We start from the raw sequence: 72,089 nt of genomic DNA, 5'->3' as shown, positions 1-72,089 counted from the left end.
AAATAAAATCCCTTTCCCTAGACTTTGTTTCAAATAACTCAATATTCTCATAACTGCATTCATGTGTTGTTCTCCTAGATCATGCATGTATTGACTAACGAAGCTCAAGTCATGAGCAAGGTCTAGTCTAGTATGTGCCAAATACATTAATCTTCCCACTAACCATTGATACCTCCCTTTATTGACCGGTACTTGGTTTAGATCAATGCTCAGCTTCATTCCTTCTACCAACAAAGTAGTCATGGGTTTGCATGTTGACATGCTAGTTTCTTTTAACAGGTCAAGAATATAGTTTCTCTATGACAGGAAGATTCCTGACTTGCTCTTTGATACCTCAATCCTAAGAACATATTCTATAGATAAATATTTTTGCAAGGCTGCACGCTCATCTGGATCATTACCGGTAACTACCATATCATCTACATATACAATCAGTGTTGTAAGCTTTCCATTCCGATGTTTCAAGAACAACGTGTGATCACAGTTACTTTGCTTATATCCAAATGCTCTCATAGACTTGGTAAATCTCCCAAACCACGCTCTTGGGGATTGCTTCAACCCATACAATGATTTTCGAAGCCTGCACACCTTTTGTCTATGTATATCTGGAACATTACTCCCTTGTGGGAGTTCCAAGTAAATCTCTTTTGTCAAATCTCTATGCAAGAAAGTATTCTTCAGATTGAACTGCTATAAGGGCCAATTAAGATTTGCAGCCAAGGACAACAAAACGCAGCTTGTATTGATCTTGGCCATAGGGGCAAATGTATCAGTATAGTGAATTCCATATTTTTGAGTGTATCCTTTTGCTACTAGTCTTGCCTTGAAGCGATTGATAGGAGCATATTTAGGCGACTTAGCTAGCTTATTCTTGTGCATTTGTGCTATTATTTTTAGTTAATGGCGTATTACAACTCACTTTCGTGTGTTTATAGGTCCAAAGGGTTAAAGTACCAAGAAAGTGCATTTTGGAGCAGTTTTGGGAACTATGTGGATAGCTTGTATATGGGCTAACATGGATGGACGAATTTGGAGTTCAAGAGGCTAGAAATATGATGATAAGAGGAAGGAACTAAGCTCAAGACAAAGTGGATAAGGAAGTAGCTCAAAAGAGGAAACCTTATCCAAAACCTTATCCAAAAACCTTATCCAACATTATCCAAAACCTTATCTTATCTTCTCCTATCCTAACCTAATCTTGTTCCACCTTAATCCTAGCTGCAAGCGGACCTAAAAACAAGATTTCTAGAAGCCTTATCTGACCCTAAAAGGGTGCAACACCCTTCCCCCTTTTATTTCTTCTAGAAAACCCAAAATCAGCCACAAAACACCTAGTTTCTAGAGGGCCCAATTTTGGACGAATTTCCTAAACCGTTTTCCTTTTGGATTTTGATTTATTAGGCCTCATTCCTTGTGGATTTGGGTTATATAAATCCTTTTATGAAACGAATTGGGCCAAACCCTCTCCTAAGTGGATTTAACTCACTTGCGCTAAACCCTAGGGCCCTAATCCAATAAATATGCTAAGTGTAACCCTAATCTAATTAACCCTAGGACTATATAAACATATTTTCAGCCACAAATTCGTACCACCCTCTATGCAATTCAGAACCCTTGTGCCGCAACCCCTATCATCCATTCTTCAACCTCCATACACCACCATATATCTCCATACACATCTGCCGCAACCCTACCACCATAATCAACCATCCTCCATCCCTCTAAACAAGAGCACACCATCCAAAACCCCCAAATCCACCACACATACCTTGTGCCGCAACAAGGAGGAGGAAGAAGAGCCAAGCCGTGCATCAAATCCATCTTGGAATTGCTGAAACGTTTAGGTGTAATCTTTCTTATGATTTCAATGTTTAAATTCAATAATTTTTGTTGTGCAAGCATGAGGAACTAATCCCCTTTTGGCTAGGGGGGAATTTCAAAACCATGGTTATATTTGCATGATGATTTGATTACTTTCAATTGGTTGATTACTTTCAATTGGGATTTCATGAATGATGAATTCAATTTACTTATCTGTTTTAATTAAAACTTGTTTATGTATATGAATTGAGAGTGCACACTTAATTTGCATGCATAAATATGATGCTAGGGTATAAGGAAACTTCACCTAATCGTTGGGAACTTATATTCATGAGTAGTTAAGATTGTTGGTCACAATTATGTTAAGTAAATTCTTGGCATAAGTATCATGCGCTTTCATAGTTACGAATGCCTCGTCAACACCTATGATCTCCATAGAACCTAATGATCTTTGATTGTCTTTCTATTATGCGCTTTCATATAGAAAACTTTTAAGGAATAATTTGAGTGCAATGCGCTGATTCCATTCAATTCAATGACCTAAGGGAAATCTGAGAGTTAATTTAAGCGTACCTAATTAACTTGGGGTGTTGAGGTTCATAATTCATTGAATAAGCAACTGAAGATTGTGTTGTATGCAAGTATGCCATGTGTGGAGAAAAACCTCCTAGCCATCTCACCATCCACTTAATTCTATCAATTTCGTCCAAATCTGCCTAGTTTACATTATTGTTTTGTTTGTTTGATTTTCGTCCAAAACCAAATCCCCAATTGTCTTAGAGTGTCTAATTGGTTCAAATATGTTTTAGATTGTGTTTTTAAGAGTTTTGAGTCAAGTTAGAACCAATTTTCGTCCAAGTTTGTGTTTAGGCTCAAAACTGCCCAGTTTGTGTTTTTAGGCAGTTTTGAGTGTTTTTAGGTTATTTTGAGTCTTGTGAACTTGTTTTGAGTTTTTTTTAAGTGAGTTAAGTGTTTTAAAGGTCAGTTTTATTTATTTGAGTCAGTTTAGAGTGTTTAGCAATCCCTCCTAATCCCTGGTGTAAGAATGATCCCTACTTATTTATATGCTACAATTGTCAAAATAGGGTTAATTTGTGTGTTAAGTTAATTTTCGCACCAAATTTTGGCGCCGTTGCCGGGGATTAGCAACTTTGCTAATCCCTTGTTATGTCTTTTTAGTAATTTTGGTGTGTTATTGGTTTTAGTTTCTGACTTGTTTGTTTTTTTGTTTTAGGCACTAGTTTATGACTCGGAGTTCTCAACCGGTTCATGTGCATATCTTAGACTTTGACGACGATTTTGAGCGAGCCTTGAGAAGAAAGAAGAATCAACAAGAGCCTCAACCACCTCAACCTGCACCTGAGCTTGAAGAGGACGAAACACAAGTGGTAAAGGAGGCCACTGCAAGGGTTTTTGATGAAGAACAAGTTATGGCAGCCGACAACCGAACAATTAAGGGGCTTTCCGCTTCGGGATTGGATAATGCCATGCCTCTATGCATTTAATATCCAAGGGCAGCCCCAGACAAGACTGACGAGTTCGAACTCAAGTCCAGTTTATTGCACCATATTCCTAAGTTCCATGGGTTGTCTATGGAAGATCTTAACAAACACTTGAAGGAGTTCGAGGTTGTTTGCTCAAGTATGACCCCAGTGAATGTTGATGGGAGCATTTTGAAGATGAAGGCTTTTCCCTTTTCTCTCTTGGAAAAGGCTAAAGATTGGTTGTATGAACTAGCCCCCGAAACTGTCACATCATGGGAGAGTATGAAAAGGGCGTTTTTGGAGAAGTTTTTCCCAACTTCTCGAGTCATTCTTTTACGTAAAAGGATTAGTGGCATTCAGCAAAATCATGGTGAATCATTCCTAACTTATTATGAACGTTTTAAAACCTTGTTGCTTCATGTCCACAACACCAAATGAAGGAGGAGCTTCTTCTTCAATATTTCTACGAAGGGCTTCTACCAATTGAACGTCAAATGCTAGACGCCTCAGCGGGGGGAGCTCTAGTGGACAAAACACCTATGGCCGCCAAAACTCTCATTGCCAACCAAGCTTTGAATGCTCAACAATACGAAGGCGTTGGCCAAAGAGACATGCCACGACATCAACAAGTTAATGAGGTAAGTGCTATTTCCGAACTTCAAAATCAAATGGCTAATCTTACTTCTCTTCTTTCGCAGGTGGTTGAAATACCAAAGGTACAAAATGTGGCTATTTGTGGCGTGTGCTCTATGAATAGACATCTCACGGACAAGTGCCCTCAATTGATTGAGAACGGAGGGTGGGAATCTGCCAGTGCCGTGGGTTATGGGAGCCAAAACCAACCAAGGAATGATCCTTTCTCTAACACATACAATCCCGGTTGGAGAGATCATCCAAATTTCAAATGGAGGGAGCCACAACAACCCCAACAACAAAGCACATTTAGGCAGCAACCTCTGGGATTCTACCAAAGGCCGTATGCACCCACACCACCCCAAGCACAACCTACACAACCCAAATCAGGTTCGTCCATAGATAATGATCAAAATTTTCAATTACTAACTTCTATGGCGCAAGGAATGCAAAATAGGGACAAAAAGGTTGATGAATTAGAAAAGCAAGTAGGGCAGATTGCGGAGTTCATGGGCCAATTCAGAGAGCAAGGCAAGTTGCCTAGCTCGACCATCGTCAATCCAAAAGGAGGTTTTGAAACCGCTAAGGCTATCACTTTGAGAAGTGGCAAACAAGTTGGAACGGCCTCACAACCCTCTAATTCAGCCCCAACGGAGGACGAAAAGTTGCAATTGGAGGAGGAGGAGCAAGAGCAAGCCACGACAAGGGTAGCACTACCCATGCCGCAGCCACCCAAACAACCCCATTCGGCTTCCAAGGGTAAGGAGGTTCCAAATTCGATTATTTCTAATGTTATTCCTCCAAATGCACCCTTTCCTCGTAGATTCATGCAATCGAAGAAGGAGGAAGCTGAAAAGGACATTTTGGAGACATTTAGAAAAGTCCAAGTCAATATACCACTTTTGGATGCAATTAAGCAAGTTCCAAGGTATGCCAAGTTTTTAAAAGAACTTTGCACTATTAGGAAGAGAATTTCAAACAAAGAGGTTATAAAGGTAAGTGAAAATGTCTCAGCCATCTTACAACGTAAAATGCCCCCTAAATGCAAAGATCCGGTAGTTTTACAATTCCTTGTGTTATTGGCAATAATCGTTTTGAACATGCCATGCTAGACTTAGGTGCATCTATTAATGTCATGCCGTACTCAATTTATGCATCTATGAACCTAGGTGAGTTAAAAAATGATGGTTTATTCAATTGGCCGATAGATCTAATGCTTATCCAAAGGGTGTTTTGGAAGATGTTTTAGTGCAGGTCAATCATTTAATCTTTCCGGCTGATTTTTATGTGCTTAAAATGGAAGACTCAGTTCATTCTCCACCCTTGCCACTCCTACTTGGAAGACCATTCACGAAAACAGCTCAAACAAAGATTGATGTGGCCAAGGGAGTATTAACAATGGAATTTGGTGGTGATATAATTAAATTCAATGTTTATGACTCTATTAAGAAGCCTAATGATGTTCGTTCTTGTTTTGCCATTGATGTGCATAAGCATATAGGGCAGGAACAATCCACACCTATCAAGATGGATGCATCAAGAACCACCATTGAAGAGGGAATTGGAGTGGTTGCCCTAAAACCACCCAATCTGGCCGAGAGTAGCCATAGTGACATTGTTGATAGGGCTGCCACTTTTGAGCTTCCATCACAATATGTTTGTAAGTCTCCAATCCCAATTCCAATTCCCATTTCAACTAAAAGGTTGTTACCTTCTTTGGTGCAAGTACCCAATCGATTTCAAGGTGGTGGGAGCATTTACATGGACTTTAGGAACCAAAACACCACAATCAGGGAGGATCACTATCCCCTTCCATTCATAGAGCCATACTATGAGAATTTCAAGGAGCATGTTGTGGATGATGTACCCCTCCATGCCATGGGTACTAGTGAAGCTTAGCATGGCATATTCGTCTGGCTGGAAGATGTTAAAGCAAGCGCTTCTTGGGAGGCAACCCATATATTCGACAAGGAGAAGATGGAACTTCCACTCCAAACCCAGATTTGCGTTTCTAAACCCTTCTCCTTGCTGTTTAGTTTATCATGCTTAGTTGTTTATTATTTGTTTGCTTTTATGCGAGTCTTTATGTGAAACATTGAGGACAATGTTTGATTTAAGTGTGGGGGGGGGGGGGGGGTAAACATGTGTTCTTATGCAAAATTCGTGGGATTCTATCACCTATCACTTCTAATGTTGTTTCTCACTGTTTTTAAGTGTTTTTAGTGCATTTTGAGCTGTTTTGGTGTGTTTTGAAGTAAAAATCCGAAAATTTGAAAAAAAAAATCGAAAAAAGTGTTTTGAAAAAGCAAAAAAGAGTCGTTTTTGTTTTTGTGTTTGTTTGTGTCTTAGGGTACCTTCCAACACAATGATGAGGATTTGGTTTTTAATGCATGACTGTTAAAGAGAGTTACAAACAATGATGGAAGTTTGATTTGCTCCTTGGTTTATGCTTGGTTGTAGTTATAGTTTACTAATTCACATGTAATCACAAAGGATAAAATCAGTTTTTGTAACATGCTTGAAGGAAGGAACTCAAACAAACGCTACATCCCTGAGAGACTTGAGCGTAAACGTTTATTTGGAGAGTTATTAATTTGTGCATTCTTGTTTTCTAAAGTCGTTGCATGATCTCATTATTCTTTGCTTGGTTGCTACTTAGAATGCGTTTCATCACTATAGTTCCAAATACTAGAACTCATACCCATTTTATTCAAAGCATGAAATTGATTAGCATAACAAATAACAAGATGAAGTTGTGTAGTAGTCACCACCATAGCCAAATAGCCGAATCCACCCTTGTCATTTGTCTTGTAGGTTTAAACCCCTTTGAGCCTTATTTAGCCTATTTTCTTGTTAACCACATCATCCTTACCTAGCCTAGAATAGGACTTTCCATACCCTTGTTCTTGAAGCATAGTGGAGCGTAACTTAGAAGGAATTCCTTTTGAGTGACATTTGTGCAGAAAACAAGTGTGGGGGAAGGGATTTTTGTGTGTATGTGTGTGCCAAGGTCTTAAAGGAGGCATGGGAAAAAAAAAAAAAAAACAGAAAGAAAAAAAAAAGTGAAAAAGAAGAAAAAGAAGAAGAAAAGAAAGAAAATGAGTGAAAATAAGTGAGAATGAACTCACAAGTGTGATTGTTGAAGAAAGGGTCCAAAAAGTTTGAATATGGCCCTAAGTTTTGTGTGACTTCCCCTTGGGTGTTCAAGGTTGACTTCTGCGTTCTAAAGGGAATTCTAAGTGCCTAAGTCAAGACTTTGCTTACTATTGCTTTAAGAATGTTTGTTTATCCTTCACCTTTCGTTGTTAGCCAATACCCTAGCCCCGTTGCAACCCTTTGACTTCTATCTTGATTGTTATGTGTTTCAATATGTGGAGTTTAAAATGGGTTTGAGCATATGGTCTCCCTGGTTCTCGCGTCTAAGTAGTGGCATTCCATTCATGAGATCATATATATACATGTTAATAATTCCAGAAAATGCTTTCCTTGTTATAACATATGTGAGTGTTCGTCTACATGTTTACATCAATCTTCTCACATATACCTAGTGTAGGGAGTGTAGTCAGAAAATCTGAGTGAAAATGGAGAGTATATCTGGTGAGGAATTGAGGGAATTCTCTAAGGCATGTTACTACATTCAAAATGTTGCTTTAATTGATGAAATGTGAGCTAGTAAATGGTGACTATGATTAAGTATGCTCGAGGGTAAGGATTGCTTAAATCTATGTGAGTGGTGATCTTTGACATGTTATGTTTCATTGGAAATCCCTGAGGCGAACGTTGGAAGGTTTAGATTGTTTGTTTTGTTTCTTTTGTTTGTTCGTTTTACTTGAGGACTAGCAAAAGATAAGTGTGGGGGAATTTGATAGGAGCATATTTAGGCGACTTAGCTAGCTTATTCTTGTGCATTTGTGCTATTATTTCTTAGTTAATGGCGTATTACAACTCATTTTCGTGTGTTTGTAGGTCCAAAGGGTTAAAGTACCAAGAAAGTGCATTTTGGTGCATTTTGGGAACTATGTGGATAGCTTGTATATGGGCTAACATGGATGGACGAATTTGGAGTTCAAGAGGCTAGAAATATGATGATAAGAGGAAGGAACTAAGCTCAAGACAAAGTGGATAAGGAAGTAGCTCAAAAGAGGAAACCTTATCCAAAACCTTATCCAAAAACCTTATCCAACATTATCCAAAACCTTATCTTATCTTATCCTATCCTAACCTAATCTTGTTCCACCTTAATCCTAGCTGCAAGTGGACCTAAAAACAAGATTTCTAGAAGCCTTATCTGACCCTAAAAGGGTGCAACACCCTTCCCCCTTTTATTTCTTCTAGAAAACCCAAAATCAGCCACAAAACACCTAGTTTCTAGAGGGCCCAATTTTGGACGAATTTCCTAAACCATTTTCCCTTTGGATTCTGATTTATTAGGCCTCATTCCTTGTGGATTTGGGTTATATAAATCCTTTTATAAAACGAATTGGGCCAAACCCTCTCCTAAGTGGATTTAACTCACTTGCGCTAAACCCTAGGGCCCTAATCCAATAAATCTGCTAAGTGTAACCCTAATCTAATTAACCCTAGGACTATATAAACATATTTTCAGCCACAAATTCGTACCACCCTCTATGCAATTCAGAACCCTTGTGCCGCAACCCCTATCATCCATTCTTCAACCTCCATACACCACCATACATCTCCATACACATCTGCCACAACCCTACCACCATAATCAACCATCCTCCATCCCTCTAAACAAGAGCACACCATCCAAAACCCCCAAATCCACCACACATACCTTGTGCCGCAACAAGGAGGAGGAAGAAGAGCCAAGCCGTGCATCAAATCCATCTTGGAATTGCTGAAACGTTTAGGTGTAATCTTTCTTATGATTTCAATGTTTAAATTCAATAATTTTTGTTGTGCAAGCATGAGGAACTAATCCCCTTTTGGCTAGGGGGGAATTTCGAAACCATGGTTATATTTGCATGATGATTTGATTACTTTCAATTGGGATTTCATGAATGATGAATTCAATTTACTTATCTGTTTTAATTAAAACTTGTTTATGTATATGAATTGAGAGTGCACACTTAATTTGCTGTTGCGAGAATTATACGCGCATAAATTAAACCCTCTTTTCGTCAAATTGTAGTATATATGTAAGTAGGGATCGTTCTGGACCGGGGATTAGGAGGGATTGTTAATCACTTGGATTTGACTCAAAAACGTAAAAACAAAGTTAAAAAGACTCAAAACTGCCTAAAAACACTAACTAGGCAGTTTCTGACCTTAAATCCAATGTTGGACGAATTTAAGATTATGGCTTGATTCAAATGTAAAAACACAATATAAAACACTAAACTAGACTCAAAGAATGTAAAACTAAACACTTAAAACACTAAAACAAACCAAAAGACTCAAAACAGCACCAAAACACTCAAAACTGCCTTAAAAACACAATCTGGGCAGTTTTGAGCATTTTGACTACTTTGGACGAATTTGGGAAATAAAATGAATCAAAACACTTACAAACATAAACTAAGACACTTTCTAACTAAATTGGACAATAAAGTAAAGGGAGATTTATGTTTTGATTAAACTAAATGACAGATTGTAAATTAAAGCATAAGGAAATGAAGTAAACACAAAATGAATGAATCAACAACTAATGAAAAGAGATAGCACAAATGGAGATGAAGCTAGAGATTCGATTTCACCATTGCTAAGCCAAGTCCATGCATGTTAAGTCAGATTATACTCATCCCTCTACTTATTTCTTGGGTTTGTTTCACTTAGATATGATCAGCCATATGATGTGTGGATTTGATCAAATGTCCCTAATCATGAACCTAATTGTGATGTGCAACTTTGGTTCCTAATCAAGAATATGTAGTGCATAAGAAACTTTCACAAAACCAAAGGGAACACTCGGCAGGATGTTTGCAAAACATTCCCTTCATTCATTCACATATCCACCAAGATTATGCATGATGTGTGCTTTAATCTTGGCTAAACAACCTGTGGTTAATTCAAATGATGATCAAGCACTAAAATCAACACACCAAGTCACAATTAAATCGGAGAATGAAACAAGAAATAGATAGATTAAATGAGAATTCTGAATTAACTACATTGCACTCTTGCAAGGCTACATCGAAAGAGAAAGTTCCTCATGGTACAAAACAAAGAGAATCAAAGAAATTAAACGTTGAAATCAAAGAAACACCTAAACATTCCAACAACTCAAACTTGAATTGTATGAACGTTTAGGCACTCTTCTCTTCCTCTTCGTTGTAGCACAAGGTCTAGGGATAGTTTGATGGTGTGAATGGTTTGGGGAGTGGTGGAAATGGAAGGATGGTGTTTGGATTGTAAGGGAGGGCACGGCACAAAGATGGTTTGATGGTCTACATTTCTGCAATGGATGAGTTTATGAATGGAATGGATGGACTTTGTGAAGGGCACGGCCCCAAGGGACCAATTTCTGTTGTGAATGAATTGTGTATGAATGAGAATGAATGAATGAGTATTTATAGGTGAAATGGGGGGAACATGACAGCTAGGTTGCATGTGCTAATGCTTGTGTGTGCATGTGAAATCTGCCAAGATGCATGTGAAAGTGTATGAATGTGCACGGCATGGGTTGTTGATTTTCTGGAATTGAATTAAAGGATGCATGTGGCTGCAAGTTTGGTGAGTGATGATGAATGCATGTGAATTAAAAGAGAAGGGAATGCATGTGCAAATGAAGTGGATTTTCTGATGGAATATGGAGGGAGAGCCACGGCAATGATGATTTCTGGTGGTGTATGTTTGAGTGGTGCATGTGAAGTGGCTTTGTGGCTGAAATGATGAAGTGAGATGCATGTGAATGCAAAGAGAGGCCACGGCAATGAGTGATGTTTGTTTGAATGTTTGCAATGATGAAATGGATGGTAGTGGTTTGATGAAGGAGTGGATGGAATGATGAAAGAATAAAGGGAATGATGAAAGGGGAACAAGTGCATGTGGGTAGCATGGTGATAGCATGTGCACGGTTTTAGGGAGAAAGGTGTGAATGTGTATGTGAATTAAAGCTAAAGTGATGATGATAAGTGATAAGTGATAAGTGATATGATATGTGGTTATGATAAGTGATAAGTGCATGTGGGTTAATTAATGAAGGAAATGCATGTGCAATGACAATGTGTTAGAATGGATGTGTGTTATGCATGGCATGATTGGGATTAGGAAAGGTTTAAATGTCCTAAAACTAAAGGAAACAAGGTTCCAACACTTTGGTCTTCAATTAAATCTTCAATTTCGTCCAACACTTTGGCGCCAAGCATAAGCTATCCATCCTTAGCCCAAAAGTGCTCCAAAAGTCTCCAAAATGCATCTTTTTGCTCCTTTAGCCCTTTGGACCTACAAACACACGAAAATAGCTTAAAGTACTAAAATAACTAAAGAAACATAACGTAAATGCACGAGAACAAGCCATTTAAGTCGCATGAATATGCTCCTATCATTTGCATGCATAAATATGATGCTAGGGTATAAGGAAACTTCACCTAATCGTTGGGAACTTATATTCATGAGTAGTTAAGATTGTTGGTCACAATTATGTTAAGTAAATTCTTGGCATAAGTATCATGCGCTTTCATAGTTACGAATGCCTCGTCAACACCTATGATCTCCATAGAACCTAATGATCTTTGATTGTCTTTCTATTATGCGCTTTCATATAGAAAACTTTTAAGGAATAATTTGAGTGCAATGCGCTAATTCCATTCAATTCAATGACCTAAGGGAAATCTGAGAGTTAATTTAAGCGTACCTAATTAACTTGGGGTGTTGAGGTTCATAATTCATTGAATAAGCAACTGAAGATTGTGTTGTATGCAAGTATGCCATGTGTGGAGAAAAACCTCCTAGCCATCTCACCATCCACTTAATTCTATCAATTTCGTCCAAATCTGCCTAGTTTACATTATTGTTTTGTTTGTTTGATTTTCGTCCAAAACCAAATCCCCAATTGTCTTAGAGTGTCTAATTGGTTCAAATATGTTTTAGATTGTGTTTTTAAGAGTTTTGAGTCAAGTTAGAACCAATTGTCGTCCAAGTTTGTGTTTAGGCTCAAAACTGCCCAGTTTGTGATTTTAGGCCGTTTTGAGTGTTTTTAGGTTATTTTGAGTCTTGTGAACTTGTTTTGAGTTTTTTTTAAAGTGAGTTAAGTGTTTTAAAGGTCAGTTTTATTTATTTGAGTCAGTTTAGAGTGTTTAGCAATCCCTCCTAATCCCCGGTGTAAGAACGATCCCTACTTATTTATATGCTACAATTGTCAAAAGAGGGTTAATTTGTGTGTTAAGTTAATTTTCGCACCAGCGGTCCACCATCCCATCAAATTTGTACTTCACTGTATATCAACTCAAGCCTCTTGCACACGTTAGGAATATATACAGTAGATAATTGATGAACAAATGACTTATTTAATTTTGACAGGTGATTGGTAGACGCATAATTACTTAACAGATATAACACATTAGACTCAGGGTTGGGCTTATTCACCAGATACCTAGTTTTGCATTTAGGGTCGGCTTCATAAGTAAGTTTACGAATACCTCGATTAACACAGTCAGGGAGACGATGTGGTGGTGGTGCATCTGGGATCGAAGATGATTGATTATGGTTATTGTGACTCAAGGGTGGTGAGATTGACTATGAGGTAGCTGGTGACACAAGATTGTCCGGTGGTGAGGAAACTGGCAGTGAGCTATTAGGTAGTGAGTTATTTGGCGATGTCAACTCGTCTATTTCAAGGTTTTCAACATTGTTTCCATGTGAATGATCACCATTTGTCTCCAAGACATTACCACTTAGTTCCAATTCATTCACATCATTGTTTTCGTGTGAATGATCACCACTTATTTCCAAGACATCACCACTTAAATCCAAATCATTCACACTATTTGTATTTGGAATAGTATAATCCAAAGTCTGAACTTTTGTCTAATTCTCCCCCTTAAGTGAAGATTCGAGATTGGCAAAGTACATATCATTATCATGAAATGCAATGTTACAAACCATACCTTAAAATATTGTATTTTATTCTGAGACATGTGAAATGACTATTTTGCCCCTAAATGGGTGTCTTAATTAATTTATCAAGCCTCGATTCAAGAGTTATATCCTTGTACTTTCTTAAGTTTTATAATCTCTATTTTCGTACTTAAGTTTTACATCGAAATCAAATTACGAATTGAGACCTCGAGGGTCTATTTATAATTAAAAATAATTGGAAGGACAAAACCGTAACTTCACTTAAAATAATTTTTAAGTGGGGATATACCCACTCTCGGTCTCTCTCTTCTCCCTCATTTCTGCAACTTATTTCTCTAGGTTCTCGACTATCTCTCTTTCTAAGCTTTGAGAAGGAAACAACCCCCATTCCTCTCGATTCCGACCAAACCAACTCCCAAAAATCTGAACTTCGAACCTTTGGGACCTAGAGAACTCACCTGTAGTGTTGTATGTGGCATCGAGGCACCTCCGTGTGCTCTGCGATTAATGCTGAGAGCTTGGGCTCTCTCGATCTCCATCTCAGGTATGATTAACCTACTCCTCTTTGTTTGTGTGAGTTCTAATCTATCTGTGATAAACCTTATGCTGAAAATCTCTGGGGGTTATTCTCTACTTTGAATCTGTCCATGCATGTCACCCCGGTGATGAACTCCAGCATATGTTGTCGAGTTCGAAGCTTGGTGGTGACTGTTTCTCTTGGGATTTAGCTTGATTGTGAATGTTAATGTTTTGTTGGGCTAACCTAAGCTTTTATTTTGTGGGTTTAATCCTCTGCATGCACCCACATTCTCTGTCTTTTTGACGATGAACCCCGAGCTGTTTCCGGCGAGTTTAAGGGTTTTGGCACTCGAACTCCTTCGAACCCCATTCTAGGTAATAAATTACCTAAGTGCATGTAAGTTTTGGGTTATGATCGACAAGTTTTGACATGCATGCACTTTGTCAATCTTTTTCCAAATTCCGGCGAGTTGCACCGAGCTTCCACTGTTGAATCCCAAACGTCTTATAAAGACCCTAGGTGAATTCCTGGTGATTTTTAGGACTTAATTACTTAAATTTTAGCATTGAAATCATGAAGTTCGAACTCGGGAGGCCCTAAATCGTGTTCTGGGCTATTTGTGCAGTTTTCGACGAAGCTCCAACGACGGTCACCATTAGATTTAACGACAGAGGCTGAGATTCTGTTAACTTTGACGAAATCCTATAACGGAGAAGGTATATTCCATTAACTATTTTAAATCCTTACTGATAGAAGCATATTTATGCGACTTTGTTAGCCTATTTCCTTGCATTTACTCAGTTAGTTTATATTTATTAGAGTGTTTTAAGCTATTTTTGTGTGTTTGTAGGTCCAATTGGCAAAGGTGACAAGAAGTGGCATTTTGGAGCAATTTGGAGCAGTTTTGGGCTGGAATGAATAGCTTGCATATGGAGCATAATGGATGGACGTTTTTGGTGACAAATGATGCAAAAAATATGCTACAAATCTGGAAGAATTAATTCAAGACATTGAAGATAAGGAATCAGCTAAAAGGAAGGAACATTATCAAAACCTTATCCAAACCTAACCTTATCTTATCTTACCTATCCTAATCTTATCCTACCTTAATTCCAGCTGCAAGGGGGAATCAATTTCACATTAAATCACCTAAATATTTGGTTCTAGAAGCCTTGTCCTCTGCCCTAAGATTGTGCCGAACCACTCTATCCTTTTTCCCCTAGAAATCTGCTGTGCCCTATCCTTGTCCTCCAAGGATTGATGCCGTGAACCCTAGCCCTATAAATACATGATATATCTGCCGCACAAAATCAGAGAGCTTTAGGGAGAATTTTAGAGAAAAATATAAAGAGTGCTGCAGCTTTGCAAGGAAGGGTGTTGGAGCATTTCTGGGTTCTTTCCATCCTTAGTTTTAGTTCAATGTTTAAATTAGATTGGTTTTGTTTAATTGCAAACATGTGGAACTAATTTCGTTTTAGCTAGAGGTGCATTCAAAGCCATGAACATATATGTGATATGAATTGATTACATCCAATTATTGTTTCATAAAACATGAATGCAATTTACTTATCTGTTTGATTGAGAACTTGTTCTTGTATGTTGATTAAGGATGCATACTTAGTTTGCATGCATGAATTTGATGCTAAAATATAAGGGAATTTCACCTAATAGTTATGAACTTATATTTATAAGTAGTGGAAATCACTCGTCATGATTGTGTTAAGTAAACCCATGGCAGGAGTATCATGCAGTTCATAGTTACGAATGCCTTGTCAATGCTTATGATTTTCATAGAACTTAATGATCTTTGATATGTATCTCTATTATGCAGTTTATATAGGGAACTTGATAAGAATAATTTGGTTGCGTCGCTGAGTCCAATTCAATGAATCTAGGAAAATCTGAGAGTTAATTAGTGCTGTTGACGGTTAACTTGGGGCATTGTCATTCATGGTTTATAGGAATAATAACTGGAAATCAATTGTATGCATATGGTTCATGTGTGGAGAAGAATCCTCTAGCTAGCCTTTCACCCCTTTAGTCACCTTAATTTTGTGCAATCTTTACTTAGTTCTGCAACCTATTAGTTTTAAGTCAATTTTCGTCCAAACAAACCCCCCCTTTCATGTTTTGAGTCAAGTTAGTCAATTTTCGTTCAAATCATCCTCTAGTTCCTGTTTTGAGTCAATTTAACTTAGTTTTGTGTTATTTGAGTCAGTTTAGCTTGTTTTGAGTTGTTTGAGTCTAGTTTTCTGTTTTTGAGTCTAATTAGTGTAGATTAGCATCCCTCCTAATCCCCGGCCTAGAACGATCCTTACTTACACATACTACAATTGTCTAAAAATGGGTTTAATTTGTGTGTTAGTTTTTATCACATCAAATTTGGGCGCCGTTGCCAGGGATTAGCAAAATTGCTAATCTCCCCTTTGTTTTTGTTTTGTTTTTCTTATGTTTCTGATTTTGTTTTGTTTTCTTTATTTTAGGTACTAGTTTATGACTCAACGTTCTCAACCTGTTTGTGCACATATATTGGAGTTTGACGACGATTTTGAATGAAGTTTGAGAAGGAAGAGGAAGCAACCAGAACCCAATCCACCTAGTTCTAGCTTTAAATCCTAATTGGAAGACGAAGAGGAGGAAGAACAGGACATGGCTATGGACAATCGAACAATCAAGGAACTTTCAGCCTCAGGATTGGACAATGCCATGCCTATTTGCATTCAATACCCTAGGGCAGCTCAAGGCAAGACCGATGAGTTTGAATTGAAGTCTAGTTTGCTGCATCATATTCCCAAATACCATGGGCTGTCCATGGAAGATCCGAACAAGCATTTGAAGGAATTCGAAATGGTATGTTCGAGCATGACACCAATCAACGTGGATGGCAATATTTTGAAGATGAAAGCCTTTCCATTCTCTCTTCTGGAAAAGGCTAAGGATTGGCTCTTTGAATTAGCACCTGGAACCGTTACTTCTTGGGAAAGTATGAAGCAAGCATTCTTAGAGAAATTCTTCCTAACTTCAAGAGTCATTCTTTTGAGGAAGAGAATTAGTGGAATGAAACAAGGCCAAGGAGAATCCTTTCCAGCATATGATGACCATTTCAAGACTTTAGTTGCATCTTGTCCACAACATCAAATGAAGGAAGAGCTTCTAATTCAATATTTCTACGAAAGACTTCTTCCAACTGAAAGACAAATGCTAGATGCTTTGGCAGGTGGTGCTTTGGTTAACAAAACCCTAGTTGCTGCCACGATCCTAATAGCCAATCGAGCCTTGAATGCACAATAATACGAGGGAGTTGGACAAAGGGAACCCCCACGAGTGAATGAGGTAAGTGCAATTTCTGAACTTCAATCTCAAATGGATAATCTTTCTGTTCTTCTATCACAGATTGTTGATGGATCCAAAGTACAAGGAGTAAGTGCTTGTGGCGTGTGCACTATGCAAGGACATTCCACTAATCAATGTCCTCAATTGATAGAGAATGGAGGATGGGAAAATGCTAATGCCATAGGATATCAAGGCCAAAATCAACCAAGGCATGACCTATTCTCTAACACCTACAATCCGCGCTAGAGAGATCATCCAAATATGAAGTGGAGGGAACCTCAACAAACTAATCAACAAGGCGGATATAGACAGCCACCTCCGGGACTCTATCAAAGGTCATTCGCACCACACTCCCATCACAATTTGCCTAACCAAATTCAGGTTCGTCATTGGATAATGATAAAATTCTTCAAGTACTAACTTCTTTGATGCAGGGCTTACAAAACCAAGCCAAGGAGATGGGTGAATTGAAGAATCAAATGGGGCAGATGGCGGAATTCATGGGACAATGTAGGGAACAAGGCAAACTGCCTAGTTCAACCATTGTAAATCCAAAGGAAGGTTTTGAAACCGGTCATGCTATCACGTTGAGAAGTGGCAAGGAGGTTGGAACCAGCTGACAAACGTCCAAATCAAGTCAAAAGGAGGATGAAAAGTTGCTACTCAAGGAAGAAGAGGATGCCAAAGCCACGGCAAGTGTAGAACACCCCTTGCCACAGCCCCCTAAGGACCCTAAGCCATCCAACTCAAGTAAGGTAGGTTAAAATTCAATTCTTTCTAACCCTATTCCACCAAATGTGCCTTTTCCTAGTAGGTTCAAGCAATCTAAGAAAGAAGAGTTGAAAAAGACATTCTAGAAACCTTCAGGAAAATACAAGTCAATATCCCACTCCTTGATGCAATCAAGCAAGTTCCAAAGTATGCTAAATTTTTGAAAGAGCTTTGCACAACAAGGAAAAGGATTTCGAACAAGGAAGTGGTACGGGTAAGTGAGAATGTTTCAGCTGTTTTATAAAGGAAACTGCCTCCTAAATGCAAAGATCCTGGTAGTTTCACTATCCCTTGTGTTATTGGCAATACTAAGTTTGAACATGCTATGCTAGATTTAGGTGCTTCCATTAATGTCATGCCTTACTTTATCTATGCATCTATGAACCTAGGAGAGCTTCAAAATGATGGTGTTATTATTCAATTAGCTGATTGTTCTAATGCATATTTGAAAGGAGTTTTGGAAGATGTTTTGGTGCAGGCTAACCACTTGATATTTCCAGCAGATTTTTATGTGCTTGACATGGAAGATTCGACCCATTCTACACCACTGCCGATCCTACTTGGGAGACCTTTCATGAAAACAGCCCGCACCAAGATATATGTGTTCAAGGGGACGTTAACAATGGAATTTGATGGCGAGATTATTGATTTTAACATTTATGAAGCTATAAGGTATCCTAAAGATGATCATTCTTGTTTTTCTATTGATGTATTCGATTCGTTGGCGTAGGAATATCTTGAAGACTTAAATGGGGATGCCCTTGAAACAACCATTGCTAAAGGAATGAGACTCAAACCCAATGCGGCTGTGCCTAATTGTATACAAAACATCCATTGGATGGACCTTGGTCGATATTAAAGGGATAAGTCCTACAACATGCATGGATCACATACTTCTAGAGGAGGGGGCTAAACCAACTTGAGAGGTTCAACGTCGACTCAACCCTCTATTGATGGAAGTCGTGAAAAAAGAGATTATCAAGCTTCTTGATTGTGGAGTGATTTATCCAATTTCGGATAGTCGTTGGGTTTCACCGGTTCAAGTTGTTCCAAAGAAATCTGGAGTCACTATGGTGAAGAATGCAAAGAGTGAACTTGTACCCACTCTTATCCAAACAGGTTGAAGAGTTTGCATTGACTAGAGGAAGCTCAACACCACCATAAGGAAAGATCACTTCCCTTTGTTGTTCATTGATCAAATGCTTGAAAGGTTAGATGGTCATTCTTTTTATGCTTTCTTGATGGTTATTCGGGATATAATCAGATTGTTATAGCTCCAGATGATCAAGAAAATACTACTTTTACTTGTCCGTTTGGTACTTTTGCTTATCGTCGAATGTCATTTGGTTTATGTAATGCACCAGCCACCTTTCAAAGATGCATGGCAAGTATCTTTTCAGAATTTGTTGAGAAGATTATTAAAGTCTTCATGGACGATTTTAGTGTTTTTGGTGATTTGTTTGATGATTGTTTAGCTAATCTCACATTAATCTTGAAACGATGCATCAAAACTAACCTTGTTTTAAATTGGGAAAAATGTCACTTCATGGTAAAACAAGGCATAGTTTTAGGCCACATAGTTTCAGAAAGGGGAATTGAAGTTGATAAATCAAAAATAGATCTTGTACACTACTTACCCTTTCTCACTTCGGTGAGAGAGGTTTGCTCCTTCCTGGGACATGCAGGATTCTATAGACATTTTATCAAAGATTTCTCGAAGATCTCTACACCCCTATGCCGACTCCTATAGAAGGATGTGCCGTTTAAGTTCGACGATGAATGTGAGAAGGCCTTAAATCACCTCAAGGAGATGCTCACTTCGGCACCCATCATAGTTCCACCAGATTGGAATCTTCCTTTTGAGCTTATGTGAGATGCCTTAGATTATGCGTTAGGGGTTGTTTTGGGACAAAGGAAGGACAAGCAGCCGCATGTCATCTACTACGCTTCTCGGACCTTGAATAACGCTTAATTGAACTACTCCACCATTGAAAAAGAACTCCTTGCTGTTGTGTTTGCTTTAGATAAGTTTCGTTCTTATTTACTTGGAACTAAAGTCATCATTTATTCTAATCATACAACTTTGAAATATTTACTCACAAAGGAAGAGCCAAACCACGGCTTATTCGTTGGATGCTTCTTCTCCAAGAGTTCGATATCGAAATCTGGGACAAGAAAGAAAGTGAGAACGTGGTGGTTGACCACTTGAGCCGTTTGTACACGATGAGGAGCCATTACCCATCCTAGAAGCATTCCCAGATGAGCAGCTGCTGTCCATTGAGGTAAGTGAGCCATGGTATGCCGATTTAGTGAATTATTTGGTGTCTAAATAAGTTCCAAGCACCCTAAACAAGCACCAATGTGACAAACTTAAAAAGGATGCACGGTTTTATGTGTAGGATGACTTGTACTTGTGGAAATATTGCCCTGATCAGATTCTTCGTAGGTGTGTGCATGAATCTGAGTTTAATTCAATTTTAACTTTCTGCCACACTTATGCATGTGGGGGTCATTTTGGCACTCAAAGAACAGCACTTAAAGTTCTAGCATGTGGATTTTATTGGCGTACTATATTTAAGGATGCTAAAACTTTTTGCATAACCTGTGATCGTTGTCAAAGAACAGGGAATATAGGTCTAAGAGACCAAATAACGCAGGCCCCAATCTATTTTGTCGAAAAATTTTATGTTTGGGGTATCGATTTCATGGGTCATTTTCCTTCATCTCATGGTTTCAATTATATTTTACTTGTGGTTGATTATGTATTGAAATGGGTGGAAGCAAAAGCCACTCGTACTAATGATTCCAAAGTGGTTACAGATTTTGTCAAAACTAACATATTTGCCAAATTTGGAATGCCAAGAGTACTTATAAGTGATGGGGGTTCTCATTTTTGCAATCGAACCATCGAGGCGTTGCTAAAGAAGTATAACGTCACGCATAAGGTTTCAACACCTTATCATCCTCAAACAAGTGGGCAAGCCAAGGTTTCCAATCAAGAAATCAAGTAGATTTTGGAGAAGACAGTTGGGCCAACTCGGAAAGATTGGAGCTTGCGTTTGAATGATGCATTGTGTGTGTATCGTACAGCCTACAAAACACCAATTGGGATGTCTCCATTTCGGCTCATCTATGGGAAACTATGCCATCTTCCGATTGATTTGGAGCACATAGCTCATTGGGTAGTCAAAACATTCAACATGGATATAGATGCGGTTGGTCTTCATAGGAAACTTCAGTGGAATAAGCTTAAGGAGATTCGGAATGAGGCTTATGAGAATGCTCATATTTACAAGGAGAAAACGAAGGCATTCCATGACAAGATGATTCCTAGTAAGACGTTCTCTATAGGGCAGAAAGTGTTGCTTTTCAACTCCCGCCTTTGATTGTTTCCAAGTAAGTTACGTTCTAAATGGATTTGTCCTTTTGTTGTTACTAATGTCTTTCCTTATGGTGCAGTCCAAATGCAAAGTTTAAAGACAGGACATGAATTCAAAGTGAATGGACACCGTTTGAAGCCTTACTATGAGTATTTTGAGGACCATGTTGTGGAGGATGTACCCCTCCATGCCGTTGGCCCTAGTGAAGTTTGAATTGAGGTATCGTCCAACTAGAAGACGTTAAAGCAAGTGCTTCTTGGGAGGCAACCCATGCGTTTAAATAAAGAAGATCTAGGAATTTCCGGCTCAAAAACCAGATTTGCATTCCTTAACCCTACTCTTTATTGCTTTTACTTTGCCATAATTGTCATGTTTGTTAGTTATGTTGTTTAATTGGTTGCGTGTGAGTCTAGTTTAAATGTTCCCCCGGGGGGGGGGGGTGTAAATAGATGCTTTTCATGCCTTATTTTCAAAATTCACCACCTATCACTACTAATGTTGTTATTCACCTTTTAAAGTGTTTTCGTGTCATAAAACAAAAAGAAAGAAAAAAAAAATTTGAAAAAAGTTTGAAAAAAATACCAAAAAGAGTCGTTTTTGATGTTTGTTTGTGTCTTAGGGTACCTTCCAACACAATGATGAGGATTTGGTTTTTAATTGCATGACTGTTAAAGAAAGTTACAAACATGGATGGAAGTTTGATATGCTCTTTGGTTTATGCTTAGTTGTAGTTGTCGTTTACGAATTCACATGTAATCACAAAAAGAAAACAAATCAGTTTTTGTAACATTTAAAAAAGAAGGAAGGAACTCAAACTAATGCTACAACCCTGAGAGACTTAAGCCTATACTTTATTTGGAGAGTTATTAATCTGTGATGTTTTTGTTTTCTAAAGTTGTTGCATGATCTCATTATTTCATCATTTTAGTTCCAAATACTAGAACTCATGCCCGTTTCATTCAAAGCATAAAATTGATTGCATAACATATAACAAGATGAAGTTGTTTAGTTAAACCAGAGCCAAAAAGCCTTACCCTTTGAATATGTATTGTAGGTTTAACCCCTTTGAGCCTTATTTAGCCTATTTTCTTTGTTAGCCACATTATCCTTACCTAGCCTAGAATAGGACTATCCATACCAACAAGTGTCGGGGAAGGTTTTTCGTTGGAAATCTATAAGGTTGTACATTTAGTGTGCCAAAGAAAGAAAAGGGACGTGAAAAAAAAAAAAAAGTGAAAAAGAGAGGGAAGAAAAAAAAAAGAAGAAAAAGTTGAGAAAAGAAAGGAAAAGAGTTGAGAAATAAGTGAGAATGAACTCACAAGTATTGGTTGTTGAAGAAAGGGTCCAAAAAGTTGAATCTAGCCCCAAGTGATGTGTTAATCTTCCCTTTGTGGTTAGAGTTGGTTGCTGCATTCAAAAGTGAATTCTAAGTATTGATTTCATTACTTTGCTTACTATCGCTTTAAGAACTTTTTTTTATCCTTACCTCTTTTTGTTAGCCAATACCTTAGACCCGTTACAACCCTTACACTTCTATCTTGATTGTTATGTGTTTCAATATGTGGAGTTTGAAATTGGTATGAGCATATGGTATCCCTAATTCTCGCGTCTAAGTAGTGGCATTCCATTCATGAGATCATATACATGTTGTATTAATAATTCCAGAAAGTGCTTTCTTTGTTATAATATATGTGAGTGCTAGTCTACATGTTTACATCAATCTTCTCACATATACTTAGTATAGGGAGTGTAGTCAGAAAATCTGTGTGAAAATAGAGAGTATATCCGGTGAGGAATTGAGGGATTCTCTAGGGCATGTTACTACATTCAAAATGTTGTTTTAATTGATTAAATGCGAGCTAGTGAGTGGCGACTGCAATTAAGTATGAGCTCGAGGGTAAGGAGAGCTAAAATCTATGCGAGTGGTGATTTTTAATATGTCATGTTTCATTGGAAATCCTTGAGACAATTGTTGGAAGGTTTAGGTTTTATTTTGTTTTCTTTATTTTGCTTGAGGACTAGCAAAAGCTAAGTGTGGGGGAATTTGATAGGAGCATATTTATGCGACTTTGTTAGCCTATTTTCTTGCATTTACTTAGTTAGTTTATATTTATTAGAGTGTTTTAAGCTATTTTCGTGTGTTTGCAGGTCCAATTGGCAAAGGTGACAAGAAATGGCATTTTGGAGCAATTTGGAGCAGTTTTGGGCTGGAATGGATAGCTTGCATATGGAGCATAATGGATGGACGTTTTTGGTGACAAATGATGCTAAAAATGTGCTACAAATCTGGAAGAATTAATTCAAGACATTGAAGATAAGGAATCAGCTAAAAGGAAGGAACATTATCAAAACCTTATCCAAACCTAACCTTATCTTATCTTATCCTATCCTAATCTTATCCTACCTTAATTCCAGCTGCAAGGGGGAATCAATTCCACATTAAATCACCTAAATATCTGGTTCTAGAAGCCTTATCCTTTGCCCTAAGATTGTGTCAAACCACTCTATCATTTTCCCCCTAGAAATCTTCCGTGCCCTATCCTTGTCCTCCAAGGATTGGTGCTGTGAACCCTAGCCCTATAAATACACCACATATTTGCCGCACAAAATCAGAGAGCTTTAGGGAGAATTTTAGAGAAAAATATAAAGAGTGCCGCAACTTTGCAAGGAAGGAAGGAGAAGAAGGACTTGTGCCGTGACCTACCATCCAAGGTCATTGGAGTGCTGGAGCGTTTCTGGGTTCTTTCCATCCTTAATTTTAGTTCAATGTTTAAATTAGATTGGTTTTGTTTAATTGCAAACATGTGGAACTAATTTCGTTTTAGCTAGAGGTGAATTCAAAGCCATGAACATATATGTGATATGAATTGATTACATCCAGTTATTGTTTCGTAAAACATGAATGCGATTTACTTATCTGTTTGATTGAGAACTTGTTCTTGTATGTTGATTAAGGATGCATACTTAGTGTGCATGCATGAATCTGATGCTAAAATATAAGGGAATTTCACCTAATAGTTATGAACTTATATTTATAAGTAGTGGAAATCACTAGTCATGATTGTGTTAAGTAAATCCATGGCAGGAGTATCATGCAGTTCATAGTTACGAATGCCTTGTCAATGCTTATGATTTTCATAGAACTTAATGATCTTTGATATGTATCTTTATTATGCAGTTTATATAGGGAACTTGATAAGAATAATTTGGTTGCGTCGCTGAGTCTAATTCCATGAATATAGGAAAATCTGAGAGTTAATTAGTGTTGTTGACGGTTAACATGGGGCATTGTCATTCATGGTTTATAGGAATAATAACTGGAAATCGATCTGTATGCATATGGTTCATGTGTGGAGAAGAATCCTCTAGCTAGCCTTTCACCCCTTTAGTCACCTTAATTTCGTGCAATCTTTACTTAGTTCTACAACCTATTAGTTTTAAGTCAATTTTCATCCAAAGAAACCCCCCTTTCATGTTTTGAGTCAAGTTAGTCAATTTTCGTTCAAATCATCCTCTAGTTCCTGTTTTGAGTCAATTTAACTTAGTTTTGTGTTATTTGAGTCAGTTTAGCTTGTTTTGAGTTGTTTGAGTCTAGTTTTCTATTTTTGAGTCTAATTAGTGTAGATTAGCATCCCTCCTAATCCTCGGCCTAGAACGATCCCTACTTACGCATACTACAATTATCTAAAAGAGGGTTTAATTTGTGTGTTAGTTTTTATCACATCACTTACCGCACCGGTGCGTGGCACCAACAACGGTGAGTGTGATGTCTACTCACCGAACCGTGGTGGCGAGTATGAAGGCGCGTTCACCAGTGATGGCGGCCTACGGCGGCAGGTGACACCACCATGGTGGGGCGTGTCTGGAGCATAGCGGCGCATGACAGATTGGAGACCTAACCCTAGGTTTTTCGGTGTTCTAAATCATGTGGCGCCCGATGTTTGTGCAAATTCGGAGCTAAAATGGTTGAATTGGACAATGTTACATTAAATTGATGTTTTAAGCTTATCTTAGCTTATATTGATATTCACAGGATTGATTAAGGATCGAAAGGATACAAGCAAATACCCTATTTGCGAGGGATGCTCTGCTTACATGTGAGTGGATCCCTTCGAAAAACTGAAATGTTTATACGTTATATATATATATATATATATATGCTTATATGCTTAATATGTGGATGCATATTAATATGTTAGTATCGGATGAGACTTGAGATAATATTGATAATATGTTTAGGTCATTCGTGATCTATTTTTACCACATGGCCACATGGTCATCATGTGAGATGTTGTATAGCTATCGGCGGCCGTAGATTTATTTGCAGGTTATATTTGTCCTAGTGGATGCTAGGGTTGATGATTATTACCGGTATTGAGATTGACTAGTTGATGCTAGTATATATTTCCTGCTTGCTATACTTATGTTAGTGGATGCTAACATGATTGATTGACGAAAGGTATGATTTCTAGACTTGACTTGTTTGTTTTTCGACGAGATTGATGAATGAGATATTTACTATTATGGTAGTATTGTATTATATAGTTTTTTGCTATATATGTTTTCAAAACAAGGGTTGTTATGTTTAAAAGATAATTTTATAACTATGATAAAACTGGTCCACTCACGTTTTGTTTTATCGACCCCTTCAGGATGTAGTGAGACTAAAGAGAATACCGGTGGGGATGAGTGTGCTTGGCAACAAGGCTTTCATCCTTTGGACTTTGGGTGATGACTCCTTTACTGCAGTTTTATATTAGTTGTAATAATTATTGTATGATCGTTCTTTTGATTATGCATAGCACTACACTATGTTGTATTTACTGTTGTGTGAAACTTCTAGCTGCTCTGATGTGATGTGATTAATAATGGGGTTAAACATGAGATAATTTGTGTCCCTAAGTGAGGAGGATAATAAGTACATTCTTGTAGCAGCTTTGAATTTATTATTTTAATGAACATCTTTGGTTCAAATTCTTACACATCATAAATATCTTGCTATGGCTTCGTCATTAAGTTGGCTTCTGACGTCATCTCCGGATGGGGTCATATGGCCAATTTAGTGTCGACCAACATGTAACACCCCGAAAATTTTATACGGAATCTAACTACGGTGATAGGAACAAAAATGTCATAGGTACCCTTTATGTTATTAACCGTACTAGCAATTCTCTCTTTGACGATTTTTCCACAAATATTTAATCTCGTTTATTTTATGGTTGCATCTAACTTCTCGTTAGACTACCTACATACCATTTGGAGGGATCAAGCCAATCGTAGTTCACAATCCATTTTACACATTTTAGAAAAACAACACTATTGGACCAAGTTTAGGCTCCCTTGTGTTTTGTACTTTAAAAGCATATAAAGTTTGCAGAAAACGGGGCTCTAAATTGGAAGTTATGCCAAAAAGAAAAATGGAATCTTGAAACTGGAAACCCAGTTTTTTGCTGCTATTTGGTAGCTTGTGACCTAAGTTTAAATAAGGTTTTGATCAACCAAAACTCAACAGAACTGAGTGAAAACAATTGGCTTACGATCATTAACATATTTACTTTCAACACACTAAAAAATTTCTCCAAAGGAGCACATAAAGACCTAGAAATTAAGAGCCAAAGAAGGCTACTGGAAACTTGAGTTTTCTTTGCAAAGAAATTAATTTTCTGCAACTTACGTAACAACCCACTCCCAATTCATATAACAAATCCCAAAATACTTCCAGGTAGTCCAGAAGTCACGTACACAACATCCAAAACTAACAAGGCTCAAAATTAACAAGAAATTGACCTTTTGAACCAAATCCTTGATCAAGAAATTTGATCTACAAACCCAATTCGAATTACCCAACTCTAATTCATGTTCAGACTGGTTCATCGAATGATAGAAAACCCTAAATAAAACTAAGAATGTGACGACCCGTCACTAATTTTTCATTTTTATAAATTTTAAAAGAGTGATTTTATGAAAATGCCCTAGAGGCAAGGATTTTGATTTCCATTGATTGTCGGGAGACGTAGGACTCATTCTTTTAGTGTATTTGGGTATTACTCGATGATACGAACGCGTGGGTACAAGAAGATTTGAATTTGGAGCAAAAACGGGGATATTATGGAATTCGAAATGTAAGGGTATTTTAGTAAGTTCATAAATGGAGATATTTCTCCACTTTGGACACCACATGAATGACTTGTGGCACCCCATTTCTGGTGCCATTTTTCTTTCCTCTCCCGTGATCTCTCCCTCGAGAACTCTCTCGTCTCTCGTTTCTCATCTCTGTCAACTCTCCCTATCTACCAGTTCAACCAAAACGCCACCATCCCTTGCCTTCTCAAGCGAGTTTCGCCATAGAACCACCATAACTTTCTCATCTCCAACTCTCTCTCCACCCATCGTGCATAGTGAAACCGCACCACCATCACTGACTTTCTTCTTAACCTAGTGGTTAATTGTGTTAGCATGACTCCTCAGGATATTGGGTTCGAAGGCTGGTACTGGCGATGGTGATGATGATAAATTGTCGAATGGATGTTTATTTTTAAGGGAAATGCTTCGAGACTTTCTCTCTCTCAATTCTTTGTGCACAACATTGTGCAACCATGGTGAGTCTTGAAACCCTCAAATTCTTCACGTTTCGAAGCCTTTTTAGTGTTGGTAACCTTTAAATGGTGAGTTGAGGATGATTTAATGTAGGAAGCAATCTGGGAAACAAAACCCGTGGCCATTTGGCCATTTTCAGACCAAATTTTCGACCAACTCCGATCTTCGTTGGGCCTCCTAAGGGTATGACTCTCTTCTCTACATTTTGAATCTCATTACGGCTTTTGAATCATCAAGTTTAGTTAAGTATTGAATTAGAAACTAGCTAAGAAAGTTGGGAACAAAATTCCAAAAGTCTGGAAAGTTTGGCCTTGACCATCAGGCCACTTTTAGGCCGTTCCCTTGTTCAACTTCGGCCACGATTGGACCCCGAACTAGTATAAACTTTTTCCCCACATTCCTAGCTTCTTGTTGGCTTTTGAATCATTGAATTTGGTTAAGTATTGAGTTAGAAATCAGCCTTGGAAGTTAGGAAGAAAACCAACAAAATTATGACCTTCGTGAGGAAGGTGAATACTGATGTACTCGCTGCGTGTGTAGCACGTGGCTGCCAATGCAGCCACCTTGTGGCGGTGCGTGCATCAACGCTGGGAGGAACCCGAGGTCTCTCCTTAGGTTTCTCGATGTGTCGGACTCGAATCCGCTCTCCGTTTTCTGAAATTCGATTGTTTTAAAATAGTTTCTTTATTAGCCGTACTTTGTACGAAATCGCGTTTATATATTAGTACGTTACGTATTTACCTAAATGATTTCGTTTCTAGGCGAAATGCATCGCAAGGACTCTCGATGCTATGAGGCAGGTTTGACTCGGTGATATAATCTGTGAGTGTGCATTTTGTTTATATATATATATATATATATGTCTTACGGTTTCCAAATATGTTTTAATTGAGTATTGCAAAGCATGCCATGATTTAAATGTGTTATATTTAAATATTGCATTATGATGAGATTTGTGATTATGTCAAATGATCCTACGGAGGCGCAAGTAAGTTCAGGTGAGTTATTATGTGATTGAAATGGTTGCATTATATGAGCATGCATATACTCATTTAGAGCTCATCATTGCTGCACTTCGGTGTTAGTGCTCTCGCCTTGAGCCAGGGCAGAGCCTTTATGTGTATGTTCACTTCCCACATCGTACGGTTGCCTCGGATCCAAGTAGGTGCTAGTCTGTCATACAGACTGCATTAAGCAGTTCTAACTCGTAGGTGACCCGCGATTTATCGCTAGCCATCACGTGATCGTAACACTAGAGCGTACATATTTACACCCAGCTTGTTGTACAGGTCACAATAGGTGACTTTGACTAGTGTGCTAGCATAGACTGATGAGCAATAGGTCCAGTCTTACTGGTCACATTAGGTGACTCCAACTGACATGCTACTTTAGATTAATTTCACACCTGACTTACATTTATTATTGCTGAGATATTGTGGCATGGCATGCTTCTGTTTTCACTGCACTCATGCATTCATTTTCGTACCTACGTAGTATTGTTTTACGGAGAGGGGTTAGTACTTTCAAAAAAGATAAATGTGTTTTCTAAAGCTTTGTTTTCCCCCACGCACCCTTCTGTTTTTCGCCCCTCCAGGTTTTTATAGCTGAGCTTCGGTATCGACGAGGATTCTTAGCATACCCCAGTATAGGTGGCTACCTATGATGGTAAAATCCTTATCTTACCTTAGTGTACTTTATTTATGCTCTGTAATCAAGTGTGAAATGGGTTCCTTCCCGCTCACCAGCGCGCTCTTATATTTAGGCACTTTTAGGTTTAAATTTATTCACATTTTCCACATCACTACACTTTATGGCTTCGTCACCTTCCAGGTGTAGGCCAACACAACTCGATTCGGAGTCCTAATGGACATACCGGGTCAGGGTGTGTCAAAGAACTCCAAATATATCATGGCCGTTTCAATTCAACTTAAGGAAATTAAATTCGAAAATCAAGATAATCAAGGAACAAGGAATTTACCCTTCAAATCTCTGAATCCTTCATTCACAATCAGGTTCTCTAACTCTCAATTTCTTTGCCAAATAGTCCCTCTCCGATTTTTGTCTAAAGGAAGAAAAATTTTCTTCTAAAAGCTATGGAAGAGCTACCTCCTCCCCGTTTTTTTTGTCGCCCCTTTCCCCTTTTTCTTCCTTCTCATTTGTCTCCTCCCTTTTTTTTCCCCAGCCACAACCACACATGTGGCTTATCTCCACCAAGCCATTCCTCCAGCCAAATCTGGAGCTTTCCAGATTAGTGGTCAAATGACCATTTTACCCTTGCCTTTGATCGTTTATATCTCTTTCGTTATAACTCTGTTTCGTGAACGATTTTCGCTTGTGCGTTTGTAGGGTCGTCCTCTATTCAAATATGTCAAGAAATATAATAAAATATATGAGGATAAAATACGTTCTCGTATAATTACATTAAACCAACTAGGGGTATTTTTGTCATTTTCACTTATCGATAAATTTTACAATGTAAATTATAATAATTTCTGGAAACAAAATTTTAAAATTTCTCAATTAAATTTTCATAACCATAAATCGATTTATTTTCGATTTTCTCCACATTCATAATTATGAATATCTAATTCGTATATTTAAAATTTCGGGGTATTACATAGCACATCACGAACTTGTAACTTGTGTTATTGGGGTTGGGATGTGTCACACAACATCCATAGTGACAAACAACTTTTTCGTCGGAGGGGGATAACAATGATACCCTTTTTTATTTGAGACATACCCTACAAACACACACTGTAACGCTCGAGGTTCCAGCTTACTTCTATGTTGTTTATGGAGATGAACAAAGGTCACACATCCAAACACATGAGGTGGAAGATTGGGAATTGAAGGAACATCAACATATAAGGAGAAAGCCTGGAGCAGTGTTTGAAAATCGATTAATTGGGATGGAACATGATTAATGAGATTTTGGGGAAAAGCTCTCACCTCAACTGCGTACCTCATTAATTGTGTTCCATCCCGATCAGTCGATTTTCAAACAGTTCTCCAAGCTCTCTCCTCATATGTTGATGCTCTTGCATAGTTCCTTATGACAGAGGCACCACAGGATTGGAAACTATGGAACAAGGGTTGCTCCTTATATGAGGATACTCTTGCAGTGCCTCTTTCAAACACCGTTCTAGGCTCTCTCCTCATATGTTGATGCTCTTGCATATCCATGAGGAGGAGCATATCCATAAACTAGTTCAAAAGGAGTCAACTTAGAGGAGTGATAAGATGAGTTATAGCACCATTCGGCCCAAGGCAGCCACAAAGTCCATTTCTTAGGTTGAGAACTCACAAAACATCGAAGATAAATTTCAACCCACATGTTGACCACTTTTGTCAGGCCATCACTTTGGGGGTGGTATCCTGAGCTCATGCACAGTTTTGAACCTTGAAGTTTGAAGAACCCCTTCCAAAAAGCATGCACAGTTTTGAACCTTGAAGTTTGAAGAACTTCTTCCAAAAAGCACTTGGAAACACAGGGTCTCTGTCACTAATAATTATAACTGGCATGCCCTGGAGTTTGAATATGTTAGCAACAAAAGAGTATGCCATTGTAGTTGCTGTATATGGGTGTGCCAGTGCAATAAAATGGGCATACTTACTCAACCTGTCAACCACAACCATGATTACAGATTTACCCTTGTTGAGAGGAAGGCCAACAATGAAATCCATGCTAATGTCAGTCCACAGCTTCTCTAGAATGGGCAAAGGTTGCAATAAACCATGTGGGGAAATGGTTTCATACTTATTTTGCTAACAAGTATGACATTCATAGACATAGGTCTTGATATCACCCTTCATATGAGACCAGTAGAAACCCCTCTTTAGCCGTTGATAGGTCTTAAGCACGCCTTGATGTCTAGCAGCTAAAGTAGAGTGAAGCTCCTCAAATAATTTCAATCTGCAATAGGACTAAAGGCTAATTACAATCCTAGACTTATACTTTAATAAGTCATTATCAAGATGATAATGAACAAGTTTAGAGTAGAAGTTGTAGAATTGGCAGGTGCTAGTAATTCTTGTTTCTTTTGTAGTATCCAATCATCCTTTTTATTGAACCTTCTCAGCTCATCGAGCCAGCCAAAGTTGTGGATTTTCAACCAACCTGGATAAAGCATTAGCCACCAAGTTCTCAGATCCTCTTTTGTATTGAATCTCATAGTCGAAACCAAGAAGTTTTGACACCCATTTCTGTTGAAATTGAGTTTTTGCCCTCTGGCCAAGGAAATACTTCAAACTATTATGGTCTCTCCTAATAACAAAGTGTTTGCCCTGAAGGCAATGATGCCACTTCCTAACTGCATGCACAATAGCTATGAGTTCCTTTTCATAAGTGGATAGGGACTGGTTTCTGGGACCCAGAGCCTTACTAGAAAATGCAATAGGCCTTCCCTGCTATTGTAGCACTGCACCAATACCAAAATCTAAAGCATCACATTCAAGCTCAAAGGGTAAGGCAAAATTGGGTAAGGCAAGGACCTGAGGTGATGTCATGATAGACTTGAGTTTATGGAATGCTATGGTTGCTGCATTATCCTAGAGAAATCCGTCTTTTTTGGTGACTAGGTAAAGTGGCTGGTAGATTTTCCCATAGACTGGTACAAATTTGCTTAATTCTTTAATAGTTTTGGGAATGGGCCAAGCAATAATATCTTGAATCTTGGAAGGATCTGCATCAACATCATGACTAGACACAATATGCGCTAAGTACTCAATCTTGCTTTGGCCAAAAGCACACTTAGATTTTTTTACTTAGATTTTTTTAACAAAGAGCTGGGGTTGCCTCAAAAGCTCAAAAGTGAGGTGTAGGTGCTCTAAGTGGTCCTCCTAACTCTTGTTGTACGCGAGAATGCCATCAAAGAAGATCAAGACCAAAACCCTGAGATATGGCTTAAATATATCATTCATTAGGTTTTGGAAAGTAGCAGGTGCATTGGTGAGGCCAAATGGCATGAGGTTGCATCAGAATCTGGTGATAGCCAAACCTCAAATCCAGTTTAGAAAAATATAGTGCCCCATAAAGTTCATCCAGTAAATCACCAATAAGCGGAATAGGATATTTGTCCGTAATAGTTAGGGAACTAAGCTCCCTATAATCCATACATAGCCTCCAGGCGCCTTCCTTCTTCTTAACCAAGAGCACATGATAGGAAAAAGGACTGTGACTAGGTCGGATGAAACCTGAATCCAAGAGTTCCTTCACAACCTTTTCAATCCCAGTCTATTGAAGTGGACCATAGTGATATGGCCTGATATTAGGAACGTGGGTACCAAGAATCAAGGGTATATGATGATCATGGTCCCTATATGGGGTCAGAGTTGAAGGAAGCACAAATATCTCTTCAAATTTGCCCAAGAGAGATTGCAACTCAGTGAGCTGTGCAGGAGTAAGATTGGAAGCTTCTAGTTTCTGAGTTTCCATGGAGTACAAATACAAACCCAAATTGGAACTTAAGATTTCTCTATGCAAGTGCTGCAGGGAGATCTTTTGGATAAGAGGAGTAGGAATGGAACAATGGACCAGCTTTTAATGAACATTGGCGACGTCAAACTCCTCTTATGGCTGCAGTGCTATAAAAGGCACACTCACTGAGCTCCATAGTGAAGCATTCATGAGCAAGTTCCTCATCTACAATTTCCTCGGGATCATCAGGGTAAACCAAATCTATCATAAGAAGTTGTTTATGAGCACACTTATGGCCACAAGCCCATTTTTCATCACAATAAGATACAGAAGCTATGAAAACAATTGATGCTCAAATCCAACATGCGGGAGAGATTGAATACTCAAAAGTTATTTATGCGTATCATATGCCAGCAATCAAGTTTTTTATAAGCAGATCCACTACAAAATATTTGTAATCAATCAATTTCAACTTTGAGCGACAACTTCCAAGTTGACACACTCCAAGATGACTATAGCACTAAAGGCTCTAGTTTGCATAAGCAAGCAAAGATGTAGGACAGACTAATGGTATAATGTGCATCCGACATATTATATAGCACCCCACTTACATGACTTGAAGGGATTTACTTCCCACTTAGCAGATCTAGAGCAACATTGCCAAAGCTATAAACAACACCTTTTGGAGTGACTCTTCCCACAGTGTAAATAAACAACCAGTAAATTCAGCATATCTCAAGCAGAAAAAGTTCTTTATGTATAGTAACATAAAAAATGATCAAATGGATGAGTAGTATTTATACTAGAAAAGTTATTACCATCTTAAATATTCAGGCCAAAACATGAAAGGCGAGGGTCACCATCCTACAAGTCCATCACCCTAAAAAATGGTAATGGACACGGACATGACTGAAATTACATAAATTTTCAACTAAGATGATCAAATCTGAAAAAGGAATACCTCGTCAAAGAGAACCCTATAAGCATTCAAATCATGGTATAACGGACAACCTTTAGTACTACAATAATCTAAAACTTTAGCTACATAAATAGCCACTCTTAAACGTGTGGTCCACTCAACGGTTTGATTCTCCTTTTATGAAAAAGCAATGACCAAAAATTAATCCTCAACAAATACAGCCACTAATTCTCAATTTGGAGGAACAAAACTCGAACATGATAATTGATTGCTTATGCAAATCTTGAGAAATTAGCAGTATGAAGACAAGCACAGTACATACACACTAGATAGAAGACCACACTATAAAGTAAACAGCACACCGCCGCCATGACTTCTCCAAATGAAGGGCAATGTTAAACATCATCTAGGATAAGCAATACTACCAGGTAAGATTGATTGCCTAACCGTTTCGTGTTAAAGAAAACTAATGTCAACGGCGCCTTGCATTTCATTGATTGTTTAAAAACTATATATTTGGAGGTACTTTCACAAAAGGTTCATCAAAAAGTCTTAGAAGCTAAGATAAAAAGTAGCATTCTTGATACAACAGCTACAGCCAAAGACGAGAAAGCAAAAAAACAAAGGTTGGATTTTGTTTGACATACAGTGTAACAAATGCTTAGCTAAAGTATCAGTAGGCATGTACTCGGTAACTAGCAGCCTTTCACCGCTATCACGACAATACCCAATCAAATTTGGATGTCAAGATTATGATATCCTTAGGAGTTTGAAGTACAAAATCATATTGTATTCAGTTAGCTATGCTATAAAATGCATAACAATGATAGGACGTATCCAACTGGAATAAAGAATTACTTGCAACCTAACACCACCGTGTTTCCTCCAAGTCTAATCAGATATTTCTATCTTCCCCATAAGTAAACAGTATATATTTAGTGGATCCCAAATTGTGGAAATAAACTGTTTTGACGGAAGCTTTTCATTAAATCACCAACTTGTACGGTTTGCCCTGCCTGCAGATAACAAGCACATGAATTATAAGTTAATCAAACCTTCCCCTCCACAATTAGTCCATGCTCATGCATCAAAATACACAAAAAAAAAAAAAATATTATAGGGACTATTATCATTGAAAAACTTGAAGGTAGAATCTAAATAGATTATTGAACTGATAACTTGTTCTTTCCATACTAACTGGAATTATAAGTTAGTATCATTTGTTCAAATAAACAAAGACATCTACCGAATTTTTGAAATGCCTCTGTTCATATATCAGGATTTTAAAATCAATACAATGACTTCAAATACAAGTTTCTTTATTTTGAGTTCTTTGTAGACACTATAACCAATATCAGGATCTTGACTAGAAATCAATACACTTGTAAGCAAACAACAAATCAGGATAGAATATAAGAGGGAAGAATCTAAATACTGAGCAAAATACTTCACACCTTGGGCAGCCATTTTTGTCAAAATGTACTGCATATCAAGAGAATTCGCCATTCCTCAAAGGTCCTAGAAAAATAACCCAACAACCCACAAGTACAGATAAATCACGAAGAAAACAGTTCATATGAAAATTCAGGAATTTATACAATAATCCATCAGAAATTTCCGCAAAATTTCACCAACACAGACGCCAAAATTCCCAAATAACACTAAATCCAAAACAAACCCATAAAAATTCAATCAACGAAATAAACAAAAGAAAAGCACTTCCAGAAGAAAACCGAAAACCTTTACCTCAGCGGAAAGTTACCAGCATTGACGCCGGTCGTGGCGCCACCTTGGCGCCAATTGATGAGGCGAAGAGCGTCGAACAGTCTGTCAGATCCTCCCCTTGCAGCTCTCTGTGGCTCATCTTCATCACGAACCCAACGAGCTTGAAGAGTAATTTCGCCACCGCCTTCCCCTCGAACAGCGAGTTGAGCAACCCGAGGACAACGAAGAGAACAACGGCGCCGGACTTGAACTTGAAGAGCGACAAATCACGACTCGATTCCTTGAGGGTGCGAAACAGTGAGACGCGAGCAAGGAACGCCAGGGAGAAATGAGAGATGATGGAGAACGTGAGAATATTTGAACACAGGCAAACTATTAACACAAGCAGGCATGCATTAAAAAACAATTCTAAAAATCCATGGCTTTCAAAATTTAATGAATGTTGAAGCACAAGGCTCTTTAATAACATTAAAGAGAAGAAAGAATTCTGAGATTCATAACCTTGAAGCTCTTCCTTGTTTTCATAAGGTTATCACCCATGTGAGGGCCTTTGTTCCACTTCATTTGCTCCATAGATTTGACTCCTTTGCTTCTTGAAGACTTGATGAAAAGATTCTCCAAGCACCAAAATGATGGTTCCTCTAAGTCTCCACACCAAGGTACAGATATGAAGACAAGATGGAAGACTAAAGGGAAGCTTTAGATGCTAGTTAAAACTCCCCTATAGGGCCGGCCTTTTTAAGAGAGAAGAGGAGAGAAAGTGCCTCAAAAGTTTTCCTCAAAGAACACTAAATCGCCTTTTGTATATAGTCAATTTTATACCGCCCCACAAGTGAGTGGCATAAATGAAATTAAGCACAAAGATCACCAAGACCGGCTCCTTATAGTCATTGGGCTATTTGCCCCATTTTAGTTAAGTTGTCATAAAAATTAAGCCCAATGGGGATTATGGACCAGAGCCTATTGGATCTCGAAAGCCCGAAACTAATTTAAAACCCAATACAAAGCTTTTGTATGATTAATTAATTACTTAATCAATCTTGAATATTCTCAATCAAACTATTTAATTGAACTTATCCATCTCATTTATATCTTCACATTCAACCTTACTCGGTGTACGATCCATTAGGTTCCAATTAGCAAGGCAGTGGGCAATTGTTACTCTTAACGATCAATTGTGAATTGAAACAATATTTCAATTCTCCCTTTGATGAAGATTAGTGTTTGCTAATCTTCAGGGCTTCCACAAACCATGAGTGACACCTAGAAGTATGTCATGGCTACCCAAGCTAAGTAGAAGTGGTTGGAAAACCTATCCAGTTACAACTACAATGCAATACGGTCCTTCTCTAACACAATACTCTTGATCACATTGTTAGAGTGATAGTGTGTTTCATGTCTACTATCCAGTGTGATACTTCTCTATATGATTCATTTGGATATGATTTGGAACAAACTTCCTAAGTCATATTCTTATGCTTTGGCCAAAGACTCCCGAATCATATCTCAGAGTATTCTCCCTCCACCATGGAAGGTTAGAAATCCCTTGTTGTGCTTTCATATGCCTACATGACTAGATAGCTTGACCCCAACAATGCCGTGGACACTCTTGATGGAATGCCTTTGACATGATCAAAGATCAAGGACCTAACCATTAGACATCTATGATGCCTCAAGTCAAAGGACTACTTTGCATATTGCAACTTACAAGGTCTTACATGACATGTACGTTCGAACTCTCTTTTGATCGTTGTTTAGTGTACTCAATTACCTTTTGAGCACTTATGTGTTTGTTTTAGTGTCCAACACTAAATGACTTGAGACTAGTCATACTCACGCTTGAGTTAACATAACACACACTAACCTTAGCAGATTGTCAATGCCCAATTGGCAATCCTATGGCTAGGAACGTTTTAGGAATGAACACAAGAGAAAGGTCTCATTAATCTAACTTACTTAGATCACTTCTCTCTTAGATTAAATGCATTCCTTGGATTCTCTTATTGCTTAAACACATAATACAATAAATAGTGATTAACAATAAACTTTGCCCTTTATTAAACATATAATAGTTTAACACAAAAAGTATTCCAAAAGCTATTACGTCAAATGAGTGGCTTTGTAGGCATACTTCCAACAATCTCCCACTTGCACTCAAAGCCACCTTCCCATGTATCTAATACCCATCCTTTCCATATGGCGGTCACGTTGGATTTGAGACATTGGCTTCATCAATGGATCTGCTACGTTATCGGCTGAGGCAACGTTGAGGATGTTGACTTTCCCTTCGGCGGCATATCGTTTAATGATATTGAAGCGTTTATCAAAATTCTTGTTTTTTTTTTATAAGCCCTGGGTTCCTTGGCTTGAGCTATCGCTCCACTATTATCACAGTACAAAGTTACTGATGATGTAATGGTTGGAACCACTCCAAGTTCAGTGATGGACTTTTTCATCTAGAACGCTTCTTTGCTGGCTTCAGCTGCAACGACATAATATGCCTCTGTCGTGGAATCAACAATTACATCTTGTTTCTTGCTTTTCCAGCGGACATCCCCACCATTTAGAGTGAACACATATCTAGAGTTGGAACTTCTATCATTGACGTCAGATTGGAAATCTGCATTAGTATAGGCTTCCACTCGCAACTCTGAATCTCCTCCATATACGAGGAACATATCCTTAGTTCTTTTCAAATACTTTAGGATATTCTTGATAGCTGACCAGTGTTCTGATCCTGGGTTAGATTGATATCGACTTGTAATGCTCATAGCATATCCGATATCAGGCCTTGTGCATATCATAACATACATAAGACTTCCTATTGCAGAAGCATAAGGAGTCCTACTCATTTGCTGCACCTCTTCAGGAGTCTTAGGTCCCATGGATTTAGAAAGGTGCATTCCATGTCTTATAGGAAGATAACCTTTCTTAGATTCCTCCATGTTGAACCTACTTAGCACCTTTTCTATGTACATAGATTGGGATAATCCAATTAATTTTCTGGATTTATCACGATAGAGCTTTATCCCAACTACATAAAATGCATCCCCTAAATCTTTCATGTGGAAGGTTTTGGACAACCACACTTTTACAGAAGAAAGCATTGTAGTATTATTTCTGAAGAGTAGTATGTCATCTACATACAACATAAGGAACACTACTGCACTCCCGATGACCTTTTAATAAACAAATTTGTCGTCTTCACTTTGGGTGAAACCAAATGATTTGATTTCAGTATCAAAACAAATATTCCAGCTCCTAGAAGCTTGCTTGAGTCCATAGATGGATCTCTGAAGCTTGCATACCTTAGTCTTTTCAGACTTGGACATGAAGCCTTCTGGTTGAGTCATATAGAGCTCTTCCTCTAGGTAGCCATTCAAAAAGGCTATCTTCACATCCATTTGCCATATCTCATAATCATGGTACGAAGCTATAGCTAGCAAAATTCGAATGGACTTAATCATGGCTACAGGAGAAAAGGCTTCTTCATAGTCAATCCCTTCTTGTTGTCTGTAACCCTTGGCAACTAATCTTACCTTATAAGTTTCCACGTTTCCATCAGCGCCTATCTTCTTCTTGAATACCCATTTGTTTCCAACAGGTACTATACCTTCTGGAGGGTCTACAAGAGTCCAAACTTAATTTTGATACATGGAGTCCATCTCAGATTTCATGGCTTCCTGCCATTTCTTTAAATCAATGTCTGACATTGCTTCAGTATAGCTTGCAGGGTCTTTCTTTGTGTCATTGTCACCTAGAAGGTGCAATTCTCCAAAGTTGTCATCCATGCCATACCTCTGAGGTGGCTTGCTGACCCTTTCAGATCTACGTGGAGCTTAGGGCTCAGGGACTGGGTTGTCTATCTATTGAGTACTAGTTTGTGGTTCATCAAGGATTTCCTTGAGTTCTATTATCCTTTCATTTGTAACATCTAGAACGAACTCTTCTTCTAGAAATGTTGCATTTCTGGCGACAAAGACTTTCTGGTCGTTAGGGTAATAGAAATAGTATCCCAAACTTTCTTTAGGATACCCCATAAAATAACACTTTACAGATCTCACATCAAGCTTGTTACTTTCAAGCTTCTTAACATATGTTGGACAACCCCAAATCTTAAGATAATTAAGACTTGTCTTTCTATGGTTCTATATCTCATATGGTGTTTTCGGAACAGATTTGGAAGGCACTCTGTTTAGTATATAAACAACGGTAAGAAGTGCATATCCCCAGAAGGATATAGGTAAATTAGCGAAGCTCATCATAGAACGAACCATGTTCATCAAGGTTCCTCCCCTCTGAAACTCCGTTAAGTTGAGGATTCCAGGTGGAGTCCACTGTGATACAATTCCACACTTTTTGAGGTAGTCTGGGAACTCTTTACTCAGATACTCACCCCCTCGATTTGATCTTAGGATCTTTATCTATTTCCCAGTTTGCTTCTCTACTTCATTTTTAAATTCTTTGAACTTTTCAAAGGACTTTGACTTGTATTTCATTAAATACACATAGCCTAACCGAGAGTGATCATCGGTGAATGTGATAAAGTAGGAAAAGCCTCCTCGCGACATAGTGGACATGGGTCTACATACATCAGTGTGGATTAACCCTAGTAACTCCATGACTCACTCTCATTTCCTAATGAATGGAGATTTAGACATCTTACCCTTTAAACAAGACTCACATGTACGCATTAGGTCATTACCTAATGTCTCAAAGTATCCATCTCTAGATATCTTTCAAATCTTCTCTTGGTTTATATGTCCAAGTTTAAGGTGCCACAGTGTTACTTTGTTAACACCTTTTCGTAACTTTTTGGGTTTTGAGGTATCTCCGCTGGTAATACAGTTTAAACTACCATTCATATTAAGATGAAAAAGTCCTTCGATCATGCTACCATAAGAGATAACATGACCGTTCATTGATAAAGTACAACTCAAATTGTCAAACAAGACTGAGTGCCCATCTTTCAAAAGCTTAGAGACGAACCTTTCGTATGATTAATTAACTATTTAATCAATTTTGACTACTCTCAATTGAACTATTTAATTAAACTTATCCATCTCATTTATATCTTCACATTCAACCTTACTCGGTGTACGATTCATTAGGTTCCAATTAGCAAGGCAGTGGGCAATTGTTACTCTTAACGATCGAATATGAATTGAAACAAACTTTCAATTCTCCCTTTGATGAAGATTAGTGTTTGCTAATCTTCAGGGCTTCCACAAACCATGATGACACCTAGCAGTATGTCATGGCTACCCAAGCTAAGTAGAAGTGGTTGGAGAACCTATCCAGTTACAACTACAATGCAATACGGTCCTTCTCTAACACAATACTCTTGATCACATTGTTAGAGTGATAGTATGTTTCATGTCTACTATCCAATGTGATACTTCTCTATATGATTCATTTGAATATGATTTGGAACAAACTTCCTAAGTCATATTCTTGTGCTTTGGCCAAAGACTCCCGAATCATATCTCAGAGTATTCTCCCTCCACCATGGAAGGTTAGAGATCCCTTGTTGTGCATTCATATGCCTACATGACTAGATAGCCTAACAATGCCATGGACACTCTTGATGGAATGCCTTTGACATGATCAAAGATCAAGGACCTAACCATTAGACATCTATGATGCCTCAGGTCAAAGGACTACTTTGCATATTGCAACTTACGATTTCTTACATGATATGTACGTTCGAACTCTCTTTTGATCGTTGTTCAGTGTACTCAATTACCTTTTGAGCACCTATGTGTTTGTTTCAGTGTCCAACACTAAATGACTTGAGACTAGTCATACTCACGCTTGAGTTAACATAACACACACTAACCTTAGCAAATTGTCAATGCCCAATTGGCAATCCTATGGCTAGGAACGTTTTAGGAATGAACATAAGAGAAAGGTCTCGTTAATCTAACTTACTTAGATCACTTCTCTCTTAGATTAAATACATTCCTTTGATTCCCTTATTCCTTAAACAAATAATACAATAAATAGTGATTGACAATAAACTTTGCCCTTTATTAAACATATAATAGTTTAACACAATAAGTATTCCAAAAGCTATTACATCAAATGAGTGGCTTTGTGGGCATGCTTCCAATTTTTGCACTTGCAGGTTCAACAGCAAACGGTGCAAAAAGGAGAAGTGGAAGCACTGAAAGTCTGAGAGTGGGACGTGAAGACATTTCTGAGTTCCAAATCAACCAACACAAATTCAAATCAATATAAGTATCATACCCAAACAACTTTTATTACATGCTAATTACCAATTATAGTATAATTTGCACTCTGTTAGGAACCATGGATAGATTACAACAATGTTCTATATGTTGCAGTGCTATTGTGCATTCTCAAGCCTATATAGCCTTCTAGATTATTGCAGAAAGAACTTCCTATATTTGTTTTTCATCAAGGTTTTCTTTGCTTCATTTTAGAGGAAAATTCAACAACAACAAAATTAAGAAAAATAAAAAAGCAAATGGACATGTGGACCCGCCCCGAATAGGCTCGTTTTAAACTATCAGGGTTAGGTCTGGTTCCAAAACTTAGAATTCCTATACCCGCCCTGCCTCGCCCCGTTAGATTTTTTGAAAGGGTTTGGTCCGGTTCGTCAAAATTTAGGCCTGGATCGGCCCGTGCCCACCCCTAGTATAAGGTATTCGCACAACATATGCAACATGATGTACTATATAAATTGATCCTATGGCTACTGTTATGCAACTACTTAATCATCTGTTGTTGGTTAATTACCAATTTGCAATGGCTCTTCTTAAATAGAAGGCCAAGTTTCAAGAATTTCAAAAAATTATATAATTAGAGTTTTGTAATTTTTTGGTCAATTGAGTGGGAAAAAAAAATTGTAACAACCCGTCCGTAATTTTATGGCTTTATTAATTTTGAAATTGTGAAATGATATGACTAGCGTATAGCGAGACATAAGAAACATTATTTTAGAGTATCATTGTAGTACTCAATGTTAAAAACCTGTGGGTGCAGACGGAATCGAAATCGGAGTTGTGATAAAAAAATTATGGAACACCAAATACCAAGGACATTTTGATAAATTTATTTCACATAAATTGCCCCTTATTATTTTATTATTTTTCTCGTGAGATTTTTATAGTGACCCACCCACGTGGGACTGTCACTCCACCTATCATGTGTCCCCCCATTCTTTTGGACCCCGACTCATTTGTTGCCACCTTATCACTCTCTCGAACCCTATCCACTTTCTCATCTTTCTCGTCCTTCTCCTTCCTCTGCAAATGCCGACACTGAACCACCATCTCTCGCTGTCTTCTCTGGCGAGTCCTTTTGTTAGTTCTCTCTCCCACTCTCTTGGCACTCTGTTTGGGAGCCAAGCTCCATTCGAATTTGGGATGATTCGGCAAGGACATGATGAACCCGACTAAGGTAAGGGCCTGGGCCACTCGATTCGCCTTCCCCATCTCATTTTAATGATAATTGCTTCATTATACGCCTGTTTTGGCGACGTTTTGATACAAATCAATTCAGAGGATTCAATGATAATCCGATGACTCCAAGCCGTTTTTTGGCCAACTTCGACCACAGAAGGACCTCATATTGTTATATTTCTCTTCCTTTCCTCTTAAGCTTTAATTTGGTTGGTAGAATGTGAAAAATTGTGGAGATTCAAAGCCAAACGGGGACCGAGAAGTTTCCTGGCCAAAATTCCCAGAATACGGCGATTTGCAACCTGGTCAACCTGACCTAATAATAAAAAAAAAAAATCTAAACCCGATTCCAAGCCTAGATCCGAACCCGAGATTTGACCCAGCACATTTTTGAAATGGATTTGGAATTTTTCCTTATGTTGACTTTTTTGGAATTTTCTCAAAAACCCTCTTAAGCTAATTTTAGTTCCCCGAGTCTATTTTTAGCATCCATTTAGTGAAATTTCAAAGTTTTAATTTAGTTGACCAGCTCGGTGGCTCGACTGAGTTTTACTAATGGATCCCAATATTATGTTTAGGTGCCATTGCTATCGAAAACTTCAACTTTCCTAGTTTGAATGGCGGCAACCTTGCAAGTATTTGTGAGTGGGTCTTTACTTTTAAATATTATATATTTATTTAGTTTCCATATATGCTTAATAAAGACATTTCTACATTACACCTTTATTAGACCAACGTTTTAAGAATTAGTGTATTGATGGAATTTATGAAATTCTCACGAATTCTACGGGATACATGTTTATGCATAGTTTGACGCAATGCCATAAATATATTTACTGTCACGAATATTATTATTTTATTGTTGTGAATTACGAAATTTTCTTAGTATGATCATATTTATATTACTGCTCATCATGCATGCTACACTGGTGTTTGTACTCATCCGAGCCATGGCCAGGTCTTCACGTGATTGCAGTACTAAAGCGTAAATCATTATTACACCTAGCCCTATTCTTGTCAGAATATCTCTCAATGAACTCGTGTGTCAGCATATGTCGATGAGCACTCGATATGATATGTTTGTTTATGCGAGATTATCTGATTACTAGACATTATGTGTTTATTTACAAAATATTGTGACGTATGGCATTCTTGAGATATTGTTGGCTACGGTAAGTACTTTCATACTATACGTAGTTTGTTTTATTTGAAAATTATACTTGTTTTACTGTGAAGGGTTATTACGTTTTTCGAAAAGGTTTTATAAAGCTTTATTTTTAGGCCAACTTGTTAGATCCCACATCACCTAGGGAAGTGGATCCTCTATGCCCTAAATGTACATGCCCACTTCCATTAACACGAGGCCTTTTTGGGAGCTCACTGGCTTCGGAGTTCATCAGAACTCCGAAGTTAAGCGAGTTTGGGCTAGACCAATCCCAGGATGGGTGACCCACTGGGAAGTTGCTTGTGAGTTGCCAGAAACAAAACTGTGAGGGCGTGGTCGGGGCCCAAAGCGACTAATATTGTGCTACGGTGGAGTCAGGCCTGGGATGTGGTGGAGCTTGGGTCGGGATGTGACACAATTCACCCTTATTTTTGTCGCCCTTCCAGGTTTTAGTAGCAGAACTTTCGTGTTGATGAAGGTTCTTGGAAAATGTTGATTCAAGATTGTACCTTTGATGGTATAATTCTTATTCTATTTTATTGTACTTTACTTATGCTCTGACATACTATGTGAATTGGATTCAATCCCACTCACTTGCGCACTCTTACATGTAGTCACTTTAGGTTTAAATTTACTCACATTTCCCACATCACTACACTTTATGACTTTGTCACCTTCCTTGAGACACCCCAACCCAGAATGTGCACTAGGTGCCTAAATACAAGAGTGCACTATGAGCGGGAATGAACCCAATTCACACATGATGATAGAGCATAAGTACAATATAGTAAAATAGGGTAAGAAATTATACCATCGAAGGTAACCGTCTACCCTAAGATTTGCCAAGAATCGTCGTTGACACGAGAGCACAGCTACTAATCCTGGAGGGGCGAAAAATAAGGGTGAGTGGGCCTGAAAATAAAGTTTTAATTAAAAACGTTTTTGAAAACATTATAATTCGTTGCCGTAAAACATGTATAGTTCCCAAAATATACATACTATGTATAGTATGAAAATACTTACCGTAGCCTGCAAAACGTAAATAAGGCATGATATCCCAAAATCACAAAATCTCCACAGTAATATAAGTAAAATCAGGTGTTGAACAACCTATGCTAGCACATTAGTCGGAATTGCCTAATGCGACCTGTACGACTGAACCTATTGCTCATCAATCTATGCTAGCACACGAGTCGAAGTAGCCTAACATAACCTGTACGACAGGACTAGGTGTAATAATATACACTCTAGTGCTGCAATCATGTGAAGACTAGCACTATTCGCTGTCACATATGAGTTGAAATTGCCTATTGCAATATGTATGACAGGACTAGCACCTACTTGGATCCAAGGCAAGTGTGCGGTGCTGATGTGAATAACGCGTGGAATACTAGCTTAGCCCTAGGCTAAGCACTAACACTTGGGTGTAGCAATGATGAGCAGACTATATGAACATAAACATGCCGTAATGATTCAACAATTCCAAACAACATAATAAATTTACCTGAACTTACCTGTGCATCCCGTAGTGTTATTTTAGCATTTCACATAGTACAACATTTCTAATAATGATATTTAATCATGGCATGATATGCATGAATCAATTCAAAAGCATTTGTGAAAACTATCAATCATACACACACACACACACACACACACACACTATAAAGAGGAAAAGATCCACTCACCTGGAGTCCCGCGCTACAACTCCCTAGCATGAATATCAAGGCGTCACGAACGATCATCGCCTAGAACAGTTATCAAATCACGTCTCAAAATTCTTATCGATAGAACACGTAACTTACATAAAACACATCCCCAAGGACATTCTAGAATGATTTGAAACCCATTGACTAAAAATTAATCGTCGGTCAAAGGTTGATTGTAGGGTCTACAACCCTACGTAACTTAATCCCGAAGATCCGCACCTCGGATTTTTTATTTGTAACTTCCAAAGATCGACATTATGCTTCTAGAACATCATACTAAAATTTCATTACAATCTAACGGTTAGATCTCCGCCAATTGCAAATTCAAGTGACGATCGACGTTTTATTTTATGAACTTACAAATCCAATTTGGGAAAATCCGTACGACATATTTACGATCCGTCAGTTCCTAATATCCTTAAATATTACGTAGTATTACGTATTAAAGTTTGGTGATGATCCAACTGTCGGATCATTGATTCATTTAATATCCAAGTGGCGGTCTCTATCAAAACTATAAAATCAGAGTAACCAAATTAGTCTAGGAAGGGCAGGGGTAAGTTGACACGCCGCTGCACACGGCGGTCGGCCATCCCAACTCGTCGGAAAAATCCACTATTTCTAAACATTTTCAAATTTCACAGAAATGAAGATCCCAATTAGTAGAGCAAATTTTATACCTATGGCTAAGTCCAATTTGGTAGTGAAAAGCTTCAAATTGCCACAAACTTGCCAGAACCCTATAATTGGGTGTGCTTCGATTTGTTGAATCCAAAGCTCTGCCACCTCAACCAATGCTTGGGCCTTGTTCCTGGGGTTGTGGGAGGTCTATTAAGGGTGATGATTCCACTGTGGCACCCTTCGGAACCCCCACGAGTTTGATGGCTCTGTTCTCCTTAAATTGGGATTAAAAGAAATGGATTTTGCGTGGAAATGGAAGAGGTGTTGATGTTGAGTGACTTCCAGGTGGTGGGTGGCTGTGAATCGCTGGAAGAATCACCCAAAAGGGCATTGAAAAACATGGTGGAAGCAGCTGAGTCACGCATGGGAAACGGGTCAAGGTGGATCTGGTTTGGCTACGTCTCTCACTCTTTCCTTTCCCTCCTGACCCTTCGCCTGATTGGTTTGACTCTCCTCCCTCATCACCTGATTCGTTCCTTATCTCCCTCTCTTCTCCTCTATTTCTCCTCTTCCTCGATTCCTTTCTTTTCCCTTCTCAGCCACACACTTGTGGCATAACAATTTAGTAGTATAAATAGTATAATATAATTAAAATAGTGATTCCTTCAAAATACTTTCGGATTCGTAGCTCCGTAAAACTTTAACCGTAGATCTAATTTCTATTCCCATTGCGCCTACGAGTTCGTAAAGTTGAGTACTTCAAGAATACTCTAAAAGAATATTTCACACGTCTCACTATACGTTGGTCAACGAAAATCAATACCCTCACCTCTAGGGCATTTTTGTAAATTCATAGTAAAATTAATAAAAACGTAAAATTAGGGACGAGTTGTCACATTCCTGGTGTAGGCCAGCATAACTCGATTCGAAGTCCAAGCAGACATTTCGGGTTGGGGTGTGTTAGTTTTGTGTTAGAGTATAAGTTGGGGTAGTATTGCGTTCATCACACGCATGATGTAAGCATTCTCGGTTATTGAACCTAATGACGAATCGTGCCACCTCGTTGAGCACGAAAAATGCATTAGCTTTTTCTAATTTTTGAGTGACTTAGACAACTTATTGACCTTCTAGAAGAACATTTTGGCGACCACCACTGGATTTAAACAAAGAATCTCCCTGCCAAGGAAAATCTTGATTTGGAAGTAAGTTGATGGCCCTGAAGCAGGACTATTGTATCAATAATTGTGTACCACCGTAGATTTATCAACCAATCCCACTACTATTGTCCAATCATCATTACCAACCCTTCCAAGATAGGAACCCATAAATAGTTTTGATTTTTTGGCAATACCCGTTAGTATACCATCTATCAGAATCCTTATGAAGTTTTGCTTTTTGTCAAAATCTCTAGAAATGTCTCGAACAACAATGCATGCTAAAGTGGTAGCACTCGATGGAAGAACATCTAGGGGACCATCACTTTTGGTCCCTGACAATACTAATCTTTCAAACGTAGTAATATTTCTGGATCTTTAGGAGGAAGATCGATTTCCGTTAAAGTCCATTCTAAAGTAGGATATTAGCAATTTCCATTCCCGAACTTAGAACCATTCAACCAACACTAGTTCCCAGAATTTCTTTCGATGCTATACTCATCATTATGATGAGTATAGGCATGATAGTACAAGTTGTTATACCTTCGGTTAACAAAAATCCTAGAATTAGTAATTAATTTCCCTTAGACTCAACGAAACCAACTCACAAGATTAGTCTTTTACCAATCAACCGAAACTATCTGTCAAAGCAGGCTCTAACCTGTAATCAGCATATGGTGGCGCTACTCATTGACGATATTGTCTGATATTCAGAAGTTGTCAACCAGTATGCAGGTGGTATAATTTCTTATACTAGACGCCGGTTCATAGTTTCAGGATAGCGAACAATACTAAAATATTATAAATGCATTAATTAGTAGTGCGACTGATATACTGATTAACAGCAACAACCTGAGCTGAAGAAAGTAAATCGTGGAACATTAGGAGCAAGCCTTGTAGGAGGATAATAAACTCGTAGTTGTTTTAACCATATTACCCATTTAGGTAACCCAAACATTCTTGACCAGTCATTCTTGTGCTCACATCCACTGACAAACATTAGAATTGAAACACAAGATAATTTCCCACAGTAAGAGCGAAATGAGTATTGAGGAAGTTGTGAAGGCCTTTTAGTACGTAGCATAAAGAGACAAAGTAGTTGTGTACATTTCGATGATGCCTATCTTTGGTGTCATTTTTCAAAATTTTACCTGGGATACCATTGAAGCAAGAAGTAGTATACACCATCGATCCACTTTCTCGTATTACACAAATTCTCTTTGCATCATATTGAATGACTCCTTCGACTTTGAGAAAACTTAGTTGTAAAACCTTATTAATTAGGAATTTACCCAACCAAACACTTTATCTAGGTGACCACAATCGTATCCACGAAGGCAAAAGACTGAACCTTAGGATTGTACCTAGATTTTAGTAACTCAATCGGGTGACGATTAAAACTGTTAACCCATACTTCGAATTAAGGGACTCTTCGATCAACTTTTACAGCCAAGTTTTCTTCCATAGCCTAACAAATTCGTAGTAGTCTTACTAATGACTTTCTCACCTACCCCAGAAATGAGATCAAATTTTCTAAATACCGACAGTCAGCTTTATACCAAAGTCATCAAATGTTGGCTTTGTTTAGATTGGTACATTTCTTGGAAGACGTGATCTCAGCAGAAGACGTTCTTTTCATTTCCCCGAAAGGTTGTAGCTAAAGAAAGTGTGTCATTCCCACAAATTCTTGTGAAATGTGAGATATCCTTGGCCTTGTCGATTTTTTATCGGCAGTTTATTAGCAACTTTTTAGCTGTAGTGTTTTTCCTTCCAAGTTGGCCAATAAAAAATTAGTTTAGTTGAGAAGTGGAATATGATTGAAGTTGTGACAACTGAGGTGTTGTCTTTTTCCTACCATTGTTCGTACACATTTCAATAACATTGATAATTTTTAAATCCACAGTGATGTTTCTCTGGATGTATTGGTTGCGTACTAATATAGCATGATGGAGTATCGCTTATGTTTCCAATGATCAAAACCATACGAAATGGACCATCTTATTCACGACCTAAAGTCAACAATTAGCATCTTTACTTGAAAACTTGATGACACTTCTCTATGGAGGAACGTGTTCTAAATCTTTATCAACCTCATCAAACTTCTCAAATACATTTCATTAGAAAGGAGCTAAATTTTTGACAACGATGAAGGAAAAAATACATTTCATTTGAAAGGAGCCAAAATCTTTAAATTTTAGTTGTGACCGTCAATTCTTAAATCACCCAACAAATACTCTGCTGAACGAATCTTTACCGTTGGGGGTTGAATATCTCGAAAACTATCGTTATAATGAGATGTAATGCATTCAATCCAGTTACCTTATATTCTAGATTTGATGGACTTGTTTTGACTCTCAAATTCTTGAGTGTTCTTTTAGCCATCACGGCAAAACATTTCTCTAAACCTGAGAGAAATTTCCAATGAATCTGTTCATTGAGGCATTGTGAACTACATTGTTCGGATTACATGGTATGCATGTCACTATTATATCTCATCATGATGCATGTTTCATTTTTAAGTCTTGGGAAGTCTTCTTGAAGGCCAGGGGGAATAAGTTGTTGTCCAGTATCACGTTATACCATTAGACTAATAGCCAGTTTGAATAAACTATCTACACCTTAGTGGACATTTAGCGTTGTCTATACTACAGTTTTGGCATGGTTGTAACAAATACCTATCTTTATTAGAGTTGCGTACGATGATGATTATTATGTTGGTTTGACTACGGTACCATTTGAGATGTTATATAGGGAATTCTACGAACAATACATGATAGACATAAGAGTGTCATGAACAAGTATTCGAGCAATTGAGATTACGATGTAGGAAATTATGTACTATTGACGATGCCACCTGAGAGGGTAGTACGTGAGTGCAATTAAGGCATTAATCAGATGATTTATGTGTATTTCCCAATGAGAGGCAATATGGTAATATTGCACCCTCGAAAATTTATTACTTTCTTATCGAGACAACAGTGAGTTGTTTGTATTGCGGGCTGTAGATTGTTTTATCGATAGCTTATTCGTTGGGTTCGTTAAGCAAGTGGATAAGTAGACTATTTACATTAGTATATTTATTGTTTGGGCTTGACCCAAAGATACTACATACATATTCTCGGAGTACTTGACGATACGAATGTGTAGGGGAAATTTTTTCTATTTTCAGTTTAATTTCAGTACAATTATTTTAACCTTAAATTATTATATATGTATTTTTGACGTGATGTTATTAAAAAGGCATTATTTTATACTATTGTACTCAAGGAGAAGGAAGTTTGAGTTTGGAGGCATGAAAGAAGAATCATTGCAATCCGATTGCGACGGAATGACATTATCTTTTATGCAACCACTCTAACTTGATGTATTCTTTATATATTTTCTTCCTATCTTTAAGTATTTTATGTATAGCAAGTTATTCCAAATTCTGGGGATAAATTTTTTTTTTTTTTAATGTGGGTAAATTGTAACAACTCATCCCCAATTTTACAGCTTCATTAATTTTAAAACTGTGAAATGACCAAAAATTCCTTGGAATATTCTCTAAAATATTCTATGTTGACTTTTTTGAAATTTACTCGAAAACCCTCCTAGGCTAATTTCGGTGCCCCGAGTCCATTTTTGGCATCCATTTAGTGAAATTTCAAAGTTTTAATGTAGTTGACCGGCTCAACAGCTTAGGTGACCTTTTTGGGGTTGACCGTTGACTTTTTGTTGACTTTTTACGAAAATTTGTTCGGGACTCTTCTTAGGATATTTTGACGCCTTAATTCCAAAATTGCACTCCATTTCCCCAAATTTAATCATTGTAGTTGATTTTTACTAATGGGTCCCAATGTTATGCTTAGGTGCGATTGCTATCGAAGACTTCGACTTTCCTAGTTTGAACAGCTGCTCGTAAGTATTTGTGAGCTGGTCTTTACTTTTAAATATTATATATTTATTTAGTTTCCATATATGCTTAATAAAGAATTTTTTACAACATACCTTTATTAGACCAACGTTTTAAGAATTAGCGAATTGACAGAATTTATGAAATTCTCACGAATTTTATGGGATGCACTTATGCACAGTTTGATGTGATGCATAACTATATTTACGGTCATGAATATTATTATTTTATTGTTGTGAATTTTGAAATTTTTGTAGTATGATCATATTTATACTCACCTGGGTCAAGGCCAGGCTTCATGTATATGTTCACATTGCATCGTACATTCACTTCGGATCCATTGTAGGTGCCGATTCTGGCCTAGATTGCTATAGGCAATTACAACTCGTATGTGACACCCATAGCACCAGTTAGACCCGATAATTTCTAACACGACACGAAAATAACAGGTTTTGGATCAACACGATAACTAATCGAGTCATTATCGGGTGACCCGTTAATAACAGGTTCTTAACGGGGTATACACGCAGGTAACACATAGGTAACCCATTTCGACTTGTTAAGAAAAAAATTATTTTGATAATTTTAAAGTTTAATTACTAAAAGATTTATTATAAAATACAATAACCATATTAATATATACAATATATTCAATATTAAATATATAGTTTTGTATTATTATTCTATATAAGTTAAAAAAAAAAAAGTTTTAGTCATTATTTATTTTATTATGAGAGTTCCTTATTGTCATTGTCACATCCTGGCCCGAGCCCCCACCACATCCCGGGCTCGACTCAGCCGTAGCACGATATTGTCCGCTTTGGGCTCCAACCACGCCTTCATGGTTTTGTTTTTGGGAACTCACACTAGAACTTCCCAGTGGGTCACCCATCCTGGGATTGCTTTCGCGCGAACTCGCTTAACTTCAGAGTTCCTACGGAACCCAAAGCCAGTGAGCTCCCAAAAGGCCTCGTGTTAGGTAGAGATGGGAATATACATATAAGGCTTATAGGATCCACTCCCCTGGGCGATGTGGGATGTTATAATCCACCCTTTTTAGGGGCCTGACGTCCTCGTCGGCACACTTTCGGCCAAGGATTGGCTCTAATACCAAATTTTCACATCTCGGCCCGAGCCCCCACCACATCCCCGACTCAACTCCGCCGTAGCACAATATTGTCCGCTCTGGGCCCTGACCACACCTTCACAGTTTTGTTTTTGGGAACTCACATGAGAACTTCCCAGTGGGTCACCCATCTTGGGATTGCTCTCGCGTGAACTCGCTTAACTTCGGAGTTCCCAAAAGGCCTTGTGCTAGGTAGAGATGCGAATATACATATAAGCTTTACAAGATTCACTCCCATGGGCGATGTGGGATGTTACAATCATTATTAGGATAAATTTTACTTAACATGTTGTTGTCCAAAATTAAAATAAACTAGTATATAAACACTCGTGATTCATCATTATTCCTCCATGAGTAGATAATGGTCACACTTACATTATCGTTTAGATTTTTAAAATCCTCCAAACCCTCATGAATAATGTTTTTTATTTGAGGGAAAAATTAATAAAATTAATAATAATTATTGTAGAAGTGTAAAAAATGTAAAAAAAAATATATACAATCACTCATAGTGACAAGCTTTACAACTTTCATGAAGGGGTCAGCTTCAAAATACAACACTATAATCCATAAACCTTAAATTTATATTTAACCGTCGATTGTCATTTACGCTTTATTCTTCTTACTGAATTTCATTTTTAAAATTTTCTTTTTTGGAAAACAAGATCATTTGGCGGATGTAAGAAGATGAATGGTTCAAATCTTTGATATCATGTTTCGATATTTACAGTTAACTGAAATATGAGTCGATGTCATATAGTTTGTAGAAACTTTATAAACATCAAGCAATATTTTCACTAACCATAAAAATCTGAACATAATATCAATGATCCAAACCGTTCATCTTCCTGCATCCTCTAATAGATCATGTTTTCAAAAAAGAAAATCTGGAAAAAAAAAAAAAAAAAAAAAAAACAAAATTTGATGAGAAAAATGAAGCGTAAATGTAAAAAACAATCAACGGTTAAATTTTGATCTATGATTTATATAATTATAGTGGCGAATTTCAAAGTTAAGCTATTCATGAAAGTTGTAAAGCTTGTCATTACAAGCGTTTATATATTTTTTCTATATTTTTTACACTTCTACATTAATTAAAAAACTATTAAAGACTTTACTTAAATAACAGCTGTAAGATAAATGAGAGTAAATTTGTACCGTTGGATTCTATTTTACTTATATTATTAGAACTTTTTTGGACGAGAAAAGCCCTAATCCCTTTTGAACATTTGATATTTTGTAATGTTCTAATGTTTTTTTTTTATTATGCTCTTATTTTGGGTATGTAAATTTATACTTAAAAGAAAAATGCGTTTTTATGTTTTGGATGTGACAATATGGTATATATATACTTATTTAGTATTATGTTTTTCATTTGATTATTTGTTGGTTTAAAATATATTTTCCTTAATGGGTAACAGGTCGGGTCATATTACCTGTTAATATTATCAGGTCGATTTCAGGCTGGGTCATTTTACTCTTTTATTTTAATAGGTGTTACATGACACGACCCATTAAGATATCAGGTATGACATAAAAACGACACGAACATGAAAAACACGATACAGATGCCAGGTGACACACCTCAACCTCAATCGAGGCATGTTGGTCGTCACGTGAGGGTGACGTAAACATGTGCCCTGTGCGGAAGTGGTAATGATATAAAAATGTGAATAAATAAAAACCACTAGTTATTTTACCTTAGACTAGCATATAAGTACGAGTGAAGGTGTTTAGAGTAAAGATACACACAACCAGAGTATAGGTATCGAAATGCAATCCAAAAGACTAAGTACTAATAATACAGAACATAAAAGAAACCTTACATTGATGGATGTCTGTCAGAACCGTCGAAGATTCCTTGCGAGCCACCAACACCAAAGTCAATCTAGAACCTGGAGGGACGCAAAATAGAAAATGTGAGTGGGCAAAAACAAATCTTTTCAAAACCATTTATCTTTCCAAAATAATAATCCTTCACCATAAAGCCCGTATAAGTTTCCCATAAAATAATACTATATTCACATATGAAAACTATGATCGAGAATAACAAAACCATGAATATGCCATGTCAACCATCTCAACCACGAATAAGTAAGCCAGGTGGAATGAATCAATATAAAATGACATATCAGACATAGTCACCTAACATGACCTGTACGGTTGAATCTATAACTCAACAATCAAATCAAATCCTGCACACGAGTCGGAACCACAAATGTGGTCTATATGACATGCTAGGCGCAAATAAATATGCTCTAGTGCTATGGTCACGTGAAGGCTGTGTGAAGTATCGCTAGTCACCTACGAGTAAGAACCACGTAATGTGGTCTGTATGACAGGCTGGCACCTACCTTGGATCCAAGGTGAGTGTATGGTGCAGGAGGTGAATGAGCACGTGAAGGTTAGGCCCTGTCCTCGGGCGAAGCACTAACACCGGTGTGCAGGACATAAATCACTAAAAGTAAGTCATCGTAATCATACATACTACCATCACAACCATCACTATATACTCACCTGTGGCTTACTTGAGCGTCTACAATGTCGAGCAGCAATATGCATAGCTATATTAAAGCATATTCTAATATGTAATGCATACGGCATGGCATTTAAAACGTAAAACCGATTTAAACAGTTTCTGGGAAACATAAGGCATATATATATATATATATAACCAAAAGCCCACTCACTGGTATGCAGCCGAGTCGTAACCCCTAAGTCTCGCCTGGCTGCGCTCATCCTCTGGATACATCTCACTTACATGTGAAACAACTATTTTAACGTTACTTAAGCACATAACCATTACTTTGTAATAACTTCTCATACGTTGCTCAATTGGGGTGTCAGAATATACCATCGTGGCCTACTCAACACCACGAGCATCCCCATATTTTTAGAATAATTTTTGGACATCTCACGCGCCCTCATGTGCCGTCCAAGGCACGGCTATACGTGCCGGCCACGCGAGGCACGTGCCTGGCATGATAGACGGAATCCCTAACGGTGTTAGGGAATATTCTATTAAATAATAGCATATTCTGTCTAAAAACTAACGGTGTTACCTTACGCCGTTACCATATTCCGTCAAAGTTGACGGAATATTCCTCTTCTTCTCCGATGGTTCATTGGATTCCGGTGTTGACCACCGCTGCACTTGTCGGTTTCTGGTAAAACTTTAAATCTTAATATCTTATTCGTTTCAACACCAAATTTCATGAAATTTATACCAAATTGAAGCTCTCAACAAGGAGAACATGATCTTACCTGTTTAGAGTCCTAAAACCAATGGTATATGGTCGGAAAATCCTTCAACAATCCGGCCAAATCTGCAACTTCCCAAACTTGTGTATCCCGATGTCCAAACTACTCCAAAATTGTTCCAAAAGACTAGGGAAGTTGTTTGAGAACTACCACGAGTTTTAAATCCTTAAGTAGACTCTACGATCACGTCGAAGTAGTTTAGCTCCTCGCCGGAGTTTAAGGATTCTCAGGTTCCCGAGGTCCTTTCCCCAAACTACTGGTATGATTGTGTTCCTCAACTTGCAAGGAGCTTAGAAATAATCTCCGTTAGCTCGATCTGTGCACGACGAAACTGGTTGGGTGTGTGGGTTTTCAGACTGTACGGACGGAGAAGAATCGATAGAAAGGGTGAGTGCATGTACATGTATGAAGGTGTGTGTGTGTGTGTGTAGTCTGGGTTGGGTGATAATAAAAAGGATAAGGCCCTAATTTGGGCCATAAGATTTAAGGCCAACAATTTAATCCAGAGAAAACCCAATTTTCCACTACAACCCAACTAGGCCATTAATTCACGTCGGCATTCTTGTGGCGTCAAATATAATTTAATTTCACCAACAGAAAAATAATTCAAAAATTATCTGCGTACCCTACGCCACAAGGCCCACGAGGGCAAAATCATCATTTCCACACTATCGAGGATAAAATATAGCATAATTCGGGACGGGTCATCGCACCAGGTCTAGTGCCAGTCTTCATGTGATTATAGTACTAAAGCGTAAATCATTATGACACCCAATCATGTTCATGTCAGAATTGTGTGTCAGTATATGTTGATAAGCACTCGATATGATATGTTTATTTATGCGAGATTATCTTATTACCGGACGTTATGTGTTTATTTATGAAATATTGTGACGTATTGTATTCTTGATATATTGCTGGCTACGGCAAGTACTTTCATACTATACGTAGTATGTTATATTTGGAAACTATACTTGTTTTATGACTAGGGGTTATTTCATTTTTCGAAAAGGTTTTACAAAGCTTTATTTTTAGGCCCACTAACCCTTATTTTCGTTGCCCCTTTAGGTTTTAGTAGCAGAAATTTCGTGTCGATGAGGATTCTTGTCAAATGTTGATTCAAGAGTGTACCTTCGATGGTATAACTCTTATTCTATTTTACTGTACTTTACTTATGCTCTGACATCACGTGTGAATTGGGTTCAATCCAGCTCCCTTGTGCACTCTTACATGTAGTCACTTTTAGGTTTAAATTTACTGACATTTCCCACATCACTACACTTTATGGCTTCATCACCTTCCTAGATCACAACTCTATTCGGAGTCTAAGCAGACATTCTGGGTCGAGGTGTGTCAAAAATGATGTTAACACTCTAAATTATCACAAAAAATTTAAAGAAAAAAAAATACCTAAAACCTCCCAACCTTTTAGTGTCATCCCAAATTGGTCTCAACTTTTTTAAACATTCCAAACAAGTATCCAACCTATTGAAAATCTCATATCTGTTAAGCCCCAGTTAAATTTTCAAAAATAGATTATATTCAAAACCCACTAACTGGGTATGTCATGATCAACATTTATATTAGTTGCCTTAAAATCTAAATGTCAAACATAAATTATTAAATATGTTCCAAGTGATCAAAGGGCATTGAATTGAACCGATAATGGACCCAAACTGAAATTAAATTAGAAGGGCAATCTTTTAATATAAAAGAGGTTAAGAATTCAGATAGGGTTTCGAGTAGTTTGTTTCTGCTCATATGATTTCCTCATTCGCCGATTCTTGGCTCATAAAGCTTCCATTTCTTCTTTGTGAATGATCAAGATGGTGGCGACCGTATCATGGAAATACACACCATTTCAGCAACCTTAATGATCTTCTTCTCGATGTTGGAGGTTTGAGTTGTAGGTGAAGTTGGTGGTTTTGCATTGTGTTGGGAGTGATGGTCTGCGGGTGGTAGTGATTGTTAGTTGGTGGAAGCTATGCTTCCATGACCTTCTATTGATTTTGGAGATAAAGAAGCTCTGGTTAATTTAACATACTTTTAACTAGGGATTAACAGATGTGATATTTTCAATAGATTAGGTACTTATTTGGAATGACACTAAAAGGTTAGGGGGTTTTAGGTACTTAAACCAAAAAAATATTAACACCAAAACAAATGTGTAACGACCCGTCCCCAAATTTTAAGGTTTTAATAATTTTAAAATGTGAATTTATGAAAATGCCCTTCGATGCAAATACGTTAATTTTATTTACCACTTTGTCGTGTCACGTAAGAATAATTTTCTTGGCATATCTTCGTAGTATTCATCGCTACGGATGTGTGGGCGCAAACGGAACACAATTTGGAGTTATAACAAAGGAGATATTAACGTTGAAAGTTGGGGGTATTTTAGTAAATTAATTAATCTCTAGAAAGCCCCAGATTTTTAGAGCTCAATCTGATGGAGCCACGTGTGTGGCTTAGATTGAAGAAAAATGGGATGGGCGGTGGAGATAGGAAATAAAGGAGAGAAGGAGTGTGGGCGCTGCCTAGTTAGGAGAGAGGAAGAAGAGTGGACCAATCAGAAGGGGAGGAAATGAGGGAAATGAGAGGAAGAGAAAATGAGGGGGAAAAAAACCGGGTCTCTTGACCTGTGCGATTCGACTAGCAGGGGCCATGAATCCCGACAGTTTCTTGGTCAATTTCCTGCGAATTGCACCGGGAAACTACTTGAAAATCTCTACCCAATCTGTCACCCTCCATTTACCTCAAAACTCCAACCCAATTGATCGAGTTTCAAGGAGGAATGGGGCCGTGGGTGTCGGGGACACCACGGTGGCGAATCGCCCAATTCTGAAGCCATCATTGTCGAATGCCACCATGGGTCGACTCTTCGTGAACCCAGGAACCATGCCTAGTCATTTTTGGGACGTCGGGGTTTGAATTGGCAACGATTCAAAGAACACCCATATTAGGGTTCCCGAATATTCGAAACGAATTGGAGCACTTCCTGACCAAATTGGACTTGGCCATAGGTATAAAACTTTCTCTACTCATTGACATCTTCATTTCTGTAAATTTTGGTAATTTTTGGAAATAGGTGAATTTTTCCGCGAGTCGAGGCGACCGACTGCCACCCATGATGGCACATGGCCAGAAGGCCGTTAATGCTATTCTTAGGTTAAATTAGATGCCTTGATTTCAGTTCTGTTAATCGTATGATGTAGGTTGATCGTTGGAACCTAAATTCTCTACAATACGTTGATAGGTCATTATATAAATTGACGATCCAATCGTTGGATCGTCATCAAACTTTAATAGGTTATTATTCGTAATATTTGAGGAATGTAGGAGCTTACGGATCGAGAATCCGATGTATGGATCTTCCCAAATTGGATTTGCAAGTTCATAATATAAAACGTTAACCGCCACTTGGTTTTGGCAATTGGCGGAGATCCGACCGTTGGATCGTTTTGAAACTTTAGTATGTTATTCTAGAAACATAATGTGGATTTTTGACCGACGGTTGACTTTTGGTCAATGGGTCTCAAATCATTCTAGATCGTCCTTGGAGATGTGTTTTATGTAAAATACGTGTTCTATCAGTAAGGATTCTGAGATGTGATTTGATATTTGCTCTAGGCGATGATCGTTCGAGACATCTCGATATTCGTGTTAGTGAGTTATAGCGCGAACTCCAAGTGAGTGGGCTTTTGGTTTTCTATATATATGTATGTATGCTTTATGTTTTTCCCAGAAATGGTTTTAAATGAAATGTGATTGAAATGCCATGTCATACTTGCGTTATATTTTAGTATATGCATTAGTGTTGTTATGTATAATGTCACATGATGCTGCGGAGGCCCATGTAAGGTACAGGTGAGTACGTTATGATGTTAGTGGTTGTAATGTATATGGTTATGCCTGGATGCATATAGTGATTAATATCCTACATCCTGGTGTTAGTACTCTGCCTGAGGTCAGGGCCTAGCCTTCATGTGATCGTTCACCCCCCGCACCACACGTTCACCTTAGATCTAAGGTAGATGCCAGCTTGTTGTACAAACCACATTAGGTGGTTTCGACTCGTAGGTGACTTGCGATTCTTCGCACAGCGTTCACGTGATCGTAGCACTTGAGCGTATTTATTTACACCTAGCCTGTCGTATAGACCACATTAGGTGGTTCTGACTCATGTGCAGGATTTGATTGATGAGATGTGGACTTAGCCGTACATGTCACCTTAGGTGACTCCGGCTGATATGTCATTTTATATTGATTTATTTCACCTGGCTTACTTATTCGTTGTTGAGATAATTGACATGGCATACACCTGGTTTCACTCATCTCGAGCATAGTTCTTATATATGTATGTAGTATTATTTTATGGGAAATTATACAGGTTTTACGGTGGGGGTTATTATATTTCTAAAGAGAAAGATGTTTTCAAAAACTTTGTTTTTGCCCACTCACATTTTCTGTTTTCCACCCCTCCAGGTTTTAGTTGCCGAAAGTTCGTATTGACGAGGATTCTTGGGGAACTTTAGTATAAATGGCTACCTCTGAGGGTATGATCTTTACCCACACTATTGTACTCTACTTATGCTCTAACGACACATGTGAAGTGGGTGCATACCTGCTCACCAGCGCACTCTGATATTTAGGCACATGAAGGTTTAAATTTATTCACATGTTCCATATAACTGCACTTTATGGCTTCGTCACCTTCCAGGTGTCGCCCAACACATCTCGATTTGGAGTCCTAGTGGACATTTCGGGTCGGGGTGTGTCAAATGAACACGTGAAATTTAAAAATTGACCTCTATATTTACAAGGGTGCATTGGACTAAAACCATGTTTTACATCTCTCAAGATTAGGGATTGACAACGGTTATGGTGGGCAGGTAATGGTGGTTGTTTACCCATAATCGTATAATCACTTACTTGCATAAACGTTTACCCGTCGGGTAATTGCATAAACAGTTATACCATACCCATAACCGTTTACCCGTCGGGCAATTGCATAAACGGTTATACCATCCCATAACTGTTTATAAACGGTTAACCATACCCATAACCTTGTAGTCGTTTAACCGTAATCGTATATCCGTTTACCTTTTTTACTTATTTTACCCCTTTTTTACACGGCTACATTAGACCTAGCATTCATGTCATGTTTTTTTCGTGACATAACAGAAATCTTAACGGGTCGTGTCGTGTAACACCCGTTAAAGTAAACGGGTAATATGACCTAACCCAAAATTGACCTGTTAATATTATCAGGTAATATGACCCAACCTGTTACCCATTCAAGAAAATGTATTTAAAATCAATAGATAATGAAAATGAAAAACATAATTTGACAATAAAAAAACATAATACTAAATTAGTATATGTATACTACATTGTCACCTAAATATTATTTCAAAACATACAAAAAAAAAAAAAAAAAAAAAAAAACGTTTATCTTTTAAGTATTACATACTCCAAATTAAGAACTAAATGAAAAAACATTAGTACATTACTAAAAAATACCAAATGCTCAAGGATATGCAAAATGATGGAGTTGTGTTTAAAGGTTGATGAACCTTGCACGTTTATATATGCTTACACATTTTTTAGATTTGTACATTAATGATTATGAATTTTTTTTATTTTGAACTTCATTAAAAATACTATTAATGAGGGTTTGTACGGCTTTAAAAATTCAACCAACGATGTACCCAAACTCAAAGCATAGAGGATGTGATCACAAGCCCTTGAATATTTTTCACATTTTTCGCACTTGTAAATTAATTATTATAATTTTTTAATATGTTTGACATTTTTATTTTTAATGTGTTTTATAATATTTTAATCTCACTTTTTGTCTATAGTATAATATAAAACTTAAAATTTTGAATTTATATAGAATAATGATACAATATCACATATTTAATATACAATAGGTACATATACACTATAACTATTGTATTTTATACTAAGCTTTTTTTAGTAGTTTAAAAAATTAAAATCATCAAAATAACTTTTTTCTTCACGTGTCAAAACGGGTTACTCGCGTGTCACCTTTGGGTAAACCTGTTAAGGACCCGTTATTAACCGGTCCTTATTGTGTGATCTGATTAGTTATCGTGTTGACCTGAAACCCGTTATTTATGTGATACACCCCGACCAAAATCAAGGCGTGCTGGCCGTCACGTGAAGGTGACGTAGCCATGTGCACAGTGCAGAAGCAAAAGATAATAATAAAAGTACGAATAAATAAAAACCAAACTACTAAATAAACTAGTTAAAGTAACACACTAGTGTGAGACTAAGTGGGATAAACATAATAAGAGCACAAAAAGCCTAAGTGCAGTCTAGAAGAATGAATGCTAATCACACAACACCCAAAGGTGATCCTACATTTGTGATGTTCTGTCAGACCACCGTAAAGTCCTCATGAACCACCAAAGCTGCTTCTAATTAGAACCTGAAGGGGTGCAAAACAAAAAGTGTGAGTGGGCTTTTGGTTTTCCGTATATACCTATATACTTGTGGTTTTTCCCAGAAAATGAAATGGAATGTTTATATGTTTTAAATGCCATGCATAGTCTTTGCCTATTTTAATTATGCATTTGTAGTTGCATATGTTTATGATTGGTGTTGCGGACGCACAAGTAAGTGCTAGGTAAGTTTATACATTATGATTGTGAATTAGTGGTTATGTGATATGCATAGAGAGCTCATAATCTGCAAACCCGGTGTTAGTGCTCCCGCCCAGAGCAGGGCACAGTCCTTCACGTGATGTTCACCTCCTGCACCACACGCTCATCTTGGATCCAAGTTAGGTGCACAGTCCTATCGTACAGACCACTATAGGTGGTTCCGACTCGTAGGTGACCCGCGATTATTCGCCCACTCTTCACATGATCATAGCACTTGAGCGTATTTATTTACACCCAGTCCTGTCGTACAGACCACTTTAGGTGGGTCCAACTCATGTGCAGGTATAGTTAGTGAGTTGGGGATTTGAGCTCTAGATTTAGCCGTACAGGTCACGTTAGGTGACTCTGGCTGACATGTTACTTGCATTGATTAACATTACTTGGGTTACTTACATTTTATGTGGAGGCATTCAGATTGTAAGATCCCACATCGCCCAGGGAAGTGATCCTTATATGTATATTCCCATCCCTACCTAGCACGAGGCCTTTTGGGAGCTCACTGGCTTCGGAGTTCATTGGCACTCCGAAGTTAAGTGAGTAGCGCACGAGAGCACTCCCACGATGGGTGACCCACTGGGAAGCTCTCGTGTGAATTCCTAGAAACAAAACCGTGAAGGCGTAGTCGGGGCCTAAAGTAGACAATATCGTTCTACGGTGGTGGAGCGTGCCCGGGATGTGACATTTTGTGTCGTTTACGTGTCGTGTAAAACCTTGCCAGGTCTAGTCTACATGTTTTTTTAACAACTTGAAAATTAAAAAAGAAATTTATCATAATTTTCTTTTCTTGACGATTAACACCGTCATATTTGACAACGAATCAATGAGATTTTTCTTACCCAAGATGTGAATATAAAACATTAATTTATAACCTGAATTAGAATTAGAAAAATAATTAATAGCAACATCCATACACATGATCATGAAACATTGATTTATAACCGCAATTTGCAAGACGAATGTAGTAAGATCTTTCCCATCTAAAAATTTATTACTTTAGGGTTCTAGTTGTTCTGACAACCCGTCCCTAATTTTACGATTTTATAAATTTTAAACGTGTGAGTTGACCAAAATGCCCTTAGAAGAGAGATTGTTGACTTTCTTTGACCGTCTCTTCGTGACACGTATGAGCTATTATTTTACCGTATTCTCAAAGTACTCGACGGTACGAACGTATAGGAGCAAGCAGAACTGGATTTAGAGTTATGACAAAGATTTTACAAACTATGGAGCATGATGGGAGTTTTGGTAAATTCATGTTTCGAGAGATATTTTTTTGCATTTTCATTGATGACTTTGAGCTGTGTGCCAAGTGGGGCCCACACCATTCCCCCTCACTCCCGTGTCTCCCTATCTCTCGACTCTACCTCTCATTGTTTTCCAAATCTCCCTTACCTCACTTTTCTACTCTCTGGTTACCACCTCACCCTACCACACTTTCTTTCTAACTCTCATCGTCTCCCTTAGTTCTATCTCGCTTGTCCTTCTCTCTGCAAGTGCAGAGATATTCGACCACCGCACTCCCACTCCGGCAAGCTCTGCCGACACCAACATACACCCACCCAATTTTCTCGACAAGCCACTACTTAAAGGATATTACTAAACCCAGAAATGTGTATGGAATTGAACCACCGGCAATGCCATTTTCTCTGGCGATTTATCGTCGATTTCTGGTAACATGAATCTCGAAACACCCTTGATTTTTCCCATCTCGCTATCCTAAGCCTGTTTCTAAGGTTAGATTTGTGTGTTGGTGATGTTTTGGATGCAGAAAACACCCCAGGAAATTAACCCAGTTTTTCTGGTGAGAACCCAACAGCTTTTAAGCCGTTTTCCGATGAAATCCAGCCACGACCGAGGAAACCAATGGTATTATTCGAATCATTGTTCCCTGATCTTCATTTTGGTATATTACATGACTAGGTTTAGTAAAGTTTGTGGTTGATCAGAGTCCAGGTAGACATTCCAAGTTGAGGTGTGTCAGTTCGGTATCAGAGCATAAGTTTGGGCAGTATTGCGTTTATCACACGCGGGATGTAAGCATTCTTGGTTCTTGAACCTAAGTGTTGAATCTTGCCACCTCGTCGAATATGAAAAACGTGTTAGCTTTTCCCTAAATTTTGAACATTTTAGACAACTTATTGAACTTCTAGAAGAACATTTTGGCGACCACCTTTAGACTTTAAACAAAGAACCTTCGTACCAAGGAAAATCCCAATTTAGAGACAAGCTTGTGTCGGTAAATGTGTACCACTAAAGACTTTACTCATCAATCTCATCATTGTTCTCATGCCATCATTACCAACCCTTCAAGATAGGAAACCAAGAATAGTTTTGATTCCTTGGCAGCATCCGTTAGTATACCATCTATTAGAATTCCTACGAAGTTTGCTTCGTCAAGATTCCAAAAATGTCTTAAGTGACAACCTGGTGCTAAAGTGGTAAAACTTGACAGAAGAACATTTGGGGGACATCCACTTTGGTTCTCGACAATACTAATTATTGAAACGTAGTGATCATTGTAGATCTTCAGAAGGAAGATCAATTTCCGTTAAAGTTCATTCTAAACTAGATTATTAGCAAATTCATTTTTCCAAGCTTAGAACATTCCAACCAACACTAGTTCCCAGATTTCCTTTTGATGTTGTACTCTTCATTTCGATGAGTATAGGCATGAGAGTACGAGTTGTTATACCTTCGGGTAGCAGAAATCCTAGAAGCAATAATCAATTTTTCCTAGAATCAACAAAACCAACTTATAGGACCGGTTCCTTACCAGTCATCTGAAACTATCCACCTAAGCGGGCTCTAACCTGTAATCAGCCTATGGTGGCATTAATGATTAACGATATTGTCTGATATCCAGGAATTGTCAACCAGTATTCGGGCGGTATGATTTCTGATACTGGACATAGGTACTAGTATCTGGGAGTGATACCTTTATGCCAGAACGCCGGTTCACAGTTTCAGGGTAATGAACAATATCAAGTTGTCATATATGGTTTAATTAGCGGCGCGACAGATAGATTGATTAACAATGACTTTCTAAGCCGAGTTTTCTTCCATAGCCTGGCGAATTTGTAGTAGTCTTACAGAGGACTTTCTCACCCATCCCAACAACGAGATTAAATTTTCTAAAACACCGACAGTCAGCTCATTACCAAATTCCTTAACTGTTAGCCTTGATTAAATTGGTACTTTTCTTGAGAGACGTGATCTCACTAGACGATATTCTTTTCTTTTTCCCAAAAGGTTGTAGTGGAAGGAAGTTGAAATTCTCACAAAGTGTTGTGAAATTCGAGATATCTTTGATCTTGTCGATTTTATTGACAATTTGTTAGCGATTTTTCGGAGAATTGAATTTGGAGTTATGACAAAGATTTTACAAACTACGGAGCGTGATGGGCGTTTTGGTAAATTCATGTTTCAGGAGATATTTTTCTGCATTTTCATTGGTGACTTTGAGCTATGTGTCAAGTGGGACCCACACCATTCCTCCCTTCAATCCTGTGTGTCCTTACCTCTTGGGTCAACCTCTCATTATTTTTCAAATCTCCCTCACCTCACTTCTCCACTCTCTGGCTGCCACTTCACCCTACCACACTCTCTCTCCAACTCTCCCTGTCTCTCCCTCAGCTCTTTCTTGCTAGTCCTCCTTTTTGCAAGTGTAGAGATATTCAACCACTGTTCTTCCACTCCGGCGAGCTCCGCCGACACCAACATACACCCACCAATTTTCTCAACGAGTCACTACTTGGAGGATATTACTAAACCCAGAAATGTCACAGCTCGTCCCAAATTTTTAAAATTTGTAAAATCATAAAAATAGCTCAGTTAGGGGAAGCTATTGCTAATGTGATTCAGTCTATTATCCGTCATTTCCAAAGGACTCTTCTTAAGTTGAAGCTGAATCATTTTATGGGAATGAAGGATCTGAGGGAGCAGAGCGATCGCTTAATTATTTGGAAAAGACGTTTCGGTTTATGCAAGGTCAACGAAATCTTCCTCCCGACAGGTGGGTCAAGATGACTACCTGGTTTTTGGGTCTTGAATCTGCATCCTGGTGGAGACAGGAGGCTTATCAATTGATGCCAGAGGAAACAGTTGATTGAAAATTGTTTAAAGAGTTGTTTCAGAAAAGGTTTATTCCACCGGCATATATTGATGGTAAGAAGCAAGAGTTTACAAATTTGGGACGGGCTGTGACAAGAAACGTGTATGGAACTGAACCACCTCCAACACCATTTTCTCTGGTGATTTATCGTCAATTTCTGGTAACATGAATCTCAAAACACCCTTGATTTTTCCCATCTTGCTATCCTAAGCTTGTTTCTAAGGTTAGATCTGTGTGTTGGTGATGTTTTGGACGCAGAAAACACCCCTGGAAATTAACCTAGTTTTTCCGATGAGAACCCAGCGGCTTTCGAGCCGTTTTCCAACAAAATCCAGCCACGACTGAGGAAACCAATGGTACTATTCGAATCATTGTTCCCTGATCTTCGTTTTGGTATATTACATGACTAGGTTTAGTAAAGCTTGTGGTTGATCAGAGTCTAGGTAGACATTCCGGGTCAATGTGTGTCCCTTGTTTTTTTTTTTTAATAATAATATTATTATTTTTAAATTTTTATAATATTAAAAAAAAATTAAATAGGCACCTGTTTATAACCACGGATAATGTCCATAACCACTCATTTAAATTTTACCGGTAAACAATTATACTAACCCATAACTGTTTATTTATCTAAACGATTACCCATAACCGTAATCATGAATTTTAAATGAGCAGGTAACCGTAGTTACCCATAGGTATTTTGAATCTCACTTATGCGTTGGAAATGCTCTCAGTCTTCTACAATGACCTGGATGATAGTTACCAGCTAGTTGTAATCACTTGGACCCAGAGAAGATGACATGAAAAATGGTTGATTTATGGTGGTCAAGTAAATTAATCACCGTAATCAAAGCATACATCGATCATAAAACCTTCTTTTCTCGACATACTTGATAAAGTGATTACATGCATTGATCCAAATTTCCAGTTATCACTTCTAGGTAAATACAAAACACCAGCACCTGATTTCACTTTCCGACACCCAAAACAAAATTTCAGCCGTTTGAATCAAGCTAACACATAATCTAGTAATATAAATCAAAGCTTCTAGCTTAAGAGGTGTCGTTGACAGCCTTGTCAATTTCTTCCACGTGATTCCGCAGCACATTCCACTGCACATAAAAATCTACTAGGTGAGAATTCTCTCAGGAGCCAGCTATTGATATGTAAAAATAAAGAAATAATCAAGACAGGTGCCTACCTGATCCATCGTCAGCGAGATTCCTGAAAACAAGAGCAACCAACTCAGAAACAAGGCACCGCTTATCAATCAGAAGGCATGCTTAACACTAAAAGAAAACAAATATTGCTTTATCATTAAATTAATAGCTGTTGCTCTGATTTTTAATTAAGTCATGCCTTACTATTTGTCCGCAATGGACACAAACCTAAGGCCAACTTTAGATATTGCCAGTTAGAATTTTCAGGGCTCTAGTAAACCCCAGATTCTGAAAACCTTTCCCATCGGCCTTCCATACCTTTTGGAGCACTGTCCCTGCCCCACCTCATTCCCAAAATTGGGGCCTAAAGGAAAATCTTGACATCCTTGGGTCACTGGACCTTCCTCCTTGCCTTGCCCTTCTCGAGACCCTTTGTTTCCTTCTCCAAAATATCGCTCTATTAAATCAACTCACTGTTATGCCTGCAAGCAGAATCTTGGAATTCATCAACCAGCATCTTGAGGTGCATAACGGACAACCCATTATCTGCCACCTTTCATAGCACGCCAATAGGATTCCATTCCCCCATCAAACCTGCCACATGTATCTCACCACCTTTTTCTCTCATCTTCAACACTTCCTTCAGATGGACTAAAACTTTCTCTAACCAACGGAAGTGAGATGGGTTAGTTCCCGATTTCAAAATTTTGACTGACTATAAGCTTCCAAAGATCAAGGAAAGAAGCCTATGTTTTTTCTATGCTCAATCTTGCTTCAAATAAATCACTTAAACTCCTCCATAACACTGTCCAATTTGTTAAAGGATTTCTCTCTTCCATAGAAAGAATGGCAGTCCTGCAATCTCAATCCAGCTAACTCGAAACAAGATGCTGCATCTGGTAAGATTAGACAGATGATTCAAATTTCATAGATTCGCTCCCAATGCACCCTCTAGAACACACTTCCTGTGTTTCCCATCTTCCTCTACCTTGTCTTGACTCTTACAAAGCAACACTACTTTATTTGCTTGGACTGGTCTAAGTACTAAGGAACCCCAGGAGATTGAAAAATCCTCTTTCTTTGTTTTTTTCTTTTCCTTCTGATAATTGTTTGCTCAATCTGCACCGGCCTACCTCTTTTCCCGGTACAGAATGACAATCCTCCCCAACCCTCTTCCAGCAGTACATCCCAACTCCACGGTAATAAAAAAGCTTCTCCATCTATTGCTTTCTACAATTTGTAAAGCACCTATTCTTGAAATCCTCATCAACCTCTAAAACAAGAGTTTCTACACTATCATGAAATCCCGAGCCAAAAGTTTGTTCCTCATGAAAAAGCTAGAATGTTCCTAAGATATGTAACATACACAGGAGAAAACTATATTCTCTGGTTCCTGATTAGAATTTCTCTTAACTACGGTCGAGTAGATTTAAGGTTAAAAAAGAGAACACCTTCGTTTTTCTACTTGTAGTGTGACAGGACTCCCAAAATTATAAGCACAAATCATAAATTCTCCAAATATGATCGAAATACAAAAACCTAATATAGCAAATAGACAGTATAAACCCTGAAAGAGTAGAATTGCAAGCAAATACAACCAATTGAATTATCGAATAGAACAGAGAAAAATAAAATGTTAAAAGGGAAAGGTTACCCTTTTTTCCAGGCATTTGCTTGCCATCCTTGACATAGAACTCGCGAATGTCAACCACAACCTTGCCATTCCAGTTCCTCACGCTTACCCTTCTGTTCTTGGAAATCTACAATACCCAAAAACCCAAAAATTAGACAGCAGTACTAGTCACACTGATAAACCCTAACCCTAACCCTAAAAATAGATGCAATGGAAAATTGCGCCAATGCAGAAAAAAGGACAAGAGGGGGGAAGGGTGGTGACCTCGCAGACAGTGATGTCGTCGGAGGAGTCGGAGTCCGTGTCTCTCTTGGAGGCCTTTTTGGGTGGCGCGTGGCCCTCAGAGTCCCCTTCCGATGCGTGATCGTCCTCATCTTTTCTCTTCCCTCTCCACGACATTCTCTCCTTGCTGCTTTTGCTTTCTCTCGCCTTTGCCTTTTTCACCGTCTTCCGTCCTTCATCCTTACCAATAAATACTCAAAACCCCATCCTTTTTTTTTACCAGAGTACTTTAACAAGCTACAGTTTATTTTAACAAAAAATTATATTTTTACATTAAAAAATTAATTTTAATACTATTTATTTTACTCTTTATTTGGTCATTATCATTAAAACTAAAAGTTTTCAAGCCCTTTTAATTAGTTTTTTTTTTTTTTTTCTTTTATACATCCAAAGCCTAACAACAACTCCACCTAAATAAATAGTAATTGACTCCAATGAACAGTAATTGATTAAGTGCATTTTCACCTCTAAAAAATGAGGTGGATAAGAGTTTAGTTGTGACATCCCGTCCCGAAAATATCAAAAACGTACATGTGAAAAGACACTTTTACCCCTAGTTCGTTCCCTTTACGTTATTGGTTGTTTTGTGTGGTGTTGGCATGTGTTGGGCTACACACTCCCACTGTCACTCTCCCTAACCCTCTGTCCCTTTTCCCTGTGATTGTCCCGAGTCCCCTTTCCTCCCATTTCCCTTGAAAACGTACGGACGCACACCCAAAACCTATCAAACCTTTGCAGATCGAGGGAACCAAGGCCACATTCGAGCTCGTGAGGCTGGGAGGAGTGCAGCTGTACCATTTTCAGGTAAGAAAACCACCGTTTTCACGTCGATTTCACAAAGTCCGATTTGGGGTACTATTCATGCACACGTGATTTCTCACGTTTTAGGGAAAATGAATCTTGTAGGTAGCTTGGTGAGGTCCCAAGGAGTCTCGGAGTAGTTCGTTTGAAGGAATTGGACGTCGGGATCGCCGTATTCGAAGTTGGCCGGAATTGGAGTGTGGTGACAGGTGAGATCTCATGGTTTTTAACCTTTAAAAGTGGTATATTCGTGTTCTCCTAGGTCTAAGCTTCAAATTGGTAGTAATTTTGTCAAATTTGGGTGAAAAACGAACGAGATATCAACGTTTGAAATTTTTCCAGTTTTCCAGCGCCGGCGACGGCGCCAGAGGTTCGCCGGGGAAGGAGACGGAATATTCCGTCAAATCTGACGGAATATTCCTGACGCCGTTGACGGAATGCGTTAGAACTAACGGAATATTCCCTACGGCGTCAGTTGACGCCGTCAGCGTGCCAGGCACGTGCCTGCGCGTGGCCGGCGCGTGGGGGCGCGTGCGGCGGTGAAAAATTTTTCTAAAAATTTGGGTATGTTCCTGAGGTTGTGTAGATCACGTTGGTATATTCATTTGTCCAATTTGGGCAATGTATGAGAAGTTATTTCTAAAGGTTGGTTATGTGCTTTAAAATTTACGTTTTTATAGTTGTTTCGCATATAGGTGATACGTATCCCGAGGACGAGCGTGGTCACTCGAGGCAGGGGGGCTACGACCCTTCCACATACCAGTGAGTGGGCTTTTGGTTTTCCATATATACCTCTATACTTATATTTTTCCCAGAAATTGATTTGAATTATTGTTTGCCTTATGCCATGCATTATATTATCGTTGGTTGTGCATTGTGAGTACATTATTAGTTGCATATATATACATATGCATATTGGGTGCTGTGGACGCACAGGTAAGTGCCAGGTGAGTGTTATTCACATTTATGTTTCAGTAGTGGTTTGAGATGCTTAGAGAGCTCATAACCTGCACCCCCGGTGTTAGTGCTCCTGCCCAGTGTAGGGCACAGTCCTTCACGTGATGTTCACCTCCCGCACCACACGCTCAGCTTGGATCCAAGTTAGGTGCACAGTCCTGTCGTACAGACCACATTAGGTGGTTCCGACTCGTAGGTGACCTGCGATTATTCGCACAGCCTTCACGTGATCGTAGCACTAGAGCGTATATATATATTACACCCAGGCCTGTCGTACAGACCACTTTAGGTGGTTCCGACTCGTGGGCAGGTTCAGTTATTGAGTTTGAGATTTGAGCTCTATATGCAGCCGTACAGGTCACGTTAGGTGACTCCGGCTGCCGGATTATTTGTTATTGATATGATTTATACCTGAGCACTTGCATTTCATTATGAGGTTTCGACATGGCAT

At 38.2% G+C, this 72,089-nt stretch overlaps 1 protein-coding gene, 1 long non-coding RNA gene and 1 pseudogene across 3 annotated transcripts; all 3 read right to left on the bottom strand.

Moving 5' to 3' along the window:
- Positions 1 to 34,652: 34,652 nt before the first annotated feature.
- Positions 34,653 to 36,403, bottom strand: LOC148699362 (uncharacterized). Of its 2 annotated transcripts, XR_015966401.1 has the most exons (3): positions 36,146 to 36,382; positions 35,666 to 36,016; positions 34,653 to 34,935 (listed from the first exon to the last, which is right to left on the bottom strand). It is a non-coding gene; the product is annotated as an uncharacterized LOC148699362 (long non-coding RNA). The 2 variants fall into 2 exon arrangements; XR_015966400.1 differs by having other exon boundaries at positions 35,666 to 36,403.
- A 1,697-nt stretch (positions 36,404 to 38,100) lies between these two features.
- Positions 38,101 to 38,589, bottom strand: LOC148699361 (secreted RxLR effector protein 161 pseudogene; annotated as a pseudogene).
- Positions 38,590 to 67,666: 29,077 nt separating this feature from the next.
- Positions 67,667 to 70,076, bottom strand: LOC137720695 (RNA polymerase II transcriptional coactivator KIWI). Its single transcript, XM_068459794.2, has 4 exons — positions 69,863 to 70,076; positions 69,620 to 69,725; positions 68,007 to 68,029; positions 67,667 to 67,917 (listed from the first exon to the last, which is right to left on the bottom strand). The coding sequence occupies exons 1-4, from the start codon at positions 69,995 to 69,997 to the stop codon at positions 67,858 to 67,860; spliced, it is 324 nt and encodes a 107-aa protein (XP_068315895.1). The 5' UTR covers positions 69,998 to 70,076; the 3' UTR covers positions 67,667 to 67,857.
- Positions 70,077 to 72,089: the final 2,013 nt, after the last annotated feature.

The sequence above is a fragment of the Pyrus communis genome, chromosome 1 (assembly GCF_041283825.1).
Source record: "Pyrus communis isolate YQ-2024b chromosome 1, ASM4128382v1, whole genome shotgun sequence".
Taxonomy (NCBI): domain Eukaryota; kingdom Viridiplantae; phylum Streptophyta; class Magnoliopsida; order Rosales; family Rosaceae; genus Pyrus; species Pyrus communis.
Note: the sequence above shows the minus strand (reverse complement) of the source record. Positions and strands in the feature narration are given on the sequence as shown.

What these genes read in the sequence shown, in the direction of transcription:
- LOC137720695 (XM_068459794.2), bottom strand. Translation starts at nt 69,997, where the DNA reads ATGTCGTGGAGAGGGAAGAGAAAAGATGAGGACGATCACGCATCGGAA. An exon ending in GCAAATGCCTGGAAAAAAGG is followed by an intron (nt 68,030 to 69,619) that starts GTAACCTTTCCC and finishes TCTTGTTTTCAG; the next exon opens with GAATCTCGCTGACGATGGAT. An exon ending in TCTCGCTGACGATGGATCAG is followed by an intron (nt 67,918 to 68,006) that starts GTAGGCACCTGT and finishes TTTTATGTGCAG; the next exon opens with TGGAATGTGCTGCGGAATCA.